The sequence below is a fragment of the Delphinapterus leucas genome, chromosome 2 (assembly GCF_059928025.1).
Source record: "Delphinapterus leucas isolate spDelLeu-1000000601 "Yukka" chromosome 2, BTC_Dleu_Yukka2, whole genome shotgun sequence".
Lineage (NCBI taxonomy): Eukaryota > Metazoa > Chordata > Mammalia > Artiodactyla > Monodontidae > Delphinapterus > Delphinapterus leucas.
In genome coordinates this window covers 155872199-155942966 of record NC_143130.1, presented here as the reverse complement: position 1 = coordinate 155942966, position 70768 = coordinate 155872199, and the positions used below count along the sequence as shown (strand labels likewise).

The following is a 70768-nucleotide window of genomic DNA, read 5'->3' as shown; positions in this document are numbered from 1 at the left end:
TATATAAAGTCCCAGGCATGTGGTCATTACTTACACTTCTCCCCAACTAGTCAACTGTCAACTAGCTATGGTGGGGTACTCAGTGGCCAGCAATCTTGACCTTCTCCTGGTTCTGTTAGAGTCTGAGTTACCACACACACACACACACACACACACACACACGCACATGCACACGCACACGCACACACACACACCAGGCAGAGGGGCAGCTTGCTCAGGGATAACAGAGGCTCTGGCACAGTTTCCTTCAGAAACAACCAAGAAGCGATGGACATGCAAGCTCGTAAAGTGCCCAGCACAGAGCCCAGCCCAGAGCATGGTTGGGTTCGGTCGGCACTGCCTTTCACCTTTCTTCTACCTTCAAGCCCTGGCTGGAATGGATGCAGGTAGGAGGCCTCAGGGAGCCTGTTAGCTTCCAGGGACTGAGTGGTTGGCGTAATGGGGTTTGGAGTTTACAGTTTCATTTACTTGCAGGAAATAACTTTCACTCTGCTGCTTGGCCAGCCTCTGGAGGCTTCCATTAGGGCTGGGAGCAGGGCCACCCAACCTTTGAGCTTCAGTTTCCTCATGTATAAAATGAGGCAAGTAATCTTTACTAAAACCATCACTGTGAGGATTAAAATGCAAGAAGTACCTAAAGGGTCTATCACAATGCCAGAAACAAGATAAACCCAAAAGGAAGTATAGCTATGGTCACAATGGTGGGATCCAGGAGGGTTTGGAGCTATCTGAAGGATGCTACTCTCAACCATCCAACTGCTAACCACCGTGGGAGGTTGAGAATGCAGGCGCCATAGCTGTTGAGGTGCCAGGAGCCAATCTCACCCTGCTCCACTCCTCTTATGGGAGAGAAGCTGGTACAAACTTTCTGGGAGGGAGGTAGTTGGCAATAGGGATCCTTTCCACTCAGCCACTCCACTTCTAGGAATTCAGCCAAGGAAATAATCATAGAGCCCCATAGAGTTGTTTGTGCTAGGACATTCACTGCAATGTTACTAATAATAGTGAGAAATTGGGAATAATCTAAAGTCAGAGATGCACTCAACACACACTTTGGTTGAATGCCAAATGGCCAAGATCAGTACTATTCAGCTGAAGTCCAGGTCAATGTCTAATATGACCTTTATGGAACAAACATCTTTGATAAAGAGTACAGCTAAAGTTTTATCAGAGATTACTTGTGACGATAATTTCATTATTAGTGAATGTCACTGTCAATGCTTAACCATTTAACATTTTAGAGCGAGAGCAATACTTACTTCCCCAGGGCTGGCAGTAGTGAGCTTTGCTCCTGTATTGGATACTACGCACGTTTGTGGTAATAAATTGATGCTTACTTTCAACTGAGGATGGTGGAGAAGTGTGATCCTCACTTGTTCTAATAATTTCTACTTTTCTTTAAATGCTTTATATTTCTTCCCATGTTGGGTCAAATATGATTTGCCATGGATAGTGTTACACATTATTTTAGAGGTTTGCCTCCTCATGAAATTGGGATGTTGGTTGACATTCTGTTTCTATTTTGTCTTTACAAGGTGTAAATAATGACAAATAGGGCTTTCTATTAAAGCTTCATGCCCTAGATAGAATAAGGTGACTAAAAGTTGACTACATTTTAAAAGATTGGGACTTCCCTGGTGGTGCAGTGGTTAAGAATCCACCTGCCAGTGCAGGGGACACAGGTTCGATCCCTGGTCCGGCCGCGGAGCAACTAAGCCCGTGCGCCACAACTACTGAGCCTGCACTCTAGAGCCCACGAGCCACAACTACTGAGCCCACACGCCACAACTACTGAAGCCCACGTGCCTAGAGCCTGTGCTCCGCAGCAAGAGAAGCCACTGCAATGAGAAGCCTACGCACCGCACCGAAGGGTAGCCCCCGCTCACTGCAACTAGAGAAAGCCCGCGCACAGCAACGAAGACCCAGTGCAGCCAAAAATAAATAAATTAATTAAAAAAAATAAAGTAAAAGATTATTTTGTTTAGTGTTGCAAATGTTAGTGTCACAAACAATTCTACAAAGATTAGAACTACGATACAATCTAATCTCTATTATTCTGCTTCATATTATTTTAATGTTTTATTGTTGTTGCCTCAAAAAGTATCTTCTAAAAGTATTTGGCTGACATGCTTTCTCAATATTTGTATTAGCTATCCATGTTTCCTTCTATATTTAAACATTTGAAAGGCTTAATAATGATTTCTGTACCCAAAAAAAGGGACAGTGTTTATAATTATCATGAGTGATACAGCATTTTACTTTTGCAATAATAAATATACATTTATTCTTTAACTGGTAGAATTTCAACAAATAGAGCACAAAAGAAGATACTCATTACAAGTTACTTCTAGAAGGTGATCTACATTAGAAAGTGATTATCAGCGGTAGAGCCAAATGACATGCCATGTGTGTATAATGGAGATTATTTTGCTTCTTGGATGCGAAGGTTATGTAACACAGTCATAGCTCATGGATCATACACAAGTCCAGGGAACCCAGAAATGATGCATTAGTCTGAACTTAGCTCTTCAGCCTTTCAAAGACCAAGGCTGAAGATGAAGCTGAAGAGCATATTCTGACCAGATACCAAGGTCAAACGCAAATTGCCTCCCTGCTAAACTGTGTCCCTTCTGTAAGAGAGACATACAAATGGTCCATTGAAAATGATGTGGGAAATGTATTTATCAACATGGAAGGACTGTTTTATTATTGCTGAATTTTAAACACTAGTTATAAAAGAGGATGAAGTGTGAGCCCAAATTTGTAATTAAGGAGGAAAAGTTTGAATAGATAGAGGATTGAAAGACACATATGAAATGTTAATGATGATTATCTCTGGGTTTAGTATTAAAGGATTTCTGCTTTGTGTTAATAAAAATTTTTGTGTTTTCTTATAAAACATGTTACTCATATGATTTTTAAAAATAGAAAATATTTGGGCTTCCCTGGTGGCACAGTGGTTGAGAGTCTGCCTGCCGATGCAGGGGACACGGGTTCGTGCCCCGGTCCGGGAAGATCCCACATGCCGCGGAGCGGCTGGGCCCGTGAGCCATGGCCGCTGAGCCTGTGCTTCTGGAGCCTGTGCTCTGCAATGGGAGAGGCCACGACAGTGAGAGGTCCGCGTACCGCAAAAAAAAAAAAAAAAAAATCAAAATTGACCTTTTCTGTCTCTTCTTTCTGTTTCATCCAGGGCCAGATTTCAAGCTTGCTGAGCCGGCCAGATGGTCTGGGACACTGACCACAGCTGTCTGTAGTCCTTACTGTCCATGTTCATTTGAGGTCAAGGCTTTGGCAGGCTGGAGCTGCCTCTCCTGGGCCTGTTTCTGTGAGGAGAGATGCCAAGAGCAAGGCAAATGTCAGTGGGGGTGGGGGGAAGGGCAAGGGGTAGTAGCTCCATTTGACCAGTGAGGAACTGGGATCTCAGAGAGGCTGGAAGTGCCAGGAATATCTTGTGTCTGTCCTGAGACCTGGGGGATAAATAACTTGAATATGCCTAAACTTTTCCATAGTAGAAGAAAGCACTCCAAGGTGTCCCCCAAATCAATTTTACTTTTCCTTTTTATCAATACAACTCACAAATTTTAGCTGATTACCTAGCTATCTGTAGCTAGGTGTGGCCATGTGACTAAGTTCTGGGTGATGAGAAGTAAGTGGATGTGCTGTGTGCAACTTCCAGGAAACATCCTTAAAGAGAGGGGTATGTCCTTTCTCCTTGTCCCCTTCTTGCTGGTTGGAATATGGATATGATGGCTGGGGCAGGAGCAACCATTCTGGACCATCAGGCAACATGCTTGGGATGATGGAGCAACAAAGTAGAAAGAGTCTGGGCAGATGAACTTTGAGCCTCCATAGCAGCCCTGGACTGGCTCCTTTAAACTTCACTGATGTGACAGTGAAGTAAACTTCCATCTTAGTTTAAACCAGTGTTCTCTTGGGGTTTCTGTCATACGTCACAGAACCTAACCTTAATTAATTACCATAGCTACCTCTTACTTAATATTTCTGCCCCAGCCACTATTCTAAGTGCTTTACAAGTGTTACCTTGTTTAATCCATATAAAAATTCTATGAGGTGGGAACTATTATTAACCTTGTTTCGCAGATCAGGAACCTGAGACACAGAGAGGTTGATTAACTTGCTCAAGGTCACACAGGTGACTGATGGAACTGAAATCTGAGCCTAGATCATCTGGCGCCAGAGGCCGTCCTCTGCCTGCTCTTCCGGACCCTCTCCTTTGGCTCCTGGTCCCAGCTGACACTTCCATCCCCTACTGCAGACCTCTTTATGTTATCTCTAGTCCCCATTCCACCCCATTCCCTGTCTCCAGCAAAAAGCCCATTCTCTCTACACCTTGTTTCACTGAGAAAAGATTCTGGCTGGCTAACTCAGGCTAAAGCATAAGAGACCAGCATCAGCATGATATGTTCCCTCTCCGTAAGAAAAGCAGGCTCTTTATTTCTATGTCAGTGTGAGGGTTTAAGTGTCAGAAACACAGAAGGAACCACACTGGGTGAGGCTTGGGCACTGGAATCAAGTAAAGTGAATTTTATACCTGCTGCCAGCAAGCTTTGCAATCTTGGCACATCTCATAACCACTCTGAGCCTCCATTTTCCCCCTCTACAAAATAGGTAGAATCAGACTTTCATTAGGCATGAGTGCTGTAAGGATTAAATGAAATAACCAGTGTGAAGGCTCCTGGCCCCCACCGGCCAGGCACAATAAGTATCAGTAAATATGAATCTTTATACAGTGGGATTCTGTTTATCTGTTGCTCCCTCTAACCTATTTTTAAAGGTCAGACATTGAGATACAGTAACGTCCACCTTCTTGAAGGCTACAGATCTATAAGTTTTGACAAACATATAGTTATATAACTACCACCACAATCAAGGTATAGATTTCCACACCCAAATTGTTCCCTCCTTCGTCCCCAAGACTGTTTCTTACTCATTCTAACATTTATTGAGCACCCACTGTGTGCCAGGCTCTGTGCTGGGTCCAAGCTACAGAAGCAAAGCTGACAGGTAAGTCCCTTCCCTTGGAAGTTTATAGTTTATCAGATGGAAGGGGATAATAAACAAGAAAATAAACATACAAACAAACAGGATCATCATAGAAGCAGTAGATGCTATGCAGCAAGCAGGATTATTTGGTAGTTAGTAGCTGGGGGATTATTTCAGTAGAAAAGGCAGGTGCTATCCTTGTCATTTAAAATTCACAACCAAAGCTGCAGGTTAGTTAAAATCCCCATTTAATGGGCAAGGTATTTGAGGCTCAAAGGAAGGAACTTCCTCAAGGTCACACAGCAAGTGAATGGGAAAACAAGGCTTCAGGCTCAAGCCAGCAGACACCAAAAGCTCACACCAAAAGCTCATGCTTTTTCCATCACATCACACCAGGCCCTGGGCCATCTCTGTTGGAGCAGCGGGGGTCCTGGGGTATGAGGTCTGGGCAGCCTGCTGCTCTGTGGCCATAAGGGCATAGCCAAGAGCCCTATGACAGCCAAGCGCACTGCAGTGACCTCACTCTCCTGGTCTCCCCTCCCTCCTCCTCTAATTAAGGTGTCAACCTTCTGCCTCATACCCTCCCTTCTTGGACACCTGGCATTGCAGGGGTCTCCACGGAGACCGCTGACCTCCTCCTGTGCCTCCCGAGCTTCTCCATCCTGAAGACATAAACTGAGGTTGCGTCAGACAGGTGAATGCCCACTCTCTCAGCACCGCTTTCCTTTCCTCCCTCCTTTTCCTTCTTCTCCCCTCTGCCTTCTACCTCCTTCTTCTTTTCCCTCCCTCTTTCTCTCTCCCTCTGCCTCCTGCATGCTTTGAGACGAAAGGGCCAATTAATCTTGCTGCCACTACCTCTGTCCGCTAAGCTGTGTACCGGTCCACAGGCATAGGCATTCCTACCACGACTGCCTGAGCAGTCCCTGAAAACCATGGCTAATTGGTAAAAGATCGCATTCGTTTTCCCATAGCCTGAACATGTCAAAGGAGGCTCTGCCAAAGCCAAGGCAAGGTTGCCACCCCGATGCATCAATCACTAGGGAGACTGCTGAGGTTACCTGTCACTCAGAGGGTGACATTCACACCTGCTGTTTCTACCTTGGCATGTGGTCTTGGATGATGAACATCACTGGCCGCAATCACATTCACACTCTCCAGCCCCACAAAGAGCAGAGCGTTAGCACTTGACTGATGTGCTGCAGGCTCACTTTATTCATGCAATTTTACCCAAATATCTTATGTAAAGAGATATTATGCAGATCTCTTATCCTGAGGGAGTATGTTTTGTACCTGCATCCTTCATTCATCTTCCAGAAAAGTTAACTATCAATGAGACTTTTACATGTTAAGCCACAGTTTAAATCGAACATAGGCAAGGCTTGCAAATTAATGTGCAGCAAATCTCTGAACCTCAGTTTCCTCATAAGGAAAATGGGTTTAATAATTTTTCCCCAGCTAGCTTACAGGGCTGTTGAGAGGCTTGTGGAATAAAATTTTAATTCTGTAGGTGTACTTTGTAAACTGCAAAGCAGTATATTACATCAAAGTAATGTTACTGTTAAAGTGAAGATGCAGTTGGCCAAGTAAATTATCACCTCCAAATAGAAATTCTGTGATAATCCAATTTTCATGTATTCGGCTGGCTAAGACGAAGATTACACTTGTATGTTTTTTGAATCCAGGCAGGCAGGGATGGCGTCTCACTAAACTTTCTGAGACTTGGGGAGCATTTTGTGGTTGCCTCTGGCTATGACTTGGTATTGACAGTAAAGAGCATCCTGTCTGAGGATGTCTATTAAAACCTTAATTTCAGGGCACCAGGCAAAGCCTTCAATCAGGGCAGGATCTTCAAGTGAACATCTCCTGCCATCGCCTAGCTGCCTGCACCTGCCCTTCAGGGAGAATGGGAGTCATTAAAGGAAACTGAACATTGGAAAAAAAAAAAAAAGGTAACCTTGAGACCCCAGTCTATCTTCACCCTGATCAATCTGAAATAAGAGCATGAGAATGAAGGAAACCCACCCCCACTGCCTCCTTAGGTGTGGCCCTTGCATCTTGGAATGTTCTCTGTCCCAGACACTTGGGGAGTTGTAGGGCCAGACAGACATGTGTAGGGTTCCCCACCCGAGGGAGAAGCTGCTTACTGCACAGAGTTCTTCTCTTTGTACACAATATTTTGAAGCAAAGTGGAATGATCGCCACTGGGAAGGGAATTCATTTTATTCAGATAACCTCAGGAAATAGCAAGATTTGTGGTACATACTTCTGGGAAAGTGCTCACAAGCAATCAGATGCCTGTCTGTGTTCCTGACCCCTTGGGATCGCCTGCAGGTACAGTCATAGCTTGACTATGAGAACATATGATAAGGGCGATGGAGAGTGTGGCTTATAAATCATTTTCTGGCACTGTTTGTGGAGGATGAGACTGTAGTTGGGGTGGGTGGTGGCGGGATGCAAGATCCATGGGAAATGTATCCTCAGCAGACATTTCAAAGACCTTGGAATGTAGCTTTTCCTCTCAGATAAAGACCAGTATCAATTCATCATCGATACACTTTTACTCAGTGTCCCTTTACTCAGGGTCCCATCATCATGTTAGGCGATATGGAGGAGACCCCCAAATATTTCCAACATAGACCGGGAGCTCTCATTTTAGTTAGAAAGATAAGGCGTTCTTGCGGATAAAGACAAGAGCCCAGATGAGAGACAGGAGGAGGAAGAAGCTAACACTGTCCAGCCTCCTGCTGGGACTGAGGCACTTATGTTATCCCATTTGATCATCAGCAACACCACAAGGTAACATCTTCATCCCGTTTTGCGGATGAGAATACTGAGATCAGAGAGGTTTGGTGACTTGCTCCAGGTGCCACAGCTGGTTAGTAGCAATAAAGTGTCCATTCTTAGTCTGCTTAATTCTGGTGGGGCCAGAATTGAACGGAAGTTTTCAAATTGCCTTCTATATTGATTTTGTCAGAGATAATCACCAATTTTAGAAAAACAAAATAACATTTGGCTGTGCTTCCCCTTACTCCGTTCACTTAGGAGCGGGGTGCCGAGGAACTACTAGCTCTAGATCTGAAGCTTTAATGTCCTTTTCTGTTGACAAACCATATTTCTAAATAAATCATTGTTTTTGTCCGTTTGTGTTTCCAAGGCCAGATCTCTGCCTCTTTCCTGGCTGAATACTCCCTTCCCGCACCAACATCTTCCCACGTGCCTTTTAAAGCTTCTCCTTTCTCTCTCTCTCCTTCTCTACCCTCACACACACACAGAAATTCAGACGCACACCTTCCCACCACACACCCATATGCAAAATAAAATTAGAAATACCCCCCAACTCTCAAGGTATTTAGGGAATGGAGATCTTCAATCAATAGAGCCAAATGCTCCATTTCCTCCCTGTCTCCTCCAGACAGCTATGATTTTGACACCAAGAAGCTCTAAAGGAAAAAAAAGCCACCTGTGCTTTCCTCTATCTGCCCTGTGGCCACTGGATCTCACAGGGCTGCCAGATTCTCAGAGCCAACACCTGGCAAGCTGTTCTTTTGTTTGTATGTAAAATCCTTTCAGAACATGAAAATGTTTCCTGGCCCCCTCTTTTTTTGTTTTTTGTTTTTTTTTTCTGGTACGCGGGCCTCTCACTGTTGTGGCCTCTCCCGTTGCGGAGCACAGGCTCCAGACGCGCAGGCTCAGCGGCCATGGCTCACGGGCCCAGCTGCTCCGTGGCATGTGGGATCTTCCCGGACCGGGGCACGAACCCGCATTCCCTGCATCGGCAGGCGGACTCTCAACCACTGCGCCAACAGGGAAGCCCCCCTCTTTTATTTTGATGCACACTGTCGAAATCCAGAGAAAACAGTATGTGATGTTTCAAAAATACAGGCTGAGCTGATAAGCATATTGTCCTCGTTTTAAGGGATTGTTCTTGTTTTAATCAACCCGTTGAGGAAGCAATAAATAATCATTTATTTATGACGTTTGCCTTCACCCAGAGGAGTGGAACAGGGCAGGTAGGTGAGCTCCGACAGCCCAAGAAACCGAGGTAGTGGCGGTGTCAATATTCCTGCAGTGGTTCAAAGCTGTCTCTGCTCCCTCCAACCTCCATTTGACACACACTGGCCAACTGTCCCCACCCTCTTGGTACCCACCTCAGACTAGTGGGATCAGAAAAAGAAAGGAAATAGGAACAGGGAGATGAGGGCGGGACTCCAGGCAGAAGCTCCTGGTTCAAGCCGTTCAAGCTCTGTGTCTGGATGAACCACTCAGTTGTCCTCCCTTCTCCCAAATCAGAGCTCCCCCTGGGTCTCAGGGTGATGCTGCGGTGTGTAGAGGCTGAGAGCAGCCTCCATTAGTTCAAATCCAGGCTCTGTCACTTACCCGCTCTGTGTCCTTGGGCATGTGACTTAGCTTCTCTGTGCATCAATCTCCTCGTCCATACAAGGGGATCATGGAGCTTCTGCTGAGAGGATTAACAAAGCTGCCTTGTGCTAAAGGCTTATTAACGCAGTGCCTGGTTCACAGTAAGGACCCAATAAATAGAGTCAATGGTTATAAAATAATGCTCAAATAGTGCTCACCATAGGTAGGCCCTGTTTAAGGGCTTTACATAAATTGTTGTCATATAACCCTCACATCTCTGTTTTACAGATGGGGAGACTGGAATCTGAAGATCACACAGTAGTGAATGATGGATATTCAGACCCGGGCAGACAGGCTCCAGAGTCAGGGCTCTCAGCACTTCTGTGCACAATGACTTTGATCTTTACGGGTGTTGCCCCTGGCAAGCTGAACTCCTAAACCCCCAGGTTTTCCTCGGTCCGAGAATGGAGAGCAGCGGAGGGCTGTTAGCCACAGTGGGGAGGGAAGGAGCAGACGATGGTTAGAGCATCACATCAGGGTGGAATCCAGAGCTCCCAGCTGGAACCAGTGGCTGAAGTCAGGCGGGGAGCCCCAGCCCGCTCCAGAGGAGTGAGGGGAGGAAGGGGGGCAAGTCCCCGAGGCTGAGAGGGGTGGCCAGAGCACCGCCCCTAGGAGGGGAGGGAGGGGTGGCGGGCTGGGGGCGGGGGTGCCCAGCTGCCATCCCCGCCGTCTCCTGGCCCCCACTCGCCGGCGCCCCAGTGGGAGGACGGCAGCTGCCCGCTCCCTCCTCCCCACACCCCCGCTACCTGCCCAGTCCCCGAAGCGAAGCGTGAGGAGGCTGCGAGCCAGCGGGGCCGAGCCCACAACTTTGCAGCCTCGGGGAGGGCGAGAGCCGGCGTGCAGGGCTCCTCTTGTCCGCGACCAGAGCTTGGTGAGTTCATTTCCCCACTGCTCTGCGGCGGTGCGGCGGCGGCAGACGCGCGGGGGGCGGCTTCCCGGGCGTCCGGGAGGCGGTGGCCGAGAAGCCGGCGGCCGCCCGCGCTGCCTGCCTCGCTAGGGCTCCGGCTGTGCCGCCCGCCGCCGCGGGCGCGGCCGGCGCCAGTGCTAAACGGCCACCGGGCCGCCCCGGCGGTCTCCGATGTCCCTTCTCCCGCACAGGGCCGGGGCTGCAGTGCGGCCGCCCGCCGTGCGCCCCTCACTCTCCCAGCCCGTCCCTCGCCTTCCAGGCGCCGCCGCGCATCTGGAGGCTGCTCCCGCGGCCCCCCTGGCGACCAGCGTGGGGAAGACACTCGCTTCGCCGGATCCCGGGCCGCGGGCTCTCTAGGGTGGTCAGCGCCCCCGCAGCCCCCGGGAGCCCCCAGCGACCACCCCCTGGCGTGCCCTGCGCTGAGCCCCTGCGGCGGAGAGAGACCCGCGGTCCCCACGGCTGGCGCGAGTCTCCTGGGGCACTGGCACCTGCAAAGGGGACTCCAAGGTGATCAGTCACTCAGTGGGGACGGGACAGCCTGGACGGAGGCCTAGTGGCATTCACCCGTCCTGGGTGCAGCAGCCTTCCCAGAACTTTTCTCGCGCCTCGGGCCCGCCTGCTCCTTAGCCCCTGGAAAAGTTCTCGCGGGCGCCCGGAATCCTATTTTTCAGTGGCTTCCGAAGCCGGGCAGGAACCGGGGCTGTGGGGCGGGGTGGAATAAATTTGTGGTAGGGCTGCGCTCAGCGGCGGGGGTCGATCCCCTGGAAACCTGGCCAAGCATCCACGCCTGCGCCCAGGGAGAGCTTGTTGGCATCGAAGGGGTTTCAGCGCCATCGGGGTTGTTTGGGTTTCTCGCTCCAGGAGGGCGGGAGGAAAGCGCGGAGGGGGGGGCGATTTTAATTTCGTCGCCTCAAATGAAAACGCTCTTTGCCAAGAAATAGCTAGGGCAGCCAGCTTCGGAGAGATGGGCTGACCGGAAACGGCTGACACAGGTATTCCTGCTGCGCCCCCCATCCCACCCATCGCCTAAGTGCTTGTGGGAATGTATCTATTGTCATTGATTTTTTCTAAAAAGCCAGGTGGCAGCGGCTGCGTGTGTGTACACATAGATACACACAAACACAGATACCGAGGCACACACAGATTACACATACAAAATCACACACAAGGAGCACCCCCCGCACACACACACACACACACACACACACACACACACAGGCAAGCACACATACCCCCAAAGCTCTTTGCGTTATGGGTAAGGTCCCTGAGTATTGCCCAGTATGGGGGGGGCACGGAGAAAGGGGAGGTGAAACAGTACTTCCAGTAGGTCATTTCTATCTGCCCCCACCCCAGATCTTCTGCTTTCTCCTCCTAGGGGGTCTGAAGGAGGAATCCCAAACCTGGGCACGTCTCCACTGCCATAAAAAAGCAGAGCCCTAGGGGCTTCCCTGGTGGCGCAGTGGTTGAGAGTCCGCCTGCCAATGCAGGGGACGCCGGTTCGTGCCCCGGTGCGGGAGGATCCCACATGCCGCGGAGCGGCTGCGCCCGAGGCCGCGGCAGTGAGAGGCACGCGTACCGCCAAAAAAAAGGAAAAAGAAAAGAAAAAAGCAGAGCCCTAGGCAGCCCCCCCCTCGCCCGCCGCTCTTCCACCCCCAGCCACCTCCTACGGACTGAGAACAAGTCCCCACCTCGTCCTCCTTGTACCTGACCCCCGGGCCGTCAAGGCGCCGAGGTGCCTCAAAAACGGAGGAGGTGGGCACCAGAAGGTAGGGCTTGGCTCCCAGAGGCTGTCACGATCTCGGGGTCTCACGCCTGCTTGGTCACAGGTTAGGGAACCGAGGGACATGGATTTGCGTGGAGCAGGACGGACAGATAGCGCTGGGGAGAGCCCTAGGGAGCCCTCCGGACGCTGCAGTGAGTCTTCCTCTCCCCCTGAGCCCCTTAGGAATGTAATCGAGGATGCTGGCCCTGAGGCTGCTCAACGTGGTGGCCCCCGCCTACTTCCTGTGCATCTCCCTGGTGACCTTCGTGCTGCAGCTCTTCCTCTTCCTGCCTAGTATGCGTGAGGACCCCTCTGCCGCCCGGTTCTTCTCACCTGCGCTGCTCCACGGGGCATTCTTCCTGTTCCTCTCAACCAACGCCCTGGGTAATTACGTCCTGGTCATCCAGAACTCCCCAGACGACCTGGACGCCTGCCAGGGGACCGCAGCCAGGAGGGCCCTGTGCCCTCCGCCCAGCGCCCACTTCTGCCGAGTGTGCGCCAGAGTCACCCTGAGGCACGACCATCACTGTTTCTTCACCGGCAACTGCATCGGGAGCAGGAACATGCGCAACTTCATCCTGTTCTGCCTCTACACCTCCCTGGCCTGCCTCTACTCCATGGTGGCCGGCGTGGCCTACATCTCCGCAGTCCTTTCCATCTCCTTCGCCCACCCCCTGGCCTTCCTCACGCTCCTTCCCACCTCCATCAGCCAGTTCTTCTCCGGTGAGTGGGCCTTGGCAGGCAGGTTGGGCCCTATGCAAAGACCTTCTACCTCAACCCCAAGTTTGCCAGGTTTAGCAAATACAGGATGCCCAATTAAATTGTAATTTCAGATAAACAATGCATAACTATTTAATATAAGTATTTCCTGAATATTGCAGCGGACATACTTACACTAAAGTTTTTTAGTTATCTGTTTGAAATTCAGACTAACTGGGCAGGGCTTCCCTGGTGGCGCAGTGGTTGAGGGTCTGCCTGCCGATGCAGGGGACATGGGTTCGTGTCCCGGTCCGGGAAGATCCCACATGCCGCGGAGCGGCTGGGCCCGTGAGCCATGGCCACTGAGCCTGCGCGTCCGGAGCCTGTGTTCCGCAACGGGAGAGGCCACAACGGTGAGAGGCCCGCGTACCGCAAAAACAAAAACAAAAACAGACTAACTGGGCATGCTGTATGTCAGCTGGCAACCTCCCTCCCCACATCCATCCTCATTCATCTTCTCCTCGGTGCTCGCCACTGTCCATTTGCTCATAGAATTGTGGCAAACCAGGCAATACACCTGCCCTGTGCCAGGAGGGGCTGATTGCTGGCCATCCCTCCGTGCAGCCTGCGAGGTACCCCCATGCTATGTCCTTCCTCTGCCTGGACCCCAATCCTGCTCACACCTTCCTCCGAGGACTTTGCCCTCCAAAGGTCTTGCTGATCAACCACAGTAAGGTTGACCAGGGTGCCTGGCCAGTCCCAGCAGAAGGCTAACCCTCGCCCTCCTACCCACTATATTTGACCCCCCTCCAGGTTGTTCTCCAGTCTGCAGATGGCTCAGAGCAAGGAGCATTCTGGTTGGAGATGCAGCCATATTTAATGGCTCCATCTTCACACCACAGAGCCATGGGACTGGCGTGGGATCTGACCCTCCAGGAGGCTCTTACACTTGCAGGAGCCAGGCATGTAGACCTTCACACTGGGGCTCAGCTATGCCCCCTGGTGAGGACTGTGCTTTATATAGCATACCCCAAGGAGAGTGGGGTACCAGGCCCAGAGGGACCTGGTTCCTGGTGGCAGGAACCAGGCCTTGACACCGGTCAGGAAACACCCTACCTGGCCATGAAATTTGCCCCTACCTCATTTCCTTCACTCCACCTACCCCGGCCTTTGACTCTGACTGACTTGCCTCTTACAATTAGTAGCATGCACATATGGACACGTAGCTGTGCATGTGTGATGTCATCTCCATTTCTCATGAAGAAACTGAGGCTCAGATGGGGTTAAATGGCTTCCCAGGATCTTACTACTTCCAAGCAGCAGCCTCTGGCCTGCCTCCCAGGTCTTTAGACAATGCACAGCAGCAGAGGGAATACAGCATGTTTCATACCCCATTGACCTTTCAGGGACAAAAAAGACAGAGTGCAGCTTCTTCCACTGAGAACCCCAAATTGTCTTGACATGCCTGGGCTGGACATTCATAAAATTCGGCCCCACTCTGGGGGAAGCCATCGTTTTGGTCTTTGCTGAGGCCTCAGCCCTGTCCTCTGCAGGTGTAAAACTTTGTGCCATTTGGCAGTGGGAACACAGAGGCCCTGGAAGAAGGACCCAGCTATGAGGGTTGCCTTGAGGGCTGGTGGTTGAGCTGGACGCAGCACTCAGAGCTCTCCGACCTTCTGGATCCTGGCGCCAGCATAGGAGGCTGCTGGGACTGAAATAGCCGGGACGAGGGAGGGAAAGTGGGCGGGCTAGGCGGTAGAGTGTGAGCACAGGCAGGTGGAGAGATGAGGAGAGCCAGAGAGGCTATTTACACTTTCTTTTCCAAGTAGTTTCATCACATAAAAATGGATGCTTCCAAAGAGAGGATCTTGAAATGGTTTGATTTAAGCTGGGCTTGAGGCCTGTCCATATGTGCTAGGTTTGGGTGGGAGACAGGAAAGTAAAGAAGAGGAACCTCTTGCTTTGATCTGATGGGGAACAGAGCCAGTCAGTGCCTATCCTGGGGCCCAGATCCCTATTCTAGCAGAAAAATGAGTCCCACTATCTTTTACCTCCTCACCAGACCCACTAGGAAAAGGAGGACAAGATTTCTTTTTCTTTTTATTATTTGGCTGCATTGGGTCTCAGCTGCGGCACGCAGGATCTTCATTGTCGCGTGCGGGATCTTTTGTTGCGGTTCATGGGCTCTTCGCTGCGGCACGCGAGCTTCTCTCTAGTTGTGGTGCTCGGGCTCCAGGGTGCGCGGGCTCCGTAGTGGCGGTGCGGGGGCTCTCTAGTTGTCCCGCGGGCCCTAGAGTGCACGGGCTTAGTTGCCCCATGGCATGTGGGATCTTAGTTCCCCGACCAGGGATTAAACCCACATCCCCTGCACTGGAAGGCAGATTCCTAACCACTGGACCACCAGGGAAGTCCCGAGGCCATGATTTCTAATCTCCAACTCTCCCGTCTCACCCTCCTCCTTTGCTGGCCTTTCATCTTTCCCCTTGGCAGCCCTTCTCTCACCTGCCCTGACACACACCTCACCTGTTCAGCTTCTCCCTTCCTGTCCCTTCTCCCTCTCTTCTCAACCCAAATGGTTGAGGGCACTGCCCTCTCATCTGCTCCAGAGGCCAGGTGGACAGGAGGGTGTAAAAAGGGACAAGTCGTTTGCTAGATTGAGCTGTCCCCAACTGTGGTACTGCCCCTAAGGCAGATCTGCCACCAGAGCATGGGATGGCCATGTGTGGGCCCCGTGAGCCAGAAGTGTGTGTGGGGGGGTGTCTTCTGGTGGCTGTACCCACATGCCCTCCGTTGATGCCAGAGAAGAAGGAGACTGGCCAGTTAGATTTTAGAAGCTGTTCTTTCTTTTGGCTTCGTGGGACCAGTACAGGTTGTGTCACTTCTCTGAGCCTCATTCTTCTCATCTGGGAAATGGAGATGACACCATCTGACCTGTGTCATGGCATTTGGAAAAGTACGCCAGTGTGGTGGGTGCCAGAAAGTCCAGTAGAAGGGAAAAGGGGTTAATATTTGTTGAGCAAATATTATGTGCTAACCACTGTGCAGGTCTCATTTCATCCAATCCTCAGGACAAGTTTGTGAGGTAGGTATTATTATATCATTTTTAAAGACTCAGCAACCAAAGGCTTAACAAGGTTAAGTTGCTTTGAAAGCACACAGCTAGTATGAGTCCAACCCAAGCTTTGGACTCAGAGCTGCTAGCCTCCAGAGCCCACATTCTTCCCACAATACTGCCTCTCTGAAGTTGCTTCTTGATGAATGAGCCACTTTGGGAGGGAGAGAGCTTCTTATCCCAGGATGTATATTAAAGATGCTGGGTGATGATCTGTCAAAGGTGCTATAGGTGCTTGGTGGAAAGCCAGGGTGGAGTGATTGGGTGGTGTGACCCTTCAGGCCCATTAGGAATATTCTGTGATTTTCTAAAAGAAGCAGAACTATTATTAAATAGTTCAGAGGAGCTGAGGCAGCCAGGCTAGGCAGCTTCAAACACTTTGAGAGAAAGCATGTCCCCAGATTAGCCTTTTGTAGCTGCTGCAAGGGGCCGGGGAAAGGCCACAAGGTCTTTTCTTCATGCCTTGATTTAGCGCCAGAAAAAAGAGACTGTGGAAAACAGCTTCCATCAGCCCAGGCTTGTCCCTGAGGCTGAGGTGCAAGGCAGGCTTGCGCTCGACAGCTCTGATGTTTGCACATCCCAGCTTGAACGCCATCTTTGCCTGTAGCATTCCTGCACCCCAGAGGGCACCATGGTTCCAGGATCCTTCATCCTGCACATGGCTGCCTGAGCTAACCTGTGCTGACAAGGAAGAAGTAGGTCAGAGGCATGGCACAGCCCAAGGTGAGCCCTGTACCGTTGCTGCCCCCTGCCCCCCGTGCAAGCCAGCTGGACTGTTTTCCGTCCCCTGGGCAGCAGGACTTTATTTGTCCCCAAGTTTGCAAAGAGAAACCTGCTATCAAAGCTCCTAGGGCTGAGGGCAAGAGGGGGATGCTAATGAGCAAACCTGAATCATATCCACATCCTCCTGGCCACTGAGTCCACCATTGCTCAGATTGGAAAAGTGTTTTTTTTAATTTATTTATTTGGTTGCACTGGGTCTTAGTTGCGACAGACGGGCTCCTTAGTTGAGGCTCACAGCCTGCTTAATTGTGGCATGCGAACTCTTAGTTGTGGCATGCATATGGGATCTCGTTCCCTGACCAGGGATCGAACCTGGGCCCCCTGCATAGGAAGCGTGAAGTCTTAACCACTGTGCCACCAGGGAAGTCCCTGGAAAAGTTTTAAAAGCCCAGCCCTCAGGGGTCTGGGAATGGAAACGTGGGGAGATGAGAAGAGGCCCATGGGCACCACGGGAAGCTGGAGAAGGGAGGAATAGGGTTGAGATTTGCAGAGGTTGAATAGGTTGTAAGGTAGGGTCTCTGGCAGGTACCCGCATCTCACTGGAGGAAGTGATGGTGAGCTTGTCCTGCTGGAGAGAGGGGCTGAGGAGGGCTTTTGAGTTCTCTCCTGGGCCCACTTCCCTGGCTGCTGGGCAGGTCAAGGCTGCTAAAGTTGTAGCCCAGCCAGATCTCCAAGCCCTGGAAAGGAGAAGGAGAAAGCGTGATGGTCTTAAGAGTTAAGCTTGAGCCCCTTTTGGAGGTGGTCTCCTTATCTGTGAAGGATGCCCAGCAGGGAGTGCTGCGCTGAGTGTGAACCAGAATGCTGGCCACTGCGCACACAATTTCTCTGAATCGTGTAACCCTATGGAGTCATTGTTGTTATACCCATTTTACATTATGAGCAAACTGCAGCTCAGAGAAGTTAAGAAACTTGTGCAAGACCACAGAGCTGGGAGATTCAAACTTAGCACGGACCGGCCACCCCCACTCGGAGGAAGAGTGGGGCATCTCTTACTCAGGGATGTTTAAACCAGTCATGGAGAGTGCTGGTTTAGAGGGCTTTAGGGAAGGTCCAGCTCAAGGCAGGGACCTAGGCTGATGACCTTGGGGGCCTCTTCCAGCCTTAGCAAAGCTCTGACAGGATGGCTGTGGCTGAACGTCCCAGTGGCCATACTGTCCTCTTTTTAACATTGATGACTGAATTATCCTCTGCACTGCCTTGAAACTCGTGATTTATTCTTCTTGATGACTAGGCCCTGTTCTCCATCATGCTGTCACTTTCCCGAGTCCTCCCAGCCAGTGCTCACAGCTCCGAGGAGAAGGCACTGCAGTCTAGACAGCTGCCCAGGCACCAGCTCCCTCTCCAGGGTCCTCAGCTCACTCCTCTCTCCTCCTGAAAAACAACCCTTCTCCCTGTTTCTAGCCCCAAAAGAGAAGGCAGAGAGAGAGAGAGAGAGAGATGGTATCACTGACCCTGAGGAAATGCTAGCATCTAGGCACTGCCCATAGAAGCGTCTCCCGCGTCCCCAGTTCTCCTCTCTCGCCTCAGGAGCCATCAGCAGTAAGAAGAAGTCAGGACAACCTGTTCCTCTCCCTCGCTGCCGAGCTGAGATGTAGCTTCAATCTCATTAATCTCCCACCCTAGCGGAAAGCGCCTGCTTGGATGGCAGTTCGGGGCGTGGCCTGGGTGTAAAGCGATTCTGTTGTTTTCCCGCCCCCCTGCAGGCGCTGTCCTTGGTCCTGAAATGTTCGTCATCCTCATGCTCTACCTCTGGTTTGCCGTCGGCCTGGCCTGCGCTGGCTTCTGCTGCCGTCAGCTGCTGTTGGTCCTCCGGGGGCAGACCCGCCACCAGGTGCGGAAGGGGGTGGCAGTGAAGGCCCGGCCTTGGCGCAAGAACTTACAGGAGGTCTTCGGAAAGAGGTGGCTCCTGGGCCTACTGGTTCCCATGTTCAATGTTGGAAGTGAGAGCTCCAAGCAGCGGGACAAGTAGCAGGCACTCCCATCATTTCTCTGTGTGTGTGTGTTGACTCCTCGTGAACATAAGACCACAGCACCCTGTCTCCACCCATGGCCCACTACAACTTTGGGCTGGTAAGGCCCTAGCATCCACCCCTGGTCTGTAACATACAGAGAACAGCGTTGGCTGGTGGATCATGACAAGGAGGGAAAATGGCCACCGAGGCGTTGCTAGGTTCCCCATGAGCCAGCCTGGTGGCTGCTAACCGTTCAGAGCTTCTCTTTTGTTTCTTCTCCCTTGGGGTGCCTGCTTTTCCCCTCTGCCTGGTTCACCCACGCTCCACCAAGTCTCATGTCATCACTGCTATCTGCTAGAGCTTTTCCTCTCAGCCCCATGTCAGGAGTAGGGAGGGGATTCTTGCTGCTGGTATGAAGCTCCCCAGGACCTGGAGTCTGGCAAAAGGTTTAAAATTACCATGTGTGAGAGGCAGCCAAGTCAGCTCTGCCAGCTGCTAGTGAGGTTGGGAAAGGAGGGGTGTGTGTCCTCATCCCCTCTGTGGAATTGTGAACAATGGAAGGAAGAAAGAACTCAGCAGCTTGCTGCCCAGCCCTCAAGTTGCAAGGCCTTTCTCTGGGAGACAGCAGCCAATGGCCTGGGATTTCTAGCTGCTGTCCCCTGTCCACCCTGCCCCAGCTGGCTATCCAGTGCAATCCAGGACCTGGCTGGATGCTTCCTTTCCCTGGCACTCTTCCAGCCTCTGGGTCTTTGCTAGATGCTGGGAAGGCAAGGAAGAAGAGAGAAGGAAAGGGAGATACTGATAAATGAGAGTGGTATGTGATTGCACAACCATATAGAAGAGGGGGGCATGTGATCGTGTGTGTGTGTGTGTGTGTGTGTGTGTGTGTGTGAGAGAGAGAGAGAGAGAGAGAGAGAGAGAAGTGGTGAGGAATGTTGTTATGAAAATAGAGAAAGAATGGGAAGAGAGAGGGTCACACAGAGATTGGGCACTGGGATATTTGGGGACTGAGAATGAAAGGGGCAAATGGGTTCATTTCTGAAGGACATTCTAGCAGCTAAAGCTGTTCAGTGTTTGAATAGTTGCCTGGGAAGGTAATGAGTGCCTCACAACTGGAGGTATTCCGGAAGGGACTAGGCAGTCATCTGGCAGGCATGCTGTGGAAAGAATTTCTGCACAGGGTCAGGGAAAGGAAGATCCTTTCCCACCCCAAGATGCCAGTGTCTTCTTCATGATTGCCAGGTCCAGAGGCAAGAGCTGCAGAGATACCTGTGAATTATTTGCTTTCGTGGAGGATGGGGCGGGCATGGAGTAGTCTGAAAATCATGATGCAAACTTTCAGGACCCTACCCGACCACCAGGGAGATGGGACTACTAGGTATTAATGCTAGTTGAGGGGGTTGGCCTTTGAGGACAGGGAGATGGGGTAGTGTCAGGGGCAGGTCGGGGCAGTGGTGGGGAGAGCAAAGCTGGAAAATCATGTTCAGCTCTGAGGAGTGAGATCGGGAGAGTTGAGGCTCAGGAATGGGGAGACCGGAATATAGGGGTGCAATTGGGAGACCAGCCCTGACTAGCTCTGGATGAGGGCACTGCTCTGCATTCTGAGACCCAGAAGACCAGACTCCTGGGGCATATGAGGGAGTGGGGACAACACAAGCGCCCCCTCCTGACCGGGTCCCAAGGCCATTCTGCCATCCAGTCTGCTGGAGCCCACACTCTGCCATGTCCAGCTGGTGGCCACAGTGACCCCAACCGTTGCCACACGACACTGCACAGCACCTCGAGTTCTCGAGCAGAGCTTGGGAGGGCTTTATCTTGGTTCTGCCTTCATGGCCCCTAGAGAACTAATGTAGTAATGGTGCCACCTGCTCATAGTTCTCCCTCTTCTATTATTCATTCATTCATCCTACATGTATTTACTGAGCACCAACTATGTGCCAAGTCTCCACCAGGCACTGGTATACAGTGGTGAACAGGATGAAATCCCTGCCACCAGGAGCATCCTGTTGCTGCCCCCATGTCCCCACCCCCTGCAAAATAGTCACTCTGCCATCTTGCTGGGCAGCAGGATAGGTCACTTGGAGGGGAAGGATGTGGCGGAGAGGGTTGAAGGGGAGCCCAGGCTTCCTGGATGGAGGGGTCATTGGGGCCGGGGGGGGCATCCTCACCCTCAGTTCTGACCATATTGAATCAGTGGGAGTGGAAGGCGAGAAGGGAAAGGGCCTGGCTCACTCCTGACCCCAAAGCTCAGGCTTGGAAGCCAGCCCTGCCCTGCTCAGTCTCCTGGAGGCTCAGCAGTGTGAGGGAGCAAAAGGGATATGTGCAGGGAGTCATCTCCTGGCTGACTGGTCAGTGGGGGTGACAGTGGGGAGGTTGCCAGGTGTAGGACTTGAGAAATATTTGTACACATGGCCCTACACTGTCGATGAAGAACATCAATAAAATATGTGGTTTTAAATTGGACTTGTTGTGATAGTTTTGGCACTGTGGTTGGTAGCAGGGCTGGCAAGGCTGGAGTACACCGACACGGTCATACTAGCTGCTAAAATATTTAAGGTAAGTATTAAAAATGCTTCCGTTCCAGTAGGTAAATAACCAGTGTCCAGACTCCCTGAGTAATCCGCCCCTGCTGCCCAGACACTGTTGCTCCTTCCCTGGGATCCCGGGCTCACCTCGAATCCAGCGATGAAAAGGGCAGCGCTTGGCAGCTGCGCAGGGCCCCCAGGATCCTGCTCCAGCCCTTCAGCCAGTGTCCACTGTGAGTGGTCAGGATTGTGCCATGTGGTTGGTAAAAGTGCGGGTATCAACCCTGGCTGGTAGCAGGTCTGCGTGCTGGGACCTGTGGACCCACAGGCACCAGGGATGGAATGTCCCACCTGGGAACTTGCCTCCGCCTCCCTCTCGCAATCCCCCTCTCCCACTCCTTCCCATCACAGTTGGGGAGTGAATGAAGAGGGGAGTCTGCCTGGTCCTCCATCTCAGCCAGAGCTGACCACCACCGAGGATCAGGCAGGGCCCCCTCCTCTTGGCACCTATAATACGTGGACACCTTGGCAGCTGGGAGGGTGTTGAGCCCTGCAGGGAGGGAGTGGTCCCTGAGCAGGGGAATGGGCATAGCCTCTGATGCATCCAAAGATGTGCAGGCCTGGACTGATGGAAGACACAGCTGCAAAGTGCTCATTCTACTTGGGCTGTTGAAGAACCTTCAGCCAAGGTCAGTGTTGTATATGGGTCGGCATTCCCTGAACACACACCAAGGGGCAACCAGCAAGGCAGTCCCGAGATATGCTGGAGCCAGCGGGAAGGGATGAATGGAGCTGCAGCTAACCCTCAGCACATTCTAGAGTGTGAGCTATCCATACTCCACAGGGCAGACACACCTGCCTTGTTCACACTGTACCCTGGATGCCTGGCAGGGACCAGGCACGTAGTAGGTGCTCAATGATTGCACAGATCCGTGCTCATTCACTCACCGCGTACCTCTTCTTCCCCTGATGTGCCCAGCACTGGGCAGTGCACACAGTGGGGCTGGAAGACAAATGAGACAGCTCTGTTCTCCAGGGGTTCACATCCTGGGAGAGGTTCCTGGGAGTGCTCAAAGGACGAAGAGAGCACATCCAGAGGTAGGGAGCAAGGAGCTTCCATTTGGGCAGAGCCTGGAAGGAGGGATGAGATCTCTGCAGGTGGAGAGGGATGGAGAGGGCTGTCCAGGTGGAGGGAACAGGCCTGGAGCCTTGGAATGATCATGGAACAGTTAGGATAGGGGACATCACAGTGAGGCAGAGGGAGTTAAGGCTAAGAGTTGGGACCTCAGCAGAGGGGCCTTGAATGCCAAGCTAAGAGATCTGGAATAAATTTGACCGGTAATAGGGAACCATTGAAGGTTTTGAGCAAGGGAATTACCTGATTAGAGCTAGAGTTCAGAAAATGGAGCCTTGGCAGGTAGATGGGAAGTGGGAGGGACCAGATAAGAGGCATTTGCTATGATCTGCGTGTGATGTAACCAGGGTCTAGGGGGGAATAGTGGCTGTAGGCTGGTAAGGAAGGGAAGATATCAGAGGCACTTCACAGACATGGAGCTTGACTGGAGGGGCACTGGTGAAAGGATCCAAGGTGATCCTGAAGGTTGAGGTGGGGTGATCAGTGTGACCTCAAAGGACAGGCCATCAGGAGCACTGGAATTGGGAGGAGAGCATGACCCTGGGCAGGGTTCAGGGCCCCTGAAGCGCTCGCCACTGTCATTGGCCCATTGGTTGGCAGTTGATGGTGTCACTCTTAATAACCACTCTGCAACCCTGAGTGGAGGAAGGGGTTCAGAGCTTTTTTACGCACAAGTCTCTGGCTCCCAAAGCCGGGGGGTGGGGAACCATCTGCCTGTGGCAATAGAGGTCATAGGTCCTCTGGTCTCCACACCCAGTGGCAGACACAGGGAGATACTGGGCTCCCCAGCGCTCGGGAACCAAAGGAGCTTTGGGGAAACGATGTACTTGAGGAGTCCTAAACCACATCCCCCTCCACTATAATGAGGAGCTCAGTCCTTCGGTCCTGGCAGCCATCTTTCAGCCAGTCTCCTCCACTAAGAGCATGGTTGTCCCTGTCACTCCATGTATTTGGTCCCCCCAGTGCCCTGGCTCCTCTCTGTACCCTGTGTCCTCCAACTGGCCTCATTGTTCCCCCTCACGTCCCTCCTGCCCTGCTTCTGGGCATGCACTCAGGGATGCTTGGGAAGCACCCCCTCCTGCTGGGGAGAAAAGGGGGTGATGGGCAGACAGCAAGGATGCCTGACTCCTGTCTTATCCCAGGTGCCTTAGAGATGAGGCAGAACCTTGGACCTGCTTAGCAGCCAGGCGAGCCTGCTGGTGGGGCAGGCGGTGTCTGGGGTAGCTCAGCTGCTCTTGGTGTTGGCCTCTGCCTCTGCCCTATTCCTCTCTCTCTGGGTCGTGCTGGCCCAGCTTCTCCATTCATGCCTCAAACATTCATTGATGCTGACTCGATGCCAGGCATGGTGCCAAAAACCAGGAAGGCAAAGATGAATGAGACCCATTGCCTGACCTGGGGGAGCTCACAGGGAAGAGGACCAATCACAGACGGTCCTGTGGTATGACAGCGCTGATGGAAGGAGGAGGACAGGGTGCTAGGGAAGCCTGGAGGAGAGCACTCACTCAGCCGTGGGTAGGCTGGAAGACTTCCCAGAGGAGGTGACATCTGGGTCACAGAGGATGAATAGGAGTTGGCTAGGCAGAAAAGCAAGGCTGTGGGTGGAAGTGGGGATGGGAAGGACTATCCAGGGGCAGGGATGCCAGCTGATTTCTGGGAATTTCAAGTCTCCATTTAGGAGTGATAGGAGCATGAGTATGCAACCACAGTCAGAGAAGATTTTAGTCCTGAGGGCATGCTCCGCCTGTCTCCTCCCTCTGATCACTTCTTACAAACCCTTGGCTCATCCTAGGTCAAGGGTGTCCTGCTTGGGTGCATCAGGCACAAACTGATGTCTAGATCAGCAGGGTCCTCCAGGTTGGAGACCAAAGGCAGGGGGTCATGTTTATTGCCCAGAGTTTCAGCCTGAAGCTGCTGGAAAACTCAGTTGGGACCATCGGAGATCCCTGGACCTCACCCTGGGCCCAAAGAGGGGCCTCTGGGAGCTCCCCATCACTCTTTCCTTCCCACCCAGACTCAGCAAATGGGGTTGGAAGGAAACTGTTTCTGCCAAGATGGCCTCCAGGAGCTAGAGTAGAATTGAAAAGCTGAAAACCCTGAAATGTAGGGATGACCTGCGTGATGTACAATCTCCTGAGTTGACTGGCAAGGTCCACATCCCCCTTGTGGCCCTCTGCCCCCTCGTGGGTGACCCCACACCCCACAACTACATGCCTCTTCCATCAGCCTAGGCCTCTCCCAGCCCCACTACATCCCACAGGGCCTCTCCTCAACTAGTCCAGCCCTGGGGGAATCTTCCCCTACCCCTGGCAGCTCTAACTTCCTCCCTCCTTGTGGATTTCGTCTCCCAACTCTACTGTGAACCTTAGAGGGCGGGAATGGAGACGATGAAGTGCCCTGGTTTCCCCCATTCCTAGTGTAGAGTGCAGTCCACTGACGCTACTGTCGCAGTAATTCTACCGTGGGTGAGAATGACCAGCACTTACTGAACATCCTCTGCATGGCAGGCCCTTGTCGTACACACACTTGACCTGCACTATTTATTCCTCACAGCAACCCCTTGAGGTATGATTTATTACTACCCCTATTTTCCAGATAAAGAAACTGAGGCCCAGAGAGGTTATATAACTTGTCCAAAGCCTTGTTGCAGAGCTGGGATTCAAACCCAGGCTGCCTGCTCCTGACTTTATCCTTTTAACCCAGACACCAGATTGTCTTTCTACGTGGACTGTTGTAGACATCCAATAAATTCCCTGCTGAAAAGTAACAAGGAGTCACATTTTTATTCATCAATTCATTGACTGACTGATTCAGCCAACACATTTATTGAGCACCTACTATGTGACAGGCCCTGGTGGGAACAGAGAGAGGAACAAGGCTCAGCCTCTCTCTTCACAGAGCAGACAGTCAGCGGCTTAAGGTGACTGTGCAGGTGAAAACAGGCTGATTTCAGGAACTATGGGGTGTATCTGGTTCCTCCCAGACTGACGATGATGGCGAGTTGCCCTGGATGAAGCAGCTTCTACCAGAGGCTGACTGTGCGGGTCTGAGGACAGTCCAGGCTGGGGGCCATCCTCTAGGGCTCAGGGACAATGCCTAGCCAGGGGGAAAGGCCTCAGTTATTTCCAGGCAGTTACTCCCAGGCAGTATCAGGGCACCTGCAGGTGGGGACCAGACACTGCCAGAAGGCTGAGCGCAGCCGGGCACCTCTCACACCCTCTCCCACAGAGACCAGAGCAGGGGAGGCACCAAAGACCCTAAGATGGCGTGGGCCCTGAGGAGGAAGAGACACAGCCGCCAAAGCTCATCTACAACCTATGCGAAAAGAGAAGCCTCCGGAGGGGCCAAAGGGATAGCTGGAGAAGCGAGATCACATGTTAACGCCCTCCCCACTGAAGGCAGCCTTAGCCAGAAGATAGCAGGCAGGGAGCAGGGCACTGACCTGAAACTCTGAGCCGAGAGCAGCTGAGAGCCAGCGTTGGGAGGCTTCCAGAGGGGAGGCAGTCCTGTGTGTGGGCTCCTTCCCAGAGTCCCTGTCCCCAAATGCCCCCTTCTGGCCTCCTTGTGATGCCTGAAATCCCCACCACCAGTATCTCCTTAAAGACAGCACACACACCCCCAGGCACAACGCCTCCTTTCAAATTCTGGGATCCGCTGGAGCTGCCTTCTTTTTCTGCCTGATAGAGAGCTGAGGGTTGGGCCACATGCGGTCTGAATGGGGAATTGTAGATAGAGAGGAGGGGAGAGTGGCGTCCAAGACATGGGGAGATCTGAGGGGAAGGGGGGCCCTGCATGAGCGGTGGGAGGGGTGCCAGCCTGGGAACCTTCTCCACAGCATGGGCAGAACTAGGCCTTGGATGGGCAGGCATGGGGGTGGGGCTCACATGTCCCCTAAGCAGTAAGTGGCATCTTGGAAAGATCACCACACGGTGAGTCCAAAGTGCCCAGTGGTTCCGGTCACTGCCATCCTCGGACATCGGACTCACTCTTTTCTTTTTTATAGTTAAATATGCAATATTAATTTTTTACTGAAGTATAGTTGATTTACAATGTTTCAGGTGTACAGCAAAATGATTCAGTTGTACATATATACGTACATAGATATATAGGTACATCTATGTATCTATAGATAGATATTCTTTTTCAGATTCTTTCCCATTATAGCTTATTACAAGATATTGATCCCTGTGCTATACAGTAGGTCCTCGTTGTTTATCTATTTTATATAGAGTAGTATGTATCTGTTAATCCCAAATTCCTAATTTATCCATCTCCTCTACTTTCCACTTTGGTAATGATTAGTTTTTCTATGTCCTTGAGTCTGTTTCTGTTTTGTAAATAAGTTCATTTGTATCATTTTTTTAAGATTCCACGTATAAGTGATATCATAGGATATTTGTCTTTCTCTGTCTGACTTACTTCGCTCAGTATGATAAACTCTAGGTCCATCTATGTTGCTGCAAATGGCATTATTTCCTTCTTTTTTATGGCTGAGTACTATTCCATAGCATATATGTGCCACATCTTCTTTATCTGTTCATCTGTCGATGGACACTTAGGTTGCTTCCACGTCTTGGCTATTGTAAATAGTGCTGCTATGAACACTGGGGTGAATGTATGTTTCTGAATTAGAGTTTTCACCGTTTCCAGATTATATGCCTAGGAGTGGAATTGCTTAAACTTTAGTTTTTTCAGGGACTTCCATACTGTTATTGGCTGCACCAATTTCCATTCCTACCAACAGTGTAGGAGGCTTCCCTTTTCTCCACACCCTCTTTGGGCTCACTCTTAGACTTATCAAGAAGTGGACATTCTCGGCCCTCAGTGGGGCGCACTGAATGAACCCCCCCCAAAGGGGCAAGCACAGCTCTCCCTTGCCGCAGACTCCACCCCTCCCCACTGTGCAACACACAGGGCCCCTGGAGCCTTCTGAGGTCGTGACCCCTGAGAGGCTAAGCTTCAGGAGAGCTGGGTTCTAGTCCCGTCTGTGCCTTAGATAAGCTGTGAGACCTTCCACAAGCCACTGGGCTCAGTGTGGCAAACCTCTGCCTAGCGTGTTGTGCACTGGACGGTGGGGGGAAAGGCAGGAAGAGTGCTTAGGGGAAAAAGCAGTGAGGAGTGCGATTTCAGAGGTGGGAAGAAAGGGGAGGTGAAATGCAATGAACTGGATTTTGATGGATTCCAAGCCAGCAGAGGTCAGCAGCAGCAGGAAAAGGGCTGTTCCTGCTTTTAATCAGACTTGTAAGCACTGCTCACATGGTCCAGGTGGAAAGAGCCCTGAGAGACCCGAGGAGGGAGCCGAGCAGGCGGCCAGTAGAGCGAGCAGCGAGGACCATCCACCTGAGCGCGCCTGGCTCCCTCGCACGTGCTGGATAATTAATAAACAGAGGAGCAGGGGAGGGGGACGACGGCTCGCCGGAGAAAGGATTTAATTAGCAACGCCTTCAGGAGAGAAAATTAACTTACAGGAAACAGTGGTGGGACTCCGAGGAACACGAAACCCCTAAACCGATTCCGCGGACCCGACCCCTGCGCGGGCCCGGGCCGCAATTCCACAGCCGGGACCCCACCCCGTGGGACCAGGGCCGCGTGGGGCGGGGTCTCAGCCGGCTTGGCTGCGCTTCCCCGTCGCCCTTGGCATGCCTGGGACTCGCCAGGGCCCGCTGCTGTGGCTCGGCTCCGCCGTAAGGGGGCGCCCGCGCTCCGCAGGCCAAGGTGGGGCGCAGGAGAGGACCTCGGGCTAATCAAGCCCGGGTCTGGAGGGGCTGCTCTGTGTCTTGCCTCGAGGAACCACAAAGAGCTTCAACGGGCCAAGGGCGAGACCTAGGCCCAGACTCATGCTGCTTCTAGTGGTCTGATTCATCTACTCGTCAGAAAAGTGGGAAAAACCAGCCTGATCCAGAGAAATGACGCCAGGCAGTGCGAGGACAGGGCAGCCTTGTCCACACCCCGGCTCCTCCCCCGTGCATCACCTCCTGGGAGGTTCTTGGCGTTCACGACCTCGCTCTCATCCCTGCCACCTCTCCGCAGGCACCACTGTGGCCTGGTGTCCCTCTACCCCACTCCTCCTCCTCCCCACAACATGGTAGTATTTTACTAGTATAAACAATAGCAACCATTCTTGAACTCACGCTAGATCCAAGCCTTCTGGTGAGTACTTGGCCTAGGGGAAATCACTGAATCATGACCACAGCCCAGATCTGCAGAAGAGGAAACTGGAGCTCAGAGAGGCCAAGGAAGTCACCCATGAACACACAGCTGTTAAGTGATAACGCAGACATCATACCCCATTGGTCTCTAAGCACTAGTCCAGCAGGGGAGCACCCTTCTTGATCCCCAGTCCCTAGTACGGAGCTTCTCTCATATTAGGCACTCAGTAAGGATTTGTTGAACGAATGGCCGGTGTCTCCTTGTTTGTCAGAGGGTGCACTAACGGCTGAGAGGCTGAGATGAGATAGCATGTGTGAGTACCCGGCACCGCACTTGGACCACTGTGAGCGTCTAGTAAAAGCTGGTGCCAGTGCTTGACAGGGTGCAGGAATCACCCGGGAACCTGGTAAAAATGCAGATTCACAATCAGCTAGTCCTCTGATTCTGCATTTCTAACAAGCTCCAGGGGATGGCGATGCTACCGATCACACTGCACAGTGCAGGGCTAGTCCCTTCTCCTCGGCCTCAGCCCTAAACCCAAGCCCACGAAGGGGAGCCACTGCAGGAGTTCCCAGTTTTGTCTGTACATTCGCAGTCCTCTGAGGAGCTTTCATTACTGATGGGGATAGGGAAGGGGAGGTCCTACCTCCCAGAGAATCTGACAGGATCGGTCCGGGGTGTGGCCTTGGGCATCGGGATTTTCAAGGGCTTCCACTATGCAGCCAAGGCTAGACCCGCTGCCCTGGAGGTGCCTGCAGAGGGCAGTAACGTGAGCAAGAGGGTCTGAAGAAGTTCACCCCGTACAGGTGTGAGGACAGACTATGCCGGGACTGGAGGCTAAGTCATCAGCTAGGAGTCTGGGCCACGTGTGAGATTAGGATCCTGGCTAGGGTGGGGCCTGCAATCAACACGGATTCCTCAATAGCTCCCCACCCCCTGGCTGTATAGGCCTAAAGAGGGGTGAGGCCTAGGGCAGGCTGGGAGAGCGTGCTTGCCAAGTGTGTGTGCTAAGGAGGGCCTCTGTTTTCGGTGCAGCCGGGGGTGGGAGGCCGGCAGGGAGCTGGGCTGATTGGCTGCTCACTGCCCGTTCAGGACTACGTGAAAGGCTGACCCTGGACGGAGGCCAGCTCAGCTGGCTCCATCCTACCCCCTCGAGCTTCGAACTTCGTGCTTTACCTGCAGCAACGATCGTATGATTACTGCTTCTTGAGCACCCCCTCCCCCTCCCCACGTGGAGCCACTGCAGCAGACACTTTACACCTTCCAGCACAGTAACTCTTTAGAGGAGACAGTAATCTAACAAACTTGGAGAGGAGGCCCAGGAAGGGTATGTTACTTGCCAGGATCACACAGAAACCGGATCCAGATCCAAAGTTGTATTTCCATCTCACCATGATGCCTCTACTCAGACTCTTTCCTTTGGCTAAAACGCTGTTCCCCTTTCTCTCAGCTTATCTAAACTCCACCCAACGCCAAGGCTGAGCTCAAAGCTCGACTCGCCTTGTGTTCGTTTCGAGACCTTGGAGAGCTCCCATGACTCTGGTCTGTAGTTGACCTTGGGCACCAGCCACACTACCTAGCCGTTGCTACTCTCCCCGTGAGTCACATCTCCTGGCTCAGCTGTGAGGGCCCCAAGGCGGGAGACCACGTGTGTCTTTCTGTAGGACTTGGGTCTCAGGAACTGGTTGGTGCTGCCAGGGCTGGGCCTCAGGTGAGGCAAGCGAGGTGCCTACGGTACAAAATTTAAGGAGGTGCCCAGGCTTGCTTGGGGTCTTGTGAATGCTTCTGCCGGCAGCAGCTGGGGGGAGGCTGAGGAAAGCAGACGCAGTTCTCTTGTGGGTGAGCCCAGAAGTCCGAAGGTGTCACCAAACAGGATAATCCACTCTCTAGAACTCTCTCCTAGTGTGCTGGGCGTTGGAGTGAACTTACCAACTAATTAATATACTGCGCCTCTATCAACACTTCTGTTCTCAGCTAGTAGTTTAACATGAAGGACTCTTGCCCTAAATCAAAGGATGCTAAAGCCAAAAGTTATCAAAACATTAATCTTTGAAATAAAAGTAGAAGTGAGTAGGCCATATCACCTTGCCCAGGCTCACACACAGAACTCTGGATGTACAAGACCTGGTGAGACCCAAACCATCAAAGGGAAGACTGACTAACTGACGGTCATTGCTACCCTCCCACTAGAACAGAAGCAAGAAACATGTCTGTTTCATTCACCATTTCATACCCTACAACTAGGTCAGCACCTGGGACATAAATGTATTGACAATTTTATGTATTTGTTACTCCGAAGTTAACAATGGTAATGTCCTGGTCAGGTAAGCTTCAGGAAACATTAAAGCTTTCAGCAGTGGAAATGATCAGGGTTTGAGAGTTAATACAAATCTTACGGGGGTAGGGGGAGTGAAAAATCTGAGTAGTGACGACCACGTTTGAGGATTTTTAAAGGTCCCCAAAGTGGGACCTACCATGGGGCTGACCTGTGCTGTCAGATGCCTGCTCACCTCTGAGTCTGTGGGTCCCAGAATGCTTGTTTCCCTCAATTAAAAAATCAGTGCAACAGATGGGCTTCCCTGGTGGCACAGTGGTTAAGAATCTGCCTGCCAGGGGCTCCCCTGGTGGTGCAGTGGTTGAGAATCCGCCTGCCAATGCACGGGACATGCGTTCAATCCCTGGTCCAGGAGGATCCCACATGCCGCGGAGCAACTAAGCCCGTGCGCCACAACTACTGAGCCCGCGTGCCACAACTACTGAAGCCCGCACGCCTAGGGCCCGTGCTCTGCAACAAGGGAAGCCACCGCAATGAGAAGCCCACACACTGCAACGAAGAGTAGCCCCCGCTCACCGCAGCTAGAGAAAGCCCGAGCGCAGCAACGAAGACCCAACATGGCCAAAAATAAATAAATTAAATAAATAAATTAAAAAAAAAAAAAAAAAGAATCTGCCTGCCAATGCAGGGGACACGGGTTCGTGCCCTGGTCGGGGAAGATCCCACATGCCGTGGAGCGGCTGGGCCCGTGAGCCATGGCCGCTGAGCCTGCGCGTCCGGAGCCTGTGCTCCGCAACGGGAGAGGCCACAACAGTGAGGGGCCCGCGTACTGAAAAACAAAAAAATCAGTGCAACAGAGACATTTACAGCTGGGTACATGCTCTCCCACGTTTCCCTATGCCCTGCAGTTGGCGGGGCCAGGAGGCCAGTCCTGTGACTGCGGCCGGACCTGTCAAGTACAACTGGCAACTCTGGTAAGTGACTAGCTAGGGGCTTTGCAGAGTAACTGAGCCTGGAAAATGCTTCAAGAATGCAAGCAGCATAAACTTCCAAATACATCTTGACTAGACAAGCATCGGCTTGAGGCTTTAAAAAAAGGCTTTCACCTTAAAGTTACCCCAGCGCCTCTGGCCTGCTGGATCTCCGGGACCATCAGTGAAAGCACGCTCTCTAAACCAGGCCTGGGACTGCCCCGTCAGCTGCGGGCATCCCGGGCTGTTGGTTTTGGTGGCTCACTGCCCTTCCTCCGTGTGTCTTGCTTAAGTGAACACACACCTGCATTTCCCGAGCGGCCCAGTGACAGGCGAGAAGCCTTGCTGAAGAACAGAGGGGGGTCAGAATTAATCATTCTCTAGGGGGACCACCTGACCTCCAGAACCAGACTTTCCTGCACTTGGTAAATAGGATGCAGGGCCTACTGAAGGTGCAGTTTTTTATTTGTGGGTATCTTTAAGCTTATTCTCTTCCCCTGACTCTGGGGCGACTTATGAATTTGTATCAGGGTGAGCAGAAGAGATGGTGATTTCAGCCCAGCTCTCTGGAGGGGTATTATGGTTTTACTATGTGCGAGTGGGAGCAGCTCTGGGTTTTTCGGCCAGGGCTCAGGAGCTGCCGTGCTCTCGGCCCCAGACGGAGGATAGGCTCCAAGCCAAGCACTGCCACCTGCCCAGCCAGAGGCCAAAGGCTTGTGGGTGACCCTGGAGAACAGAGGCCCTGGCCCACCTCTGTTATACAGACATTTACCAGAATTAGCGAGCACTCCTCCAAGGCCCCTGCAATTCCTGAGATAAAGTGAGGCTTTAGGAAGATTAAAGGCTGCTATTTTTACTCTCGAGCTCTGAAGCCACTCTGAAGGCCTCGCTCCAAACGCACATCATTCAACCTGACTTGGGCCCTCACGCGGGCTAGCCTCGGGATCCTACTTTCAGTTTTTATTCCCTTTCATTTCCTAACAGCTTCCACCCACTCACTGTGTTACTCCACAGGCTTTTCTCTTTCTTTCTCATCTCCTCCAGATGCTGTAATGTGAGGCAGGAACCACACAGACTGTTCTTTCAAGCAATTCTCTCATGCCTTGCATAACCATCCTTCAGAAAGAGAAACAGATAGGAAAGCCACGTGCCATAAGAACGAAGAGAGGAAAATGCCAAAGTGGTCACAGGAGTCCATGGACCCACAGAATATCTCCTTCCAGGAAACCAGTCAAAGGCTGGGTTGAGATTTACTCTCTTCCCATTAGTTGTCAGTGTGATGTTGGTAGAAAACACTATTAATTGTTCCAAGCAAATGACAACCCTTAAGGGGTGGAAGGTCATCACTTGAATTCCATTGCTGGGCTTTCGTGCAGGAAGCCTGCCTTGCTCTGTGGAGCATTTCACAGTACTTTAGAGACATCATTTTTTTGTACTTCACCATAATCCCAGGATGTCAAGTGGACAGCAAGGACTACTCCCCTTCTCTTATAATAAAGGGAACTGAGATAAAGCTGCTTTCTGCTGCCTCTTTCTCTTCAGCCACTCTGCTCGTGCTGTGTCGCCCAGGCAGACCTCTTCTCATCTCTTACCTCTCTCCCGGTGGGGATGAAAGATGATACCCAGAGCCTGGGACCAGAATAAAGTCCTTACAAAGTACCACCACATCTACATGGTCTATGACTATTTACCATTAAAGTAACGTTAATCCGACCTAAGAGCCTCCTTAGAAAACACGCAGAAACATCTCCCCTGCCAAAAAGGAAGCTTCCTAGCACGGTGCACAGAGAAGAGCTGAGGCAGCATCACACCGACTCAGGGGAGGCAAAGGGAGTGGGCCAAGAGAAATATATTAAAAGGTTATGGGAAAAAAAAAAAAAGGTTACGGGGAGAGAAATCTGGAACAAAATAAAAGCAAACTGACATATTCTCTAAAATATAAAAACCCATTATGTCCTTCATTTCAGATGAAAGAGCTATTGGCAGATGACTGACTAGGAAAGGACATAATTTGATTTAATCCCCAATTATTCTCCTTTGGGGCTAATGAGTCTTCATTCGAGAGGGCAGTCTCTTATATGGGAGTTAGTAAATCCATGTTCGCTGCAACCAGGTAAGCAAAACCAACGCAGGCTGGCAAAATGCTTCTCCCAGAGTCACATATAATAAGTTTAAAATCTGACAGAACACCTTAAAATCAACGAACCAGAGCACTAGGAACCTACTTTGTAGGCACCAGGGTTTTCTTTAAAATTTAATTGACTACCGACAGTCTCCGACTTAGGATTTTTTGACTTTACGATGGTGCGAAAGAGAGAGGCATTCTGCAGAAACCCTACTTCAAATTTTGAATTTTGATCTCTTCCCCGGCCTAGTGATGTGCAGGTAGGATCCCCTCGTGATGCTGGGCAGCCCCCAGTCAGCCACGCGATCACGAAGGTCAACAACCGATATACTTACCACCATTCTGTACTCAGACAACCGTTCTGTTTTTCACTTTCAGTACAGCAGTCAACAAATCCCATGAGCTATCCAACACATCATTATATAATAGGCTTTGTGTGAGATGATCCTGCCCAACTGCAGGCTAATGTAAGTGTTCTGGGTAAGTTTAAGGTTGGCTGGGCTAAGCTATGATGTTGGGTAGGTCAGGTGTACCACATGCATTTTTCTTTTTTTTTTTTTACATACAAAATGGTTTATTTGAATTCAGGAACTGCCTCTGTTACTAAGAACTCTGTTTTAAAGAAACAGTACAAAAAGAAAAATTCTAACCCAAGTTAAAAAACAAAAACAAAAAAACCAAGAACGCAACAAAAAAAACCTTCAAAACATTTTCCACTAACTACTGATTATAAACATGTAACAAGGAGTATAAAAAGGTATTCATTTAAATATATACAAACTCTTTTCAACTCAAACACTTTTTTAATACTTAATCGAGGAGGATATACAGGAGGAGGCGGAGAAGGGAGTGGAAAGAGGATATATTGCAACAGCCTAGGCAGTACTGTTAACTCTATGATAACTGCCAACTTTTTGTAAGAAAACTGTCTCTTTGCTTCCAATGTGGACCGGGACTCTCGGCGGGAAGGGTGCGCGGCTATTTCTCCGCTGAGCTCACTCTTTTGGATTTGATGAAGGCCATACCGCCACATGCATTTTTGACTTAGGATAATTTCAACTTATGATGGGTTTATCAGGATGTAACCCCACTGTAAAATGAGGAAGATCTGTAATTTTAAGCCTCACCTGTGACAGACAGAGATCTTACAAACGGTTAGAGATGGGAAGCACCATAGACAGAACCAGTTCCAATTCTTTATTATTCAACTGAGAGGAGTGATACCTAGAGGTTCAGTGACTTATCCAAAGTCACCCAGTTAATGAGTGACAGATGTGACAGGTGCATGGAGGTCTTTCGACCCCACTGCACCAGGCTACAAGCTGCAATTATGTCATAAAAGACGTGGATTAAACAGACATGTTTGCAACGGGCAGGTATTTCCACATACAGGAATCATGTCCAAGGGCCAGGGACGACAGTAACAGGGCTCGCCTAAGCCTTGCAGTATACACTCAGTGGCTCTCGTGTCTCTAGATTCCATCTCTATGGGAGGGTGCTTCTCTATTTCAGGAGGGACCTCTTCTAGCCATCTTTACCCATTTTTGTTTGTTTTAGTGGTCTTACAGCCATCTTTTTAAACGTTACTTAGAAAATTGTATAGAACAGAAATAATGTTTTAAGAATTAGACTATGGCAACCCTACAGGCCTTTAAATGATGATAAGCTTTTAATTTTCCCAGTGACTTAAAAACCCCAGGAGGGGTGTCCTGACTGGCCTCAGAGAGCAGGGAAGACTACACATCTCCCTGCTGAGACCCTGTAGGTGAACCTTGATGAGGAGGAGCAGAGCCTTAGGAATCACCTAGGAGAAGCAGGAAGGAAAAGGCTTGGAGATGTACTTGCTAAGGACCGCTCTGTAGTAAAAGAACTTCACTTGATATGGCTTTAGTTTATCCCAGGAGATGACTGTAGTGCTTCTGCCACTTAAAAATTCTGTTTGTGAAAGTGTCGTTATCAGATGGAGGAAATCATTGGATTGTATTCTCCTCTCTCTCCTCCCAACCTACCCAGTATAAACCTCCATGACTCCAGGGAAAGCTGCACTATCCATTTGCTTAAGTGCCTGCATCTCCCTTAAGTTCACACCGGTGAGAGTCTGAACAATGAATTTCCACAAGTTCAGTAACTAATCCCAGTATCCCCAAATGACACGAGTACGTATGTATGAAACCTAAATCAATCAAACATTTACTCGTGATTTCACTTAGCATTTTAAGCAGTTATAAAGCCCAAAGGCCAAATAGTTTTCAAGTAAGTGACTTTTATTTTTCTCTGACATTTCACAGTCAATTTCTACAAAACTTCATACTTCCTCAAAAGAATTCACATTTGGTAAATAAATCTCTACCCTAAAGAATTCATAGCTGGAAAAACACTTCAATATATGCACGAGAGTTACTTTTCTGCTGAAGGAATCATAGTAAAGTCAGACAATACCACAATCGATAAAAAGCAATGAGTGTATTAAATTACAAATGTCACCAAACTCCATTCCCATAACCAATTCAATCAGCAGCGTTTTCTAGATGTCTTTCAATACTGCCAACACAATCTGCCGAAACTTCTCTTAAGGGTTGGTTTGAGCTAAGAATGGCTTTTAGAAAACAGCAGCTTTGCCACGGAACTTCATACCAGATCAAATCACGCATCACTAAAACCACTACTACTTACAGCCTCGTGAAACCAACGGAGATCCTTCCAGTCAACTCCGAGGTTCCTCCATTTGCCGATCTGGTTTCTGGCTCCACGTGTCTGCTAGCCTCAGTGGATCTCTCCTTCCACGACCAGCTTCTCTAAGTGGCTTCATCTGCTTACTGCTCCACTAGGTAAAGAACACCCATGCTAAGAGCCCAGAGAGACTTCCACACTGAGTTACAACATCAGAGAAGAGCCGCGGGGTGGTGCTGCTTCTCCCTGTCACTCAGCAGTGAGGATCAATGACGGCTTTCATCGTCTTGTACCTGACAGGAGGGAATGCAAACCTTAATCTAGGAAGAAGAGTCCAAGACGCATAAAGCTCCACAGAGGGTTTTTCTGAAGGAATAAATTTGGTTCTCAGCAAGTGTGTTCAGATTTTTGACTCAGTAAGACTCATGACTGGTGCCCAGGCTGCTCTGAAGGCACCTGTTTCTAGAGCTTTGCTGCCAAACACTCTGCCAGAAAGGAAGCTTCCTAGCACGGCGTGCAGAGTTCCTGCAGCACCACACAGATTCAGGGGAGGCAAAGGGTGTGGGCCAAGAGAAAAATAGTAAAAGGAGCAGAGTCTGCTTAAAGGCACATTTGCTCTGATTTGTGAAATCTTTCAGAAAGCAAATGGCAGGTAATAATTCTGCATTTACCAGGAGAGTCTAAAGGTTTTACTGAGTTGTTTACTTCTAAATTGGTCGTATCTAAATTGTGCATGTTTGAGAACAAAATGCAGGCAATCTGAAGCCTTGTAATTTTAAAACTATGTTCAGAGTTACAACTACCCAGCAAGCATGAGCATTAGCTTCTGGCCTTGGTAGAACTTCAAGAACATTTTCCTTGCAGAAAAGATGAAGTTGGTCATACAGAATTTCTTACTAAAGTAATCGGTACAAAGATTTTCAAGAGGATGAAATTTTTAAATGGGAGGATAAAAAGCTGGCAACTTTACGACTTAGAAATCTAGTTTACAATGAGGCTGAAAGGGTGTGTATCATCTGTAAGTTCTCATAACGCTCTCCACTTCTAGACGGACTTCACATAACCCACTACACCTTTGGCTTTGCAGCCAAATCCAATGCACGAAAGAAACACAGAAGACTGCTCCACGTCACCGTGACGTAAGACAAATAAAAACTCTGGATGTGGAAAGAAAATGGATACGTTTTCCAATTTTTTGTGGACTTAATGTCATAACCTTATGATGATTTTAATTCAAAGTTTTTCAAGATTAATAATCATTTCTTTCCTCTTTTGTAAAAACAAGGGGGAAAAAAGATGGTAGCAGAGGGCTGACTTGTATTACACGATCGGGAACCATGAAGCTCTCTTTTAGGATTTTCACATATAAGAAAATCTTCTTTTGCATTGTTTCAAAAGAAGAGAGAGAGAGAAAAAAGCATAAATTATCAGAATCTTCCAGCTCTCAACCAAGAGATGCTAGCCATTTCTCCTTTCTTCAGACTCTGAGTCAAAAAAGCAGTTCATCAACTGTAGCTCCAGATGGTCCTAAATCCATTCCATACTTTACAAATCTGAAATATTTCACCTACCAGTTTAACAGAAATCTGGCTTATGATTGAAGTGTAGGAGTTAACGGTACTACCCCTTCCCCTTGACTTTCGAGTTTAAAGAAACAAAGCTTTAAGTGATTAAGTGCTTGCATCCAAGGACCAATGTGTGCCCAGAGCATTTTAGGTTTCTCCCAAATGGCACAATGCCTCGTAAAATGGAAACACCCTCCTCTTATATTTTCCTCTGTGACTAAGACCTTCAAGGGAAGATCCACGAAGGGCTCCTTATGTCACCTACTCCCTGGCTTGACAGGTGTCACTCTGTATGCTTGTCTGCGTCACTGCATCCCTGATCACGGTTAGTGAGTGGGATGGTGGGAAGTGACAGCTAGAGGGGCCCCACACAAGCATCTTTCCCGCTTTGCCCCGTGATCCATCGAAGTGCCTGCAGGCTAAGGAAGAGGGACTCGAGGACACCCAAATCTGAGGTCCTCAGTGGAACGGAGACAAAGGTAAACTGTGCACAGACCACAGGTTAAGACAGCAGCCAGGTATTGGCATGTGGCTTCGTAAGTGAACCGCCGAACGGTTTAAGTTTAAAAGGAAAGCTCTTACATAAGCTTTGGGAAACAGGAGTAGATAACGGTAAAAGAGTTAAAAAGAACCACTCAAGTAACAGGAAAATATGCCTTCTATGTTATATGTCTGGCTGATCGGAGAACGCTTCTAGGTCACTGCCAGGATGACCTGACCCTGATGTTAAAGACGCCTGCAGCTTGGCCCAAGCCTGAGGAGCCCTGCTCTTGGCGGCCTCGATAAATAGCCGGGTCTGCTCCTTTAGCTGGTCTAGTTCCACCTGAGTTGCCTGGTTCTGACGAATCAACTCCTTGGTTTTCAAAGTGATCTCCAGCAAACCAGATTTGTGTAGGACTACCAGGGTATTCTGAAAGCGCCTGTGCTTGCTCTGCCGCTGCTCTGAAACGCTATCTGGGCTGCGGCAGAGGTGCTCTGCAGCCCACAGAGGGGAGCTGTAAGTAGCTGACGGTGGGGACAGCGGGGAGTTGCTCTCCATCCCGTGCAGGGTACTGTCTGACGCACAGACAGGGCTGGCGGGGGAAGCAAAGGTCAGGCTGGGAGCTTTAGCCACATGGCTGCTGGACACGGGCTGAAGCGTCTGTGGACTCCCACCTGCCACCAGGCAGGGCACACCCTGAAGAGCTGAGTCCTCGGCAAGCTTGGTGCTGGGGGGCGCTGGAGTCAGGGGCCCGGGTGGGCCAGCACCAGTCTTGGTCGGCTCACTAGAAGACAGGCTTGGCCCAAGTCTCTCAGTACAGATCTTCTTCTGCATTCCACCTTCTCCTCTTTCTTCTGGGCTGAGGGAGAGGCCCCTTTTGCCTGGGTGTGGGGCTATTTTGGTGTAAGAATTGAGAATGGGCAAGTAGTTCCTGGAGTCCGGCTTTTTCTCACCAGCGTGACACGGGCTGACAGGAGACGGCACAGGCGGATGAAGGAATAGGAGCTGGGGCTGTGCTGAGATCACTTCAAAGGAGGGCTGCACAGACCACGACTGGAGCTGGGATGAGCTGCTGCCCTGAAGGAAAAAGCAAAGGAAAAGAGCAGCACACTACGTGTTACCTGCAGCTGTCCAAGAGGCAAAGCAAATACTCAGATATGAGTACAGAGCCTCCCTCACACACGGGGTAGCCCTCCTTAACATGACTGGAGATGTGGCTTAAAAATTCATTTGGGGCTGACATATATTTTTTTTCTTAAGGGAAAACTGGAGGAAATAGCTATCTTTATTCAAGTGCGATCACTTGAGAAAAAGAAACTGTAGGAAGGTCGTGAAGTAGTGACATAGTTAAGGTCACAAGTAAGGCAATAAAATTATGGATAGGGGACTTCCCTGGTGGTCCAGTGGCTAAGACTCCACGCTTCCACTGCAGGGGACGCAGGTTCGATCCCTGGTGGGGGAACTAAGATCCCGCATGCCGTGCAGTGCAACAAAAAAAAATTTTTTAATAAATAAAAATTTTTTCTTTAGAAAAGGATGGACAGTACAATTTGCCGGCATAAGTTAAAATGTGCTAATCTCAATACTATAAATGTGACTTCACACCAGTCTATCTTCATTTAGTTACATCTGGAACCTCTTTTACCTGGAAACAACTTTTGATTAAAAAGTTACATATTGTCAGGAGTCCATGGGCCCCTGTATTTAAGGCAATAACGCCCGACTACCACAAAGCTCTGCAAGGCAGGAACAGCCACCGTGTACGGGTGCTTACCACAGGCTAGCACTGTGTGTGATGTGCCACCTGCGTTGTCTCACGGAATCGCCATAATGATCCCATGAGGTAGTTATCATTTCCTTTCACAAACAGGAAACCGAGGCTTAGGAAGTTGAAATAACTTGCTTTCAGTCCCCAGGCTACTAAGCGGTGAAGATAGGATTCCATCCTCTGACTCTAAAACCCATCCAAACCGTTCTGCTACATTGCTTTTGCTCTATTACTGCTCAATGATACATAATTTTTAATTAAAGTACTGATTCAGATAGTAATCTAATAAAGAAGGGCATGGCTACTTTTCTCATGTATTTATTCATTTAAAAGATGGACTCAGACTCTTTATTACAAGGACTTTCCATGAACCTGTCTCTAATATTTAAAAGCCAGTCCAATTCCAACCCGGGGCCAGAGATATGAGTGTAGATGAGGCTACAGGCAGAGAGAGAACCTGACAGAGGCTCTTACCCTTAGTGCAGTCATGTGGTTTATCTGAGGAAAGCGATGGACTCTGCTCCCACACCGGCACCTGATTTGCATACATTTCAGCTTCTTGGATACCTGCTTAGGAACTCCTGGCCAAGTTCAACTACAGTTCATCTCCTGTGCAAAGGCTGGCATGACCTGGAGAGTCCATTCTGGAGCCCTCTTGGTGTTCAAATACACTCTGGGTGTCCATAAGCAAGCAATGCTGGGCCTAGCAACCACACTCCCCCGTCAGAGGAGATACAAAAATCAGGGGTCTTTCAAAGAAGAGATCAGCCTCGTCCAGGTCAGTCAAGAGCAGAACTTCAGGCTGTCCCCCTGCTCACTCATGCCATAAGCGTTGACCTACAAGGCAAATGGATCCAGAAAATACCTAACTCGTTGCTTTCCCAAGCTGATTTCACTGGATTATTCTTCCTAATGCTATTGTTATGCCCACTTAGATACTTAGCTTATTTGTTCTAATTTAGATTTTACAAGGTACCATTCTTACTGAGATCACCTGAGGGAATACCAGACAAGACTTTAGACTTGGATAGGATCTCAGAATCATAGGGTCTTGGATAGGATCTCTAGAATCAATCCTAGCTTCATGTTAAAGATGAAGAAAATAAAGTTCACGGTGATTAAGTAATTGTGTGTAAGATCACGCAGTCTGGTGACAGAACTGGAATCAGAGCCTCAAAAGAAAAATCCTAAAACCAAGCAGCAATAATTAAGACATTATGCGATAAGCAGAGATTTTAAAACGTGTATAATGCTTTTAAATCTGGAATGTGCTGGATTCTAGCATATGTGAAAAAACAAAACTCCGAGACTGCTCCATCAGGTCAGTCTGCCCCCAAGCCTCCTGTCTCCTGATCAAGTCCAGCAGCCTTCCCAGTGGGTCTCTGTCCTGAAGGAGATGGCTCTGCTGGACCCGCCCACTCACCCTGCAACAGCCCTCTGGAGCTGCCGGCATCACCCACGACAATCAACAAAGATGCCTAAGAAAGAGTAACCAGGGGGCCAGAGAGGAAGGCAGGGAGGAAAGAGCAGGAGACAGGAAGCCCTGAGAAGCACCGGTGGGGCCTGGACAGTCTCATCTGGGCTCCGTTTCATGTCTTTATTCTCTCGCCTCACTTCGGTGAGGAGAGCTGTGCTTCCAGCTGAGATGTGATCTGCCAAGCGAGTATCTGCAAATTCTTTTTCCAAACTCACCAGGTTGCCTTGTTGAAAATCAGTTTGTGTTGTTCAGCAATAACTAGGTAATAGTTAAGACATTAAGGTCTCCTGTCAGGCTAGAGCCACGTTCTTCTACCTAAGGTGGGAAGGTCAACAACATACAGCCAGATTTCAACCTTCACTAGCTTTGAGCAGCCGCAGCAACGGACCCATGCGAGGACTGATCTATTTTAGAGCAAAGTAGGGTAAGGTTACATGTTCTTCAAGTTCATATGATTGAGTTGTTTGTTCCAAACACTGGGGCTTAGCTTAGATTTTTATCTAAATCTTCTTTTCTTTCGTATCTAGACAATAATCACATAATTTGCATAGTTATATAAGAAAGCCTGAAACAGGGTTATTTTTCAATTCCTCAACAATGCTGGGTGGAGTCTGCTGGTATAGCCATACCTAAACCAAAGAGCTCCTTTCTCACTAATGACATAGCTTTGGCTGATTACTAAGAAAGTGCTCAGAATGTAACATGAGAAACAGGGAAATTGCCTCTACTTCTCAAAAAAATATTTCTAAAAGTCCCAGTCAAATTAAAAAGAGATCCTCTTGTTTCTACCTTAAATTCTGTCATATCTTAGCATGCACTATAGAAGTTAGGACATTTCTGCTTGGTTCCGTTTAACATGACCAAAGTATTCCAGATCGCTTTGGACAAACTAGGGATACAGAAATAAAACAGTCTTACTATCTGGAAAATAAGAACACATGTGATGACTCTTGTATTCCTTTTTCAAACACCGTCAGTAGTTGAAAGGACACATCCTCTTCCCAGCACAGAAGCACGTGTTGGTGTGGTGCCGGTGGTCTGCTTCTCACATCTCTCCTTGGCAGAGAGGGAGAAGCTCTGTGCACAGGAAGCTCAGAAACTCTGGCGTGCAAAGAAGTTATGAGAGCTCAGTCCTCCTCACCTGTTTGACCAGCACGTTCTTCATGACAACCATGGGGGCCAGTGTTGGGAAGGCACCGCTCGCAGGCTTGGCGCTCGGCCTTGGCCTGTCTTCTCGGCTCCAGCCTAAGGCGCTCAGCATGTCCTCAGACTCCATCTGCTCTGCCGAGCTCAGGCATTCAGAGCTCCCATCTGGTGGGCGGAAAAATGGTCAGTTCACTCAGGCTCTTAACCAGTCCTCCTGGGGAGCCATGGACCCCATGAAACGGAATGGAACATTTGTGATATGTGTTTTTGTGAATTTTTCTGAGGAGTAGGTATCTAACTTTCACTGGATTCTCAATGGGAGCCATAATTATCCCTCCCACCCCAAAAGATTGAGAATCACTGCCCTAGGACAGCTGACTTCCCTTCTAACTCTATTACAGACAAAAGCCTGCATCCATTTGGGTTCATGAGAAAGTAACCATCACCAGTCTACAGGAGAAGTGGGTAAAGCCTTCGAAGTTAGCTCATTACTTTTAAGAATCTGTGGTTGAAAGGGAAGAGGGGTGTGCGTGTGACTTGGGGCAAGATTAATAATTAATTAACCTTTAGAGGCTCTGGGCACTACATGATGTAACAATAACAACAAAAACAAAACCAACCTATAAAACCTCAAGACTTACCTCCACTCTGAAATTAAAATAGTTTCCTCCTAAGTTTTCTAATTGTAAAATTCTGGATAAGTTCATCAAGGTGAGGTTTACAATGTGCCTTTCTTTGTTTTCCTCCTCCACCCAGTTAAGCACCTCCTTTGTTAGGGTCCTAAATGCACGCTGAGTGTGCCCACTGGGGGTTCTGCACAATGGGTGATGGAAAGATACTCTCTGCCACAAAGAAAAGAAGGCTGCTCTATGTGAAATCCATACAGAGAGGGCTTAATTAGCTCCCTGCTGGAGTAAACCAAGAGACTGCAGTAACCCTGCCAGTGAGGAGTCTGGGAATACCCTAAATGCTCATCAAGAATCTCAGAGTCGTCTGGGTGAGGCAGGACTGGAATGTGACTGTAATTTAGAAGAGAGCAACTGTCAACACTTGCATTTAATCAGATTCTCCAAAGACGCTTTTTAGAAATTACTGGTGTTGGGGTCTTCCCCTCACTCTACTGAATTGATTTATCTGGTGTCCAGGCACGTGTTATTTTCACAAAGCACTACAAGTAATCCAAATGTGCACCTCTAGTTAAGAACTATCCGGTCAGAAACAAAGGACTTCAGAAGAAAAGTGCGTACCTTGTACGTGTATCTTGGTTTCTAAATGTCATTCTGCACAAAAAGGAAACCAGGGCTCCTTGGAGAAATGGCCGATATCTTTGGCAGGGAAGGTGCAAGATGAGCCTGGACATCTTACTGTCCCAGAAAGCAAGGAAGTGCTCCAACACAAATGGGGACATGTCAAAGACACAGGCGCCACCTAGAAGGGACTCCCACTGACCAAATGTGGGGCAATTTGAGTATCAAAAATAATAATGATAATGGATTGACAAACAAAATCACAAAAAAATTCCGTGAATCCACAGTGATGCTCTAAAAAGGGGGCAGAGGAGAGAAGCACTTCTTTAGAGAAGATGACTGTCAGCTAATAAAATATACAAGGAATGATAGAATTAGATCACCATTTTCAAACCACAAATGTAATTGGTTCAGGCAAGGATCATCAATGGAGGCTAAAATCACTAGTCAAGAGTCTGCTGGGGAACAGGACAGTCACACAATCTCAAAGTATCATCCCATAAATTGCTCATGAATTACAAAGAGAAAAGAGTACTTTTGCAATAAAGAAATCTGGTATACATCTACTCCTTTAATCAGAGTGTCACCAAGAATAAGACACACTTAGGAGTCACCTTATGTGTTGCAATGAGAAGGATATAACATCAAAAATTTAGTTTTCTATTAAAAAAATGTTTAGCTATTTCTGATAATGGGGAAGCGACCAGAGAAATCCAGTGTGAAACATTCTACAAGAGAACAGGCCTAACTCCTTTAAAGATGACGATGTCCCGAAAAAAAGAACGGGAAGACGAAGGAGCTGGTCTAGACTAAACAAGATTTAAAAGACAGGGACAGAGCTTCTCTGGTGGCACAGTGGTTAAAAATCCACCTACCAAGGCAGGGGACACTGGTTCGAGCCCTGGTCCGGGAAGATCCCACATGCCGCGGAGCAACTAAGCCTGTGCACCACAACTACTGCGCCTGTGCTCTAGAGCCCGCGATCCACAACTACTGAGCCCACGTGCCACAACTACTGAAGCCCATGCGTCTAGAGCCTGTGCTCCGCAACAAGAGAAGCCACCGCAGTGAGAAGCCCACGCACCACAACGAAGAGTAGCCCCAGCTCGTCGCAACTAAAGAAAGCCAGCGCAGCAAAGACCCAACGCAGCCAAAAATTAAATAAATTTTAAAATTAAAAAAAAAAAAGACAGGGACAATTAAATGAAATGCACAGCCTTCAACTGGGTTCTGGACCCAAAACAAACAAATATACAAAAAGATTAACAATTATAAAGGCCACTATTGGGACAATGGGAAAAATCTCAATATGGACTGCAGCTAATTAATAATTGCAAATTACATCACATCCCAAGGTAACTGGAACAATAACTCAGGCACTGACGAAACCACTGGCACCTGGCCCAGATGTGACTGAAGGTATTCACTAGGGCCACTTTCTGGAGCACAGTGTATCTGAGTATTTTTGATACTGCCTTATGTGAACAGCACAATACTTCTTAAGGCACTTCTGCATAGAGAATAGGAAACTTTCAGAAAAACTATCCAGACTTTGGGACATGCTACAGAACAGCTGGTCTGACAGAACTGAAGTTATTGGAAGAAGTACCAAAATGGCCACAGTATTGAGAATAACAGGGGGTGGGAGTACGGTTAATGTTTGTTTTCTTCTTTGCATGTACCTAAATCTCTAAGCTTCTACCATGAGCATGTATTACCTTCATGATATGAAAAACAGACAAAAAACAAACACGATATTAAAAGAAAGAAAAAAAAAAGACACTAGGCCTGCAAAGTTTCCCAAACCTGTCTGATCACAGGAATCACCAGAGACACTCGTAAAAATATAAAACTCACATTCCGGGTCCTCCCCCAGACCCTCAATATCACAGTCTCCAGAAGAGGGGTCTGGTGATCAGTATTTTTAACAAATGCCTCAGACGAGCCTTATGATGAGGCAAGCTTGGGAAACAATGCTAAAAGATTGAGAAGAAAAACCCAAAGGGCTATAAACCTGCCCTCCCTTCCCTGAACTGTCCTTATTCTAATCCCTAGGACGGTGCTCTGTTCCTCTGAGAAACAGTCTATTTATAATTTGGCTTCCCGTGCAGCATACCTACAGGGAGAAAATACACCAATCTAAGGGTGATTGAGTTCTAGGTTTCCTAACAGCCGCATTTCTCACTATAAATTAATAAATCAACACGGTGGATTGGTAAGTCTCTGTGGGCTGGATAATATAAATCTTTCTCCAGGAGAGGGCTCCACTCTCAGGATGCTAACCCAGCCAGAATCCCCTGGCATCACCCCTCTGCCTCCCCTGGGCCAAAATGTTGACACTAGAGCCATATTTAAGCCACTACTCTCGGACCTGGAAATAAAAAAGCCTCGGCACAAAATTTAAAGATTTATTGGGTATGCAACTAGTCCTTTCAGATAAAGTTTAAGACAAACCAATAAGGAAAACTGTCTCGCTTTCTTGTCTCTAACAGATACTCAAGTTTGGAATATGGCCAGGAGGCTCATAGTCCAAAGACAAAAGGCACAAATACTGGCAGGGATGGGTTATGGGGGGAAATGTTTTTAAACACAGCAAACACTTTCTCAGCAAAAAAGTTATCTTAACAAATTATATACTACTTTTGTTTAATTTGTTATATGTGGTGACAACACGCCGGTATTTTCCCCTGCAATGTAACTATTCCTATGAAAAAAGAGGTAAGACAATAGAATTATGAGTATTTAAATATATTTTTCCAGTAGCCACTTGCCACAGTTGGAAATATAAGATTTAAAGTTGAGGGTCTAAGTGGAAAAAAGATGTCATATCATTCCTTCAGAACTAACCCCACTGTGACTGGGATGAGTATCCCGCCACATGGCAACAGAATCACCATTTGAAGAGATCAGAAAACTATTTCTCCTGTGGGTGAAATCGTCCCATCCTTATCACACAAATGAGTTTTTACGGAGGACGTTTTTCAGGCAAATCACTCATTACAATGTAGAAATGATAAGGTATTTTTAACCTGAAAATCCAGAGTCCTTATCTGACTCAGCAGCCGCCATGCCGAGTTGATGAGACACTTTTTTCATCTCTGGGCCTTTGCTCAGTTTGGCTGAGAGCCTTCTAGAGCCCTCTCTGGATGGGTTCTTCCTCTGCATGTTTTACTGGGCTGGAAGTGCATTCACCAGTACTCTTTTCCTCTGGACTGCCCTGTGAAAAACAATTACGTAAGAAGTCATTGCCTGAAGAGCTGAGACAGGTGAGGCAAATGGTGAGTAAACTAAGGGCAAAGAACACCAGCGGCGCTCACTTGCTCTGTGCGCACTTTCTCAGCGGTCTCAGCTGACAAAGGCTACAAGTTTACTCAACAGTAGAATGGTTTCCACCCAAAAGGAGGTTCACTGTCCTCTCGCTGCCCTCTAACTCCATTACAAATGCAAAGCATACAAACCACGTCCTCAGTGGAAGCTTTGTAGACTGCTAACAAAGGCACATTTGATTAGGCTTTCTGGAATGCTCCCTGAGGGAGGAAAGCAGAGGGGATGCCCACCTCGGACCAGGCTTGCCTCCCAGGATACATCTGCAGGCCTGGGACTTTCTGCCACCTCCCAGAGTATAGTTTCTCAAATTAACTTTCCACTTCTTTGGATGAGGTAGTGAACAGAGTAAAAACAACTCCTTATATATGCATGCTACATTTTGGCTTAAAAAGCACTTCTATGCACACATAAGACCATATGTAATAGTGTTTTGATTCCACAGACGCCCATAACATTATTGCTGCTAAGGTTCTTTCCTTGAGCCTCACAATGTCCTCCTCAGCTGCTATCCCACTTTACAGAGGAGGAAGCTGAGGCTCAGATAAGTTACATTCAGTCATTTAAAAATATATATTGGACTTCCCTGCTGGTGCAGTCGTTAAGAATCCGCCTGCCAATGCAGGGGACACAGGTTCAAGCCCTGGTCCAGGAAGATCCCACATGACACACAGCAACTATGCCCGTGCGCCACAACTACTGAGCCTGCGCTCTAGAGCCCGTCAGCCACAACTACTGAGCCCGTGCACCACAACTACTGAGCCCATGCACCACAGCTACTGAAGCCCGTGCGCCTAGAGCCCGCGCGCCTAGAGCCCGTGCTCTGCAACAAGAGAAGCCACGACAATGAGAAGTCCGCGCACTGCGACGAAGAATAGCCCCCACTCGCCACAACTAGAGAAAGCCCGCATGCAGCAACGAAGACCCAACGCAGCCAAAAATAAATAAATAAATAATTTAAAATAAATAAATAAATAAAAATATTTATCGAGTGCCTGCTATGAACCAGGCATCGTGCTAGGAACGGGGGTATAGAGTGAATCAAACAGACCTGGTCGTCCACTTCCTGGAAAGACGCCTAGATTTGATCCAGTGATACACAGCTAGTCCAAAGCAGATCCAGAACTAGGCTAACAGTGCAAAGTACGAGAGCAATGAGCCCTTCAAGATATTTTAACAAGGCCCTCTGAATCGCCAAGGGATGCCAGCTGTAAGGATACTGCAGGGATAAAGAGAACAGGGGACCAACAGGGAAAACAATAATAATAATGGAACTGCAAAGTGCTATAGTCTGAATGTTTGTGTCCCCCCAAAATTCATATATGAAATCCTGACTCCCAAAGATGATGGTATTAGGAGGTGGGGCTTAAGTCATGAGGGCTTCACCTCATGGGATTAGAGCTTTACAAGAGGCTCCAGAGAGGTCCCTAGCGCCTTCCACCACAGTCAGTGAGAAGTCTGTGACCTGAAAGAGGGCTTTCCCTGGACCATGCTGGCACCCTGAGCTTGGACTCTCAACCTCTAGAACTGTGAGAAATAAATTTCTGCGGTTTATAAGCTACCCAGTCTGCGGTATTTTGTTATGACAGCCCAAATGGACTAAGATAGTAGGTTTAAGCAACACCCAGTGGCGTTTTTATTCACAATCCATTCTCGACTCCATCCATTCGTCCTTCTGAGTAGAGGGAAACATGGCCCCCTGCCAAACAGCACTGTATCTGAAATACCCTGAAAATGCCGAGTGTGAACATTTCTGCTAATACAGGATCTAGCGAAGAACATTAACTACTCCAGAAGCAGAGGAGGGATTCAACATAAAATTAGATAGAAGACAAGGAGGTTTACAGGCAGCCCTGAGAAACCCTCTTGCTCATACTTTTGCATACGGTAGAAGCGGACTAAAGGGAACGCACATTGATCAGAATTTTAAACTCAATTCCAAGTAAAAATTATTTTGTACCATATCTAACTCATTCAAGGGGACTGGCTTCCCCATTCAATCCACGTCAACCAAGCACTCTGACAGACCACGTTTAGTGCTACGTGCATGAAAGATAAACAATGGCACTGTCACATCTTGCATGACACTATGCCAAAGCACATGTCTCTACTGGACGGCTATGAAGTTTGACGGCATGGAAAATCCAGTTTAAAAAGCAGAATAAAATGTATAACTATCTCTAATTAAATCAGGATCCTTTTGTATGAAACCCAACAAACGTACATAGTTTCATTTTCCTGAAATAATACTGTCTGAAAGTGAATGGAGGGCTTTTTCAAAAATGGAAGCAGACATCGGTGATGGATGGGCAATGAGACTTGAATTAAGTCTGAACCTACTATTGACTTAGATGAGGAAGATAGCTCATGTTAGCTGCAACTACTTAAGACCTTGACAAAGTTTCACAGTATCTTATGAAATGGATTATTTCACAGGCATTTTAGATAAAGCACTTCAACTTCTACAATCCTTGTGACAAGACAACGAACAAGGTCTTGCTACTGTTATTAAAGTGTAGTCAACGGAGCTACAGAAAATACACAGGAATTTATCTGGCTCATCTGAGAGTAGGACAATATTGGCTGTGGAATCAAAATGCTGAAACATTGACGTTAAAAGGAGAACAGATGCTAAAATTTTAGATCCTGGGGAACTGGTGGCAATTGGAAATAAAGAATGCATAATCTACTTTAGAATAGTGAACTGAGCACTTTGGATGTGGGAGCCTCTGTCCTAAGTAAAGTTCTCTTCAAGCAGCAGGTAGTCTTAGTGTCCCAGGGAAGTTCAAGTGGGAAAGAGAATGAAGGGCTACATGCCATCTTGACCTGTTCTCCCTGAGAGAGGCACTTCCCTCCTGGGAGTGACGCTGAGGACGTCAATTAGCCAGTGAACAACAGACCCATTCATACACAGCACCAGACGAGGCCCTCGATAAGAGAGAGGCAGAGTGATGGCATTTACTACTGGTGCTCTCAAACCCGGGGCCACACCAATGGCGAAGTTTGAAAACCTCAAGAAGATTTTTTTTTGCCTCTTCAGTATTATTTTACAATAAAGTTAGATGCTCATAAGCTGATCAGGGGTTGAAAATGGGTTACCAAGCTCATACCCACTGTGCCATCTCTGCTTCCTGGCACAAACTGGAAACCACTACGACTGCCCTACAAACATCTCAGATCCTCACAAGCCTAACTCTGCATTAGGAGGACTCCAAGTTAAGCTTGGATTGACCCTAAATGGGCCTCTTACGAGTGCACGTGTAACACACTGTCCAAAAGGTTCCCACAGAGAATACACACTAAAACTCACAATGGAAAGTGAATCAATGAATCTAGAGGTTTACATAAATAGGTATAAGATAAAATTCTAACAAGTGCCCCACAGCACTTGTTTCTTCTATTTATGCACTTCTTACATTAGAGTCTAATTATCTGTTCATCTCTTCAACCTCAAGGGTTGTCTTTTCATCTTTGCAACCTCAGCACCCAACAATTAATGTGTGAGGTACTCACAGAATAATAAATTGCAACAACTCTTCTGTCGTGCTGAGTCTTGCTGACAGCCCTAGCAGCTTTAGCTGTCACCAAAATACCTGAACAGCTTGAAGGTCAAGAGTCTGCATTTCCAAACACCACGGTCACCTCACGTCCAGGTCTGGTCTCCTGCAGGAAACAGGTATCTCATCCACCCCTTATTCTAAGCTGAAACCTCAGGGGTAAATCCAGCAACCAAATTAGAGGTTGGTCTAATCCACAAACAATCTCTATGGAGATTTAGGCCTATGATAAAAAGGAGACCCAAGGTGTACAAGGGAAGGATCTGAAATGCTGCTCACAGATCTCTCCTTTTATAGATACTTGGCAACTTTCCTGAGAGCTCAAGTTCTTTTTAAAATGTGTCATGTGTTTAACAGGCATGCATGAACAGAGGTGTGAGGTGAAAGCCCAAGCAGAGGCTTAAATACAGTAAAGCGACAAGGCCATAGAAAATCAAGACCTTACCACCCAGAAAGCCATGAGTAATTGCTGGAATTATAAATACATTACTAGGAATTATAAATACATTACTAGGTTTTCTCTGAAGTCATTTTCTCTTGGTCTGCATATTCAGAGATGCCATTCTGGGGGAATGTCTGTGGATTTTTTAACAAAGGAGGAAAAAAAACCCGTCTACCTAAATCTCTAATATTCATCTTCCCCTTCACATCCATTTCCATGCTCCAGCTTGGCTGCAAATTCATGTCAAAGATCCTGAACAGACAATGTCCTCTGTTTGGAACCTGGTATGGCTCATTCCACTCTCCTCTTTCAAAGAGAAGATAAGATTAGAGAACTTCCTCAAATCCCCTGCTTGGAGAAGGGTTCACAGTTAACAGTGCCCACCCACCCCCCATTCGCACCAGCCCACGATGCATCTGTGCCAGGCAGCAGGAGCGCCCTCCAGGCATCCACCAGCCTGCCAGCTCAGCAGGGCAGAACTGGGCAGACCCTAGGACTGTGCTGTGACTGGCATACCACCAGCCTCCCAGGGCAAACGCCCAGGCAACGCTTACTGCCAGGACTTGGGCAATAACAGGGAGCCTGGCTGCGGCCTGTGCCCTGGGCCTGGATCAGAGCTCCTCTGAACCCGCCCACACTAACCACTAACTCCTTACTTGGCAATGCCCACCTTCTCTCCCACCTCCCCACCCCCTGGCACCACGCCTGGCAAGCTGGTCACCCAGGGGAAAGAACCAGCCAAGTGGGTGACAGCAAGTCTCTGAAAAAGACAGCACACCTGTGCCCCGGGCCCAGAACAGAGCACTACCCCTCATCCCCAAACGGGAGGCCCAGGACCCTCAAAGGGTTACCAGCTCCCGCGCTCACTCACCTGCACATTCCCTGCCCCTCTGCTCACAGCACGGCGGGCCTCCAGGCGCTCCCCCGCCGGGATGCCCAGCCGGCTGTTGCCCCCAGGGCTAGATCAGGGCTCACCCGCCCTAACAGTCTTACCCCAATTGCTCCCTCCACACAGCCCCCTCCTCACCCGCGATCTCCTCTGCCACGCAGTCCTGACCCTCGCAGCAAAACCGACCAACTAAATGCGGGAGGAACGCACCACCCCCTGCTCCCATCATCTGGCCCTCTCTCCCCCGAAAGTCCCGGCTCTGCCTCTTGCCTACCTTGCTTCCCTTCTTCTCTTCCCTACTCCCACTTCCTTTTCCCACGCTCCTCGCCCAAACCCTCCCCCTTCACCCTCAGCCCTCCTTTTCTCACCTAGGACCGAGGTCGCTGCTCCGCGACCGGACGACCCGCGAGTAGAGTGGCGCATGCGCGAGCCCGGCCCCGCGGCTCCATGACAACCCCGTTGTCGTCGGGTCTCAAGCTATCCCCCAGGCCTCCCGCCCATTTCTCCTCCCCCCCAGCCTCCGCGACGGCTTTCGCCAGCCACGTGACACGGCTCGGACGACCCGGCACCACCGAGACTGCTCGCTGTTCTCCTAGAAGGCCCCTTGGCGGCGCCCGCTGTTTCGTCTCCGCCGGAAGATGACGTCGGCACGCCTATCAGGGAGGCGCGGGCGTCCTTAAGAGGTCGGCGCGCTCTCCGCGGAAGTTGGGCGTCTCTATGGTTGGTTCTCCAGGCCCAGCCGCCATTTTGTACGGGGATCTTGAGCAACGAGCTGCTGGGGGGCGTGTTTCAGAGGCGAGGTCCGGAGAAGCAGGGGTGGGCCGGCTTCTAGTGGACAGGGCAGGAGGGGTGACTCTTCCGGGGGCGTGGGTGGAAGTCGGCTGGGGGAAACAGCGCTCTCGGTTTGTACAGAGGCACGCCGTTAGGGTTGGGGACCGGGACAGGCCATGCTGACTTGCAGGCGAGCCTGTGCGGAGGCGGCCGGCGTGGGAGGGGAGGCTGGCAGCCTCTCCTTGTCTCGGCCCGAAAGAGGCTTGCCCGGACCGCCTGGCGTGCTGGTCACTTTGTTGCCACGCCTGTCGCAGCGGTTGGTTTACGTCCCCTACCATCCTTCCAGATGATGCTTCACGAGGCAGGGACGCAATTAGTATTTCTTGTGGGATGATTACATGTCATTTTATGTATGACTCACTTTGTCCTGTGCAACTGACCGAGATGTTGAGTTTCACATGGATCCTGTTTCTCACGCCAGTTCTTGAAGTGTCATAACGAACCCACTAAAGAAAAAAAGGGGTTGGGATCATTTAAAGTTCTGATGCGTTGAATCAGTGAAGGTTACTTCTTAGGTTAGAAAAATTCCTTCACAGGTGGAAAAGAGGACACGGTGAATGTAAAGATTGCTCACCGGTAGAGGCAAGTTCTAGAGCTGACGTGTCCAGTAGGTTAGCCAATAGTCACTAGGAGGTATTGAAACTGATTAAAATTAAGATGACAAGTGGGTTTCTCATTCACGCTGTCCACATTTCAAGTCCTCAATAACCACACGTAGCTAATGGCTACTTTATTGGTACAGCACATTGCCAGCATCACAGAGAATTACATTGGATCTAGATGGTGGGGCAGGGGAAACACTCCCTATGTTGGTAATCCAAGCCTTGCTAAGTGCTGCTAGGTCATAAGTAATCACATTAGTCCTCCAGACACAGATAATGCTAATGTATTACCAGGCATGAATGTATTTATTAGCATGAGCTCTACCAACAAATAATAATTGAATGCCTGCAGCGTGTAAGGCTTTTGTTTAGGGGATGGAGGGAGTGAAAACTATAGTTAACAATTATCTAGTAATTAAGAACCAGGCAGCTTTACATGCATTCTCTTATGATGCCTGTACAAATTAATGAGGTCGCTGTTATTAACGTCTCCATTTTATAGATGAGGGCACTGAAGTTTATGTCCACGATGACAAAACTACTAAGCCCTGGATCTTTCTGAGGCAGAATAAGACAGTTTTTGCCCTCAAATACCTTAGAATCCGATATGGGAAAAAGACATGTTCTAATAAATAGTATGAGAGAGAATGTGATAAATGTCAGAGGATTCTGAACAAAATCGAGTTAATAAAATCAAGGGAGTGAAAAATAACCTTCCGCTTGTTTTCTGTTTGTTGTGGAAAGAGGAAGAGACCAGGAAGTAAAACTGTAAGAAGGACAGGTAAAGGTAGGATATCCAGTAATGGAAGCGGGTGAGCGCAGAATGCATGCCAGCCAAAAGAGAATAAATGAAATAAACAAAGGCGTGAGGATTATTTTAATCCTCCAAAAGTGCAAGTAAGTCAAACTTCCCTGATTTTAGCTATCTTATGACCCGACGGCCATGCTGTATCAATAACTTGAACTTCAAAGACAAGTGCGGTAGTGGGACCAAATGAATCAGACTAAGTTACTGATAGGTGTAATTTTAATTGAGCTACTGTACGGTCCTATGTAATTAGATACATAGAATCAGCAATTCATGAAAATGGGTAATGAATCTTTTTATAGAGCCAAACGAATGTAAAAATTTTTCTTTCTTTGCTAATTCACCAGGGTTTGTAAATCAGCATCTCTGTTGATACTTTCCTATCAGAGTGATGCGAGTTCTTTCAATCTTTGTTGTCACACTCTTGTTTACGTGGCTAAGGTTTCCGTGGCCGAGAGTGGTTTTCCAAGCACCATTGCTTCTTGCTGTATAATCCTTTCCTGTTTGAGTCCTCACTACCAGTTGTGGTTCAAGACTCATTTTGCCACCACTGCTGCCAGCAGGGGGAGACCTGCTCCTTTAAATGCTACACTTAGGGAATTGCAAGTAGGCTTCTTCTCCTTTCTGCCCTCACGGAGCGTCACAGACTGGAGGTCAGAAACTGCACCTCTGCCCAGCTTACTTCATTAAGTTCTTCGCGGCCCTGTCCATGTGACGACTTGAGCTTTCAGTCCTGCATAGGATGCCACAAAGAGTTAACCCTGTGCTGTTTTATTTGAAGATATTTTCAAGTATCCAATCTACTATATCATTTACAACATTTATAAATAATTCCTTACAACTTATTTTAACATTTAAAGTTGGATTTAAAATTGGTTATTTTAAAATTATTTTAAAGTAATTAAAATAGTATAATAACAGTGAAAGTATGCAAAAGATCTAGTTTCAAATCCAAGCTCCTATCGATATCATTTTATAAAAGATGGGGCATTTCAGCATCTTCTCTCAGACATAGGAAGGATGATAGGCCATAATCTCACAATTCAAAAATAGAATAATTTCTGCTTTATGAAAAACTCATTGCTATTCTTATTTTTCCAATTTTGCCGAGGACAGGGAAAACGTCACTACAAGGACTGGCATCAGTTCTTGGAGTGACACCTGAGAACCATCTTTTTTTTCTGAACCTTAGTTTGGCCATCTATAACATAGTTATCCTCTAGTGTGAATCTGGCATCCAGCATTACTGCTGACCACTTCACAGATTTTTAAGGTGATTTGATGGGATGGTAGGTGTGTGTATGCCCCAGAGTTCCAGCAAGAGGAAAGGGGCTCCAGCCTGTGCGTGGGGAGAGGGACCTACAGGCCCCAGGCTGGCAGAGGCAGAGGTGGGTGATAGCAGGATGCATGTTCCTTGTTTCCTTAGCAGCCAAGTGACTGGGCACCCACCAGCCAGGTTAGTTCTTAGCTCATATTTTTAGAGTTATCTAGAAGAGCAGAGACAATAAAAAGGCATTTGGATTACTGTCAGGGTGTTGATATATAGGCACAAGTTTGATCAGGGACAATGAAAACCCCTCCCTAATAGCTCTCCATCTTGCCCAAACCTGAAATTCCTTTAAGAGTAATTGCTCGACATGCAAATACTCCAGAACCCAAGACAAATTCTCTCATAACAACTGACACAGAGTGCTATTTCCAGACACTGTCCTAAGTGATTTGCCCGGATTTACTTATTTAATCCTCCCACAGTCCCGTGACATGGTTGTGGTATCATTATCCTCGTTTTACAGAGGAGGAAACGAAGGTAAAGAGGCCGTGCCTCTTGCCAAGGTGACTGGTGCTAAGTGGTAGAGCCAGGAATTGAATTCCAGAGTCCTTGCTTTTGGCCGCTCTGCTGGGCTGCGTGTTCAGTGGAAATGGTGCTACCACACCCTTTCCTGCTGCTGCTCTGAGCAGACCGGTGGGGAGCGGAGCTGGAAGGCACTAGGTACAAGCACTTGTGTGGGAAAGGTCACCAGGAATGGAGACTGGGCACTGGAAAGGCAAAGTGCAGGAAACACCTCCATCTGATCCTCTCTCCTTCACTCTGCACGTGGTAGGGAGATTTTGTTGTGTGTGACGGGGTATATGCTGATTCCAACCCACATATCTTTCCAAACCACTCAGCAGCTGTTAGATTTACTTGTTAGGTCCCCTGTCCAGAATCTTTTCAGTGGAAAGATTTTTGAAGTGCCATCTCCCCCCACTGAATGTGAAGTCTTTGATTTAAACTCACAAATTTTTTCTCTAGATGACTCAGAAAGCTGTTCAGTTGTCCCTTTCTGTAGAACCATTTGATTTTTGACAGAGGTTCTCCTTGGCCTCGTATCTTGCCCAATGGGCTTCTGTCCCATTTGTAAACAGCTTTCGGATCACAGCTGACTTCCCCACCGCGGGCTCGCCCAAAGGCAAGAAATACAGGCCACCACAGCAGAAAGCCAGACGGAGCTGAGGCTTTTCAGTGGAACCTGACGCTCTCTTGCCGAGTCCAGGCTCACTCTGCTCGCCGAACGACAGGCCAGTGAATCGGAGACGAGGTGCTGAGGCAAGGAATATGACTTTATTCGGAAAGCCGGCAGACCGAGAAGATGGCGGACTAGTGTCTCTGAAAAACCACCTTACGTGGGTCTGGATGCCAGTTTCTTTTGTAGAATCAGAGACGGAGAGGTGGCGATGAATTAAAGTAAAAAGGCAGAATAGAGAGCGAGAGGTGGTGAGGAAGTAAAGTAAAAGGGCCGTCAGTCTTGCAAAATATCTCCTGGAATGACCAGCCTCGGTGAGGGCATGTGTTAGTTTCTTTTTTCTTGCAGCCATTCACAGGTGGGCAGGGTTCCCTGAGGCAGGCCATTATGTATGATTAAAATAACAAAAGCAACGAAAAGCAAAGGTTACAGTCAAAGAAACACATCGAACGTGGAGTCTGATTTAGCTCTTCCCTGTTACAACTCCGGTAATACAAAGCTGGCTACAGAGCCCAAGATCAGCGGCAGCCTCCACATAGACATTCATTATCCCCGAATTGAACACTTTCCGCCTCTTGTGCTTTAATCCAGACTGGTTTGCATCATAATTTATTGGGTACCCATCTGTCTCCCCCACTGGAGTCTAAGCTCCTTCAGGGCAGGGATTATATTGAATGTTTTTCTCCCACAAAGCAAAGTTCTGCGTAGTAAGTGTTCAACCAACTTGACGTCAGTGGGACCCCAGGTTCCCGAAAATTTAACAGTGGGCTTATCACTGACTGGACTCCAGAGAAGGAAGACGCCACCAACCAGGAGGGTGAGTGGCTTCCGGGGCCACTGGTGCAAGGGACGAATGGACATCCCCTTTTCTTTGTTGGTTCCCTGACACGTTCTGCTCTCTCCCACCTCCAGGCCTTTTGCACACGACTGTATGTGTCATGTTGAAAAGATGGAGTGAAGGTAGCTGCCGAAAGGTTTTTGTCCATACTTGTAATTCTGGCAAAGAAATTTCAGAGTCTCTGTTGCTCCTCCTACGTCACCTCACCCCAAGCCCAGTCATTGGAGGGTCTTTCGAGCATTTGTGCAAGAATGCCCCTGCATCCTCCTTCCTCACATGTGATTTGGTTCATGGCTGATTCTATTCGGAATTCCATGAAGACCCTTGTAAAACCTGGTAGTCAGTAGAGATGACGGATGCCGTGGCTTTCCTTTGCAGATGGAGACGTGCCCAGGAACTTCGCAACCGGCACTCCCCTTTCCAGCGCTGGTTAGGCAGGGCTGGTGCTTTTGACAGCCTTCACGCCGCAGGGTTGGCCAGCTGGGCTTCAGTCAGCATCTCAACAGGTTGGATAAATCAGGTTGGCACCAGATGTTAGGTTAAAGCCTTGCCCAGTTGTGCATCAAAACTGGTGATTTTATCTGCAACGGATTGCCTGATCCCAGGTCCAAGATCTTAAATCTCAAACAAGAGACTGAAGCAAGTAGTTTCCGGAAAAGACTTAAATATGATATTTGTGGGAATAGGTTGTGGGCAAATATTCCTGTTTTGTTTATTTGTTTATTTATTTTATTTTATTTTTGGTTGTGTTGGGTCTTCGTTGCTGCGCGCAGGCTTTCTCTAGTTGCAGCCAGCAGGGGCTACTCTTCGTTGCGGTGCGGGCTTCTCACTACGGTGGCTTCTCTTGTTTCGGAGCACAGGCTCTAGGTGCACAGGCTTCAGTAGTTGTGGCTCGCGGGCTCTAGAGCGCAGGCTCAGTAGTTGTGGCGCACGGGCTTAGTTGCTCCACGGCATGTGGGATCTTCCCGGACCAGGGCTCGAACCCGTGTCCCTTGCATTGGAAGGTGGATTCTTTTTTTTTTTTGCCTGCGTGGACTCTCTAGTTGTAGCGCATGGGAGTAGTTGCCCCACGGCATGTGGGATCTTAGTTCCCCGACCAGGGTTCAAACCTGCGTCCCCTGCATTGGAAAGCAGATTCTTAACCACTGGACCACCAGGGAAGCCCTCCTCTATTTTTTTTAAATCTGGGGAGGAGTGGTCCTTTTGAAATTCATATGAAAAAGATGAGTACTCTTAGTCTTCCAAATTTGAAGTGGCATTTAAATTTAAGTTCTTAATGTCAGAGAAGCTTTCAGACATTCGTTATGCATTCATTCTCCAATGCTTTATTGGGTTTTCAGTCTATTTCAAAGACAGGGATGTCAGTACCTACAGTGGAGTGGGGTCTTTACGAGGCAGCTCATTTGCCTAAAATGTCTGGGAAATCATGTCCAAAGAAATTACTAAGAGCATTTTCTTCTGGTATAAAAGAGTATGGTTTGTTCACCCAGACCTTGGGTTTCTTTGAGATGTTAAGTGTCCCTTTTAAGACTTAAAAGGATGCTTTTATCTGGTAAAATTTTCTCCCAGCTGGAGTCATGGGACCCGCTGATCTGGAGGCCTTATTGGATTGACAGCCATCCACATGCTGAACTTCAGGGCTTTTGGTCCCTGGCTTTGTGGACAGGGATAACAGGATCACCCGCAGGATTTACCCACAGGGTAAATCCAAGAAAATTCACCGGATGTCTTGTGCTAATAGTTTAATGAAATTCTCCCTCCAGCACTTTCTGCAGGGCATGGGGATTTTCTCCAGTGTCATCACACTTCAGGAGTGATTGTGTCATCCAGGTGTAGGTGTTCTTGGCTGTCCTTTACCTGTTGTCTCCTCATGTCACATATAGCCAAGAAAGCAGATGACAGGTTCGTCTCTATTACATGGGGAATTACCAAGTGGTTGCCTAGCAACTCACACAGCACAATCAACATGGTCTCTGTTGTGGAATGTAGAGTGGTTGCCTTGCCTTTCGAGAACGACTGTATTTGCATATTTCTTTTGGTCTTCTGGAAAAATAGGTATGTTTTTCCTGGATTTGACGCTATTACAATGGCCTTTTGTACTGCTGTACCCTAGTATTCATTTTATAGTAGCTCATTATTGTAAAAAATGACAATGATCTGATTAAATCATTAATACTGCAATTGCTTCGATGAAATTCAATTCCGTAAGCATCTTCCATGTGCCAGATACTATGCTAAATACTGTCAGGAGTTATAAGGATGAACAAGTATGGTCCCTGTCTCAGGGAACTTATGTGTTTAATAGATGTGTATAAATCATTTGTTTACACATGTGAGACAGCTATGATGTGTATGTAAAATAAAGGTATTTTTATTTGGAAGAGTTCCTTTGTGTTTGATCAAAGGATTTTTCACTTTTATTTAGATTCCTTCCTTTATAGCTTACAGCTGCGATCAGTTCAAAAAGCTGCAATCAGTTTGAAATCACTTTTAAGACAGAGCTCTTATTGGAATCTCAGTAATTAGCAGCTTTTAAACAGCTCTTTTGGAGTATGACACTGCCAGTGTTGTCGGGTAGGATGGTACTGCCCTGTGTCTGTACTTCAGTCTTTCTGCGTAATTGCTGTCCCGGTGTTCACGGTCTCCCCCACCCCCCTCTATTTTACACGTTTCACTTTAAAAGAAGTCCCTTGCTTTTCTTTGTCTACTTTGCAGCAGTGCCATCAGCCTCCCTCCACTTAAGGAGGGACTTCGGAATGTTCCAGATCTTGCACTAAGGAGTCTTTTGATCCCTTGGGCTAAGTTCTTTCCCACTGGGGAGACAATGGCTAGACAGAGCCTGGGGTTTGACTAGCCCCTTTCCCTTGAGTTGATTTCTCTGGGGGATTGGCTTGGCATCTTTTCTTCCTCAGGAAGGTGCCAGGCCATGGTGTGAAGGATCTGTTCCTGACAACACTGGTGCCCGACCCTGTGCACACTCACTGACTACCCCTCCTGAGTGGACTGGATCCACAGAGGAAGGAGGTAGCTCTTGTGGGTAGCCGTACTCTGGCACCAGAATTGTCCCCCCTCCCCCATTTTTGTCAGCACACTTGGTTTCTCTGCTTGGCGTTCCAGATCCCAGGGCAGGACCTGCAGCTTGCTCATCTCTGCCGTCCAGTTCCCTCAGATCCTTTGCCATTCTTGAGAAATCATTCAGACCTCCCACCTTCACATAGAGCACCTGACCTTTGCTTCCAGACCCAATGTCAGGGAGAAGGAAGGGGACAGAGGGGAGAAGGGGACTGTATGAGACCAGGCATTGTAGAGATGTTTTTCCTGGTGCTTCCTCATTGCGTCCTCATGACAGCTTCCAGTAGCCGCTCACGGCCCATTCCCAGGTGAAGCTCAAAAGTGTGAACACATACTGCTCTAACGTGTACTGACGTATCCTCCAGTCTCCTAGCAGCTTTTCCCTTATGATCAGACCAACATTTACTGTGTGCTTTGTAATTCCTAAGGGTCAAGGACACATTAAAGAATAAGACACAGTTTCTACCCCTAGGAAGTTCACAGCTCAGTGTTGTTAAGTGCTGTGATGAGGTTGTAGAACACAGATGGAACTCAGGAAGAGGGTGGGAGTTCAGGAAAAGATATGTAGAGAGCCATTTCAAGATCTGGAAGGTTGACAGACAAGGGAGACCTCTATTTACCTTTAAAAATGGGCCTACAGCAGAGAATCAGTTCCCTTTGATGTTGGGAAATTCTTTATTGCTCTAATCTAAATCCTTCACGCTGCAGCCCACCCCCCAGATTCTCTCATTCCAACTTCAGTTGAAATAGCAAAAATCTTTGCCTAATAACCTCGTCACTCAGAAGCCTTTAGCAAATCATATCTGGTGCTCTACCTTAACATAGAAAAGAGTTATTTCTTTTCTTCCCAGCCCCAAACCCTGCAGGTAGACTTCTCCAGCTGCTGCCCTACGATTCCCCCTTATTAGGGCCCTCAGTAGAAGGGTGGGCGGAGGCAGGGCCATCAGCTAGTGGGAGAATTGCTCTTGGAAGGAGCCTGCACCGTAAGCGCGTTTCACGGCATCTTCACTAAAGACAGGATGTTTTAAGTCGAGTGGCATATAGAGGAGAATAAAGTGCACCAGCCTGTGGGCGCCAATGAGGTCACACTGACATCCAGACTAAATGTTATTAGCTCTGAGCCCCTCTTGAAGGTCTGTAGAAGTTTCTACTTATCCTGTGCCCTGCCAACTCTTCCTCAGTTACTTCTGGAGGCCCCTGAGGTGTCTCCCAGAGGAAACAGGGAAGATCCACTGTGCTCTTCCAGCGCGACCTCCCACTGATGGTCTACTCTCATGAGCACGCGTGTCTTCTGTGAGGACTCTGTTCTTATCATGGTCACTCCTGTGGCCTGGGCATGGCATTGTCTCCTGGGGCCACTCTACACCACCAACTTGCCAAAGTGGAGGGCAGGATGGAGTAGTGGGGAACAAATAACCTCCTCACTGAATGGCTGTGCTTTGCTGCCTGCGTCCCATCACAGAACCGCTTGTATCTTTAGTTGCTCCAAGTCTTACATGATTATCACCCGAACTCTTCCCTCTCTGGGGCTGGAAATGAGTCTCTCAGGCAGGATGGGGGATGACAGCTCATTAATTCCCTCCATTATTCTTATCTTTCTCCCCCAGGAAGCTCTGCACCCAAACAGAACAACTCCCACAAAACAAAATGAATAAAGCTCAAAAACCCTTCTACTTCAATAAAAATAACAAAACTGTGCTAACCGATGCAAATCGATACGATTCTTGGGGTGAGGGTGGGGCGGGGGACTTGGTGGCATTCTGTAAACTCCATCCCATAGTTTCTAAAACCCAAGAGTACTGAGGGTTTGTTGTATAACATGAAAATGAGGTAAAGACTACCCACCCCATTCTTAAAGGTACCTCTTTTTTCCATAAGGGATACAATGCATGAAAGCTGCTATCTCATGGGCAATCTGTGAGAATGTCATTTAAGAGAAATTAGCAATGGTTGCAGTCAAATGGGGTTCTTGCTCTACAAGAATTTTCACCATAGACTAGAAACATCCATCCCTAAAAAAACAAAAAACTAAAAAAAAACCCAGCCAACACAAAACAAACTATTTGTTGGGTTGGCCAAAAGGTTCGTTTGGTTTTAAGTAACAATAAAAGACGTTTTTCATTTCCACGAAGAACTTTATTGAACAACGTATTCACTAACCCAACGAACTTTTAGGCCAACCCAATAGCTCCAAGTAATGCAAAAGACAAAAGATAGAAATGGAATTTCCCTGAAAGTAGACTTTGTGGTATGGGGGACAGAGACCAGGGTGTGGCATTAAAGATGTCATTAAAGATGTCATTAAAGATGTCAGATCCAGGCTTTGTCACAACCCAGGGTTCCCTGATAAAGTTCCCTTACCTCGCTGAGCTATTTTTCAGTTCTAAAATGGGGTGATGATAATGTCTGCCTTTCTTCTCAGGGTTGTGAGAATGGGATAAGATAATGTAAGTGAAAGTGCTTTACAAACTGTAAAGCATTCGTTACTCTCTAAAGGCAAGCTGGAGGAAATCCCAGCAGCTGTCACATCCATGTGGCTTTTACTAGGCTGGTGGGGTCTTTCCCGGGGTGGCTCTGTGCCCACACATCATGTGTCTTCAGCACAAATGTGAGGCCTGGAACTGACAGAACCCATCTTGATACGCTGCCTTGTCTTAAGGCCCAGCGGAAAACAATCCAGCCTGGTGAGGCCAGTCCTAGAACCACACATGATGGAACTGACCGTGACTAGTGAATGTATGTGCTCACTGACATCAAGCATCCGATCCTCTTCTCCGTCAGAAGCCAACTCTTCTGAACCACTTTCCATCTCAGAATCATTGCTGCATTTTCCCCAACATCATTCTTCATGTCAAGAGCATTGGTGATTGATGCTGCTTATCTTAAAAGAGTATTTCGCTATTATCTTTGGGGATTTTTTTCCAAGGTAGGGACACTCCTTGGGTTTTGATGCGGGCACTTTCTTGATCTTGCCAGAAGGATCCTGCATAGTGACTAACACCAGCACCAGGAAAAGCAGAGCCCCTGCCCTTGCCTGGAGTCTACTCACTATTGGCACAAAGATTGATTATGATAAAAAAGGAATGCTGTATTGCATCATATCCTCGGAAAGTCCAGCCTGTGTCACTAAATGGTCATGACTTTGGTATTAACAAAGGTCTTGTGACATGACTGGCCTCCACCAAAGATCTAACCCCAGCAGCAAAGGCTGCTCCATGTCTAGGCATCCCTCATGCACCTCCCAGACTTTTGGCCAGATCTGGGAACCTAAGTGAAGCCCTGGATATTGGATGATGACTGCAGTTACAGTAGCAGATGGATTAGCTTTTTTTTTTTCCCTAAAGGATTTGACTTACATTATTTTGATACAAAGGTTCTGTTGACACAGGATCTTGTCCCATTATCTGCCATTTCCCACTCAGAACATTGACCCTTATGCTGTTTCTGTCTAATGTGGCCTGTGGCTCACCCATTCACAGCTCCTTTGCTGACTCCTGGCTGGTCTTGCACCAGCCTCCAAGGTGAAAGTCTCAGCCCCGGGCAGAGCCAGCGCGGAGGAAGGGTCCTGTCACCCTGCAGGTTCCCCCAACTGGTTGCGTTCTAGCGCCCCTAGTCGCACCCCTGCTCTCCAGGCTCTTCTCATCTTCTTCCTGATGTCCACCCCCGAGGTCAAACTTCCAGGCCCACAGTCAGTCCCACCCACCTAGGCGCCTCACCACTCGGTCCGCGGCTGGTGCGAGTCCAAGAGCCTCGCGTACCCGGAGCACCTAGAGGGGTGCGGAGAAAGGGCGTGGCGGGCGAGGGCGTCCCGTTTGCGTCTGCGCAGGCGCGCACAGCACCGTGCTCCCTAGGACTTGGGCACGGACCCGTGCTCTGCTACCTAGAGTAACCAGACTCTGCGGCGCCGGGACCTGCCCAAGGTCTGGAAAGCAAGTAAGCAACTCACTTTACACCTTCTTCAAGTGGTGAAAGAAACTGTAGAAACTAGCTTTTATGGTCTAAATATATTCTAAATTCAAAACCCAAATGTTCCGTTATCACTGTTACTTGTTTAAAAATCCCTTTCAACATTAGCATTGGCCAACGAGGGTATCAGGGACCAGAGACACATAGGATCTCTATCAAATGAGCACAGAATATCACTTCCACACATTATGCAATTTCCAGAATGGAGACAAAACCTCAATAAATATCAGATGGTCAATGGCAACAGCAAAGGCAAGTGAAGGCTGACACAGAACTTTGTCTCTGTTCTGAAAAAAACAATATTATGTGTCCAGTATTTAGTCAACATAATGATGTATCACTACTATTTTCTCCTGGTGGGAGACCTGAAATTATGAAGAGAGAGATTTCTGGATCTAAACAGGAAGAGATGGTGTCTGGCCTGGAGGAAGAATCTCCATGTGCATTGATGAGACAATAAACAAATACATAAGCAGCTCTTCTCTACCCGCTATTCTGAATCTTCATTGAGAAATCACTATATCTCACATGAACTTATGAATTTTTATAATACGTTAATTTTAATTTGTTTATATAGACAAGAGCCTCACAAAAATATTTTCCTGGGGCCTGACTTAAGGGTGGCCACTGCCTGGCCAATGGTGTCATGGATTTTGGAGATATTAGAATATGAAAAAAACTTGCATCTTAAAATAGAGGAAATGCAACAATTTAGTGGCTTAGAAAAGACAGACATTTCTTTCTTTTTCACTTGAGGTACCCATTCCAGGCTAGCAGGAGGCTCTGCTCCACCTGGTCATTCAGGGATCCAGATTCTTCTGCATTTTCCTCTGTCATCCCTTAAGGCATCATTCTCTCTTGTGTGGTCAAACCCTGGGCCTCAGGAAAGTTCATGTTCTGGTTCAAGGGAAGGAGAAAGAGTGTGGATGAGACACCCGCTATCTTAAGGCATAGGTCTGACCATCTCTTCTGTTCCTGTAATGTTCACTTAGTCTCATGGTCACACCTAACTGCAAGAGAGGCTGGGAAATGCTGTGCCCAGCTGGGCAGCTATGGGCCCAACTGCAAATATGTTACTATGGAAGAAGGGGGGAAAGATCTCGGTGAAACTCTTGTGGTCTCCATTTTAGGCAGCAGTTGAATGGATCATGTCAGTTGCTAGTTTGTCCTAGAGACACCTAAGAGGGTTCTGTTTGTCACCTGGAGGTTGACTTGGACAGTCATGGCACAGCCTTTGTACTGCCATTCATTGAAGTCCTCCTTACACTCTCATTACCTCTCACCTTGATGGATGAGCTTCTGAACCTCTTTTTGGTCTAGACTGTGGTAGCGACCTGTTGCTTTTTGTCATCTGGAATCCTTTCACCTGTCCCCTGGTAGTTGTACCCTGATTTTCCTCTTGGGAAACCTCACATTTCCGTCTTTGGTGCCCTGTATGCAGGGTTGACTGTGCTCCGAGATCCAGAGGTGGGCATGTGACTACAGCCTGGCCAACTAGGCCAGCACATTTCTGGCCATGGTGTTTTGCTTTTGCTTGGTGACGGACTCTTGACCAAATCGGAGCCAAGAGAATACAATGACGCTTTCGCTAGGACTGCAGAAAGGAAAACACTTCCCGTTTTTTCTTCCACAAGTCGCCAACCTAGGAAGATACAGGACTGGAGCGCTGGCAGCCATCTTGCCCCTACAAGAATTCCAAAGCTGGAGCAAAGCAGAATCCAGAATCAAGTCCTGGTGATATTGCTTGAGTCCTGGTTCAAGCTGGGCCTGAGCCAGCAATGCGCCTAAATCCGTGGTCTTCTCAGTTACAAGAGACAGCATCCACCCCTCACCCTTGGTAAGTCATTTAGAGTTGCATCCAACAGAGCACTAACTGATACAAGGGCCGTGTAGACTTGGTCTCTTTTTTCCTGGAGTGAAAATTCCCTTGAGATACGGGTGGCCCAGCTCTACTCTGGGTCTCCTTAGCTGTCTAGTCATGGAATGAGCACTGCTCCTAGCCAGTCCTTCTCAACCAGGAATGACTTTGGCCTTGAGGACATTTGGCAATGTGTGGAGGCAGTTTTGATTGTCACGATGGAGGAGGAGTGGGGAGGGGATGCTACTGGCGTCTTGTGGATGGAGGCCCGGCATAGTCCTAAATATCCTACAAGGCACAGGACCACGTCCACAACAAAGAACTATCCAGCCCAAATGCCATTAGTGCAGAAGTTGAAAAGCCCTGCTAACCCCACACGGCGCTCGGTGCTCTGGAGTTACTCCCCAGTGCAAACATGCACTGAGGAAGAGAGGCTCCCAGAAGGGCTGTGTTCTCACCAGGGAAGACCTCATCCTGAGACTCTCCTGGGCTTCTCAGCTCCAGGCCAAGTGACAGCAATTTGTTCATGATTAAGCTCTTTGGGAAACTGATCCAAGAGCGCTGCCATTGGCTGATGGGGGGTTGTGACTGTTTCATGGCACCAGGGCCGGGGGGAGAGAGAAATGGGTGGCCTGGTGACAAGGGATTTTATTTAGGGTCTAGCATCTTTTCAAGAGTGTTAGGAGACCCCTGTCCTACAGACTGTGAAAAGCTAGGCATGTTTAGGTCCTGAAATATCACTGACATCATCGCACGATAAATGCTTTTTATTGAAATATGGAGAACCAGAGTCGCTACTCCCTGCAGCCTCTGTGCTGGGGAAGACAGGCTTTTCTAGAAGCGCTGACTGTGGAATGCCCCTGCTTTCCAGGCTTTCATCCCCACTTGTATTCCAGCCCATGCCTCTGCTCGGCTGGGTCCTTGCTGGTAGCTGGAACCTTCCTGGTGGGTGTCTGAGCTGCAGGCCTGTGAGCTGAAAACCTGGGACTCTTGCTGCAGAGCCCCAGCTTCTGCCCAGTCCTAGTGCCTAATCTCGAGGGCCCTTCTATTCAGAGCCTGACTCCTAGAGAAGGAAGGAAGCTTTGGTCCCAAGCTTGGTACAAGGACAGTGAGAGAGGAGAGACTCACAGGCAGCCTTCTTCTTCTTCTTTTTTTTTTATAAATTTATTTATTTTTTATTTTTGGCTGCGTTGGGTCTTTGTTGCTGTGTGCAGGCTTTTTCTAGTTGTGACGAGCGGGGGCTACTCTTCGCTGCGGTGCGCGGGCTTCTCATTGTGGTGGCTTCTCTTGCTGTGAGACACGGGATCTAGGCACACAGGCTTCAGTAGTGGCGCACAGGCTTAGTTGCTCCGCGGCACGTGGGATCTTCCCGGACCAGGGCTCAAACCCGTGTCCCCTGCATTGGCAGGCGGATTCTTAACCACTGTACCACCAGGGAAGCCCCAACCTTCTTTTTTTCAATAATAACAAGACACTTAAAGGACTGATCAGATCACAGCTCCAACATCCCTGGGGAATTTAAATTATTTTTAGCAGAACTTCCTCCCCTGATTCTCTCTCCTGTCTTTGCTCAGACCCCTCCCTCACTTAGTTGAAGTGCACAAAGCTTTCGGAAAAACAGTTTTTGTTCCCAGGCCAAGCGTATCCTCCCAGGAACCTTTCTGCCAACCTCATACCGCACTCCCCATCCAGGGTGAAGTCAGAACACAGCAGGGTGAAGAGTTCAGAGGGTGTGGCTGTTTTGCACGGGGACAAGTTGTCCTTTTTTATTTTCCCCCCTGTTCTTGGTGTCATTTCCAGACAATAGGAAGGAAAAATGAGTAAACATTCCTCAATTTTGGACAAAAGCTGAGACAGACTTTTCTTCGGGAACTTCCCTGTGGATCGAGGCTGTGCCCCGGGGGTGACAAGAGTGGGGAATATAAGGCCCAACTTGCCTTGAGAAAGCTCGAGCTCAGAGAAACCAATCGCTGAACGTGGGATGTAATCAAAATGCAGCTCAGTTTGCGCCTCTCATTGTCCACTTGAACTTTTCTTTTTGGCCAAGCCATGCCACTTGTGGGATCTTAGCCCGCGGCAGTGAGAGCACAGAGTCCTAATCACTGGACCGCCAGGGAATTCCCTCCACTTGAACTTTTCCATGAAGGAGCCATTTCCCCTTCACCCGCCTTGGATGAAAGTCCAGCTGACCCCATGTCTCTTCTGGTCAGGCTCAGGTATGGTCATTCTATGTCATAAAATCCACGATCGATTTAGAGCTCTAAAGCAGCTGGTTATAGATATGACCTGACGCGTTCATCTTCCTTCAGAGACCCATCTTCCTCCTTCTGCTCCAAGGTCTGGAGTTGGGGTGCCAGCCTTCAGGGACTGGGCTGTGGGAGGCTTTTGTCTATTTTCTCACCTGACCACCTCTGCTCCCCACATGCTGATGCTTGCAGGGTCTAAGGGGGAGGGGTGAGCGGGGAGAAGAAATGAGGGAACAGAGGAATAGGGCAATTCTTATATGACTGCAAAATCGCCAGCCCTCTGGGCCTGACAGATGGTGAATGCTGTTTCCCGGGGGCTCCCCTGGGTTCTAAAGAGGTTCCCGTCCCTGAGGCTCTCTGCTGAGGTTCCTGGTCTTCGTCTCTCCTCCGGGTAATGGCTGATGACTTCATCTTCAGCCCCAAGAATCCAGCATCCCCTTCCACCTTCTTCCTGCCCATTAGGAAGCGCTACAGGACTTAAAATGACGCCACGCCAGCCCTCTCTCCCCAGAGGCCCCAGGAAGCACTCACAGGGCCCCTGGCCAATCCCAGTGCAGCCTGTCCTCTTGGCCCAGGCCCGTGGGGGCCGATGGCTGTGAATGGCTTTGTGGAAGCCCCCATCACGAGACTTGAGATGGAGGTGGAGCTCTCCATATAGCTTTCCTCTCTTGGACGATTTCTATTTCCAGACCCTTCTGTTCCCCACACTCTGCCCCTTTTATATTCTTGTACGGGGGGCCTAAGTGCTGTGCAACTGGTTCTCCATTGTTTCCTTTGTGAATGCTGCGCCTGAGGGTGGGTCTCATGCTCAGATTGCCGTCTGAGCTCCTGGGAGCCAGCCTCCAAGATGGCCCCCCGTTATCCTCACCTACTGATGTTCACCCTCTGTGTGGTCTCCTCCTGCCCTGAACAGGGCTGACCCTTGTAACCAATTGCTACTGAAGAAACGATGGTATGTGACTTCCAAGGCTAGGTCATTGTTGTGGGCCAACTGTGTACCCCAGAAGGTATATATTGAAGTCCTAACCCTGCCTCATACCTGTGAAGGTGACCCTATTTGGGAGTAGGGTCTTCACAGATGTAATTACGGGTTGTAATGGATTAGCTCAGGCCCTAAATCCAATGACTAGTATCTTTATAAGAGAGACACAGAACAGACAGACACAGGGGAGAAGGCCGTGAAGTGGGGAGTCTGGATTCTAGTTCCCTCTACCTCCCACTGCTCTTGTGGACCCTTGAACCTGGCTCTCTTCCTGCCTCTGCAGGGTCACGCCACTGAAGTCTTCTCCTTTCAGCATCTCAACGCCCCCTCAGCGCCCCCCCCTCCTGCCTCTGCAGACGAGCGCTGTCCTTTTTCACATATCTGTCTGTCTACTAGCAGAGCTATGGCCACAATGGCCACTGGCCATGAACATGACTGCTCACATCTATAGCGCAGCCGGTAACACAGCGTCTGGCGCATGGAAGGTGCTCACGCGGAAATGAGTAACAGGGACATCTGTGGAGCCCAGTGTTGGAAACATCCCCAGAGAGAATGGCGCTGGGGCCCCTGATCCGTTTCAAGGGATGTATGATGTATGATGTATGTAAAAAACGCAGCTCTCTCTGTTTCAGGTTATACTGGGGCCCCAGTATGATAAATATGAATATTAGGTGGCTAT

The 70768-nt window shown here is 48.8% G+C and overlaps 2 protein-coding genes across 21 annotated transcripts; one reads left to right on the top strand and one right to left on the bottom strand.

Moving 5' to 3' along the window:
- The first annotated feature begins 11484 nt into the window (after positions 1-11484).
- On the top strand, positions 11485-18904 carry ZDHHC22 (zDHHC palmitoyltransferase 22). The gene is made up of 2 exons (XM_022576476.3): positions 11485-12815; positions 18390-18904. The coding sequence occupies exons 1-2, from the start codon at positions 12290-12292 to the stop codon at positions 18653-18655; spliced, it is 792 nt and encodes a 263-aa protein (XP_022432184.1). The 5' UTR covers positions 11485-12289; the 3' UTR covers positions 18656-18904.
- A 15695-nt stretch (positions 18905-34599) lies between these two features.
- CIPC (CLOCK interacting pacemaker) lies at positions 34600-53667 on the bottom strand. 20 transcript variants are annotated; one of them, XM_089908001.1, is made up of 5 exons: positions 52751-53645; positions 51563-51627; positions 47200-48713; positions 42919-43088; positions 34600-39609 (listed from the first exon to the last, which is right to left on the bottom strand). In XM_089908001.1, the coding sequence occupies exons 3-5, from the start codon at positions 47333-47335 to the stop codon at positions 38716-38718; spliced, it is 1200 nt and encodes a 399-aa protein (XP_089764127.1). In that variant the 5' UTR covers positions 47336-48713; positions 51563-51627; positions 52751-53645; the 3' UTR covers positions 34600-38715. The 20 variants fall into 20 exon arrangements, 19 of the variants coding, with proteins under 19 accessions (XP_089764127.1, XP_030617806.1, XP_089764131.1 ...); XM_030761946.2 differs by having other exon boundaries at positions 47200-47387; XM_089908005.1 differs by lacking the exon at positions 52751-53645 and adding an exon at positions 52365-52501 and having other exon boundaries at positions 47200-47387.
- Between the last annotated feature and the right edge of the window lie 17101 nt (positions 53668-70768).

Bases quoted from the DNA above. Each gene is read 5' to 3' on its own strand.
- ZDHHC22 (XM_022576476.3), top strand. From the start codon at position 12,290: ATGCTGGCCCTGAGGCTGCTCAACGTGGTGGCCCCCGCCTACTTCCTG. The intron at 12,816-18,389 runs GTGAGTGGGCCT...GCCCCCCTGCAG, and splicing joins CATCAGCCAGTTCTTCTCCG to GCGCTGTCCTTGGTCCTGAA.
- CIPC (XM_089908001.1), bottom strand. From the start codon at position 47,335: ATGCAGAGGAAGAACCCATCCAGAGAGGGCTCTAGAAGGCTCTCAGCC. The intron at 43,089-47,199 runs GTTAAAAATACC...TCCGCCCACCAG, and splicing joins TAAGGACTCTGGATTTTCAG to ATGGGAGCTCTGAATGCCTG. The intron at 39,610-42,918 runs GTGAGGAGGACT...TTTTTCCTTCAG, and splicing joins AGAACGTGCTGGTCAAACAG to GGCAGCAGCTCATCCCAGCT.